This window comes from Magnolia sinica, chromosome 4, assembly GCF_029962835.1.
Source record: "Magnolia sinica isolate HGM2019 chromosome 4, MsV1, whole genome shotgun sequence".
In the NCBI taxonomy this organism is placed as follows: domain Eukaryota; kingdom Viridiplantae; phylum Streptophyta; class Magnoliopsida; order Magnoliales; family Magnoliaceae; genus Magnolia; species Magnolia sinica.
The window spans coordinates 15489123-15561211 of record NC_080576.1 but is presented as its reverse complement, the minus strand read 5'-3'; the positions used below and the strand labels follow the sequence as shown (position 1 = coordinate 15561211).

Below are 72089 nucleotides of genomic sequence, written 5' to 3'. Positions count from 1 at the left end.
CCGACGGATGAAGAGTTATAACCAAACTAAAACTTACTATTTATAGTAAAAACAAAATTAAAACGGGAAAACGACCATCGATCCAGGGGTTTTTTGCAATTCCGAGCTGCGCAACCCAGCATAGCCGGGTTGGTTGGCTTCAGTAGCTCGTTCTACCCCAAAATCATATATTTTACGTCAGATAACTCATTCCGGATTACAAGATACGCCCGATTTAAGGTTCGATGGTCTGGATCACTTCTGTCGTCGACCGGGCCTTTTCTGATCCATCTTGGCCATGTAACTGTCCGCGACCCGCTCTACATCAATCTCCTCCACTTCAAAAGAACTCGTCCTCGAGTTCTCGTCATGCTCTGGTTCATGATACTCGGTTAGGTCCGTGACATTGAAAGTCTGTGAGATTGCTATGTCATCTGGGAGATCAACAACATAAGCGTTGTCATTGACCTTTCGGATGATTGGTACCGGTCCAATCTTCTTATTTTTCAACTTGTTGTACGTCCCGGTCTGAAATCTCTCTTTGCGTAAATGGACCATAACGCGGTCGCCTACCTCGAACACTTTTTGTCGCCGATGCTTGTCCGCTTATTCCTTGTACTTCTCGTTCGAGGCATGTAGCTTGGTCTGCACTTCTGCATGGATGCCCATGATCTTGTCTGCCATATGTTCTGCTGCAATGCTCGTGCCTGGGTGCTTGGGTAGAGGGACCAAGTCAAGTGTGTGGCGAGGCACTCGTCCGTAAATAATCTGAAACGGTGATCTCCCTATCGAGCGGTTCACCATATTGTTGAATGCAAACTCTGCTTGAGACAAGGCCAAATCCCACTGCTTCGATTTTTCTCCTGAAATACAGCGAAGGAGGTTTCCCAACGTGCGATTCACAACTTCGGTATGCCCATCAGTCTGTGGGTGGTAAGCACTACTGAATTGAAGTTGTGTATCGAATCGATTCCATAAAGTCCGCCAAAAGTGGCTAATGAACTTCGTGTCACGATTGGAAGTAATGGTCTTGGGGACCCCGTGTAGTCGAATGACCTCCCTGAAAAATAAATTCGCCACGTGTGTTGCATCGAGGGTCTTCTTGCATGGGATAAAGTGCGCCATCTTTAAGAAACGATCTACCACCACGAACACCGAATCCATGCCGCGTTGTGTTCGTGGGAGACCAAGCACGAAGTCCAATGATAAATCTTCCCAAGGACCGTTAGGCACAGGTAACGGGGTGTAGAGGCCCGTATTCTGAGATTGCCCCTTGGAGGTCTGACAAACATGACAACGTTGTACGGCTTTTCCCACATCGCGTACTAACTGCGGCCAGTAATACCGCTCTTCCACAAGAGCTCCCGTCTTGTCTCGCCCCAGGTGTCCACCAAGGCCACCTCCATGTAGCTCCTAAATAATCTGCTCCCTTAGAGAACTTTGTGGGATGCACAATCGATTCCCCTTGAAAAGAAAATCATCCTGTATATGAAGGTCACTGGGGTGACCTTCTCGACACTTCATCCAAGAATCTTTGAAGTCCTCATCCTCGGCATACAGCTCCTTGAGACAGTCGAAGCCGACTACCTCGTTGCTCATTGTAACTAGTAGTGATGCACGACGGCTAAGTGCAACAGCCACCTTGTTTTGTTGCCCTGACTTGTGCTTCAGAACGAACGTAAATTCCTGTAAAAACACAACCCATCTAGCATGCACACGATTCACGTTAGTCTGACTATTAATAAACTTTAATGCTTGATGGTCAGTGTACAAAACAAACTCTCTTTGAATCAGATAATGCCGCCAATGTCGCAGTACCTGAACAACTACGTACAACTCAAGCTCATAAGTCGACCACTTCTTTCGGGCTTCGCTGAGCTTCTCACTGTAGAAGGCTACCGGCCTGCCTTCCTATGATAATACTTATCCAATTCCGACGTATTAAGCGTCACACTCAACCTCAAACAATTTGTCGAAATCAGGAAGCACCAAGACCGGTGTTGTAGATAAATGATGCTTGATCTCGTGAAAGCTCTTATCAGCTTTATCGGTCCACTGGAACGGTCCTTTTTTCATGCAATCTGTTATAGGCGCGACTATGGTGCTAAAATCTCACACAAATCGATGATAGAAAGTCGCCAACCCGTGAAAACTCCTCACCTCATGAATGTTTGTCGGGATCGGCCATTCCCTAATAGCTCGCACCTTTTCATCGTCCACACGAATGCCTGTGGACGTTACAACAAATCCTAGAAACAATAGGCTATCAGTTAAAAAACTACACTTCTTCAAGTTGAGGTATAACTTGTTAAGTTGTAGGACCTGTAGCACCTGCCTGAGATGTTTCTTGTGCTCCGCCTCATCCTGGCTATATATCAATATGTCATTAAAATATACTACAACAAATCGACCAGTGAACGATTTTAGAACTTGATTCATCAAACGCATAAAAGTACTTGATGCGTTTGATAGGCCGAAGGGCATGACCAGCCACTCATACAACCCTTCCTTAGTCTTGAATGCCATTTTCCACTCATCACCGGGTCGAATACGAATTTGATGGTACCCGCTCCTTAGATCTAGTTTAGAGAACACCTTGGCCCCTTCTAACATATCGAGCATGTCGTCCAACCGTGGTATTGGGAACCGATATTTGATGGTAATTTTATTGATTGCTCGGCTGTCGACACACATGCGCCAGCTTCCATCTTTTTTTGGCGTTAATAATGCTGGTATGGCATATGGGCTCATGCTCTCTCTCAAGAGACCCTTACGGATCAATTCCTCCACTTGTCCCTGAAGTATCTCACACTCCTTCGGACTCATCCAATAATGAGGGCGATTGGGCAGGCTAGCCCCAGGGACGAGGTCTATGTAATGTTGGATGTCCCTCATAGGGGGCAATCCATTAGGTAAATCCTCAGGCCAGACTTCTTTGAATTTGTTTAGCAACAGTCTGAAACTTGGAGGGATGTTTGAGGGTTCCTCTTCCTTGCCCTTCACCACTACAGTGTATACCTCGTCGGTTTCCTTGGATTCTTCCATAAAATTTCGAATGGTCAAGAGGGAACTCCCCTCCACTTTAGAGGCTTCAGGGTGATTCTCTGGTGCTATAAGGGCAAGGATTATTTTTCGACTATCCTTGACGAATACGTAAACATTATCTCGTCCCCGATGGGTCGCATCACGGTCCGATTGCTAGGGTCGACCGAGTAACATATGACAAGCTTCCATATCGACCACGTCACAAAGTATTTGATCTTTATAATTTTTGCCAATTGAAAACGAGATAGTGCATTGTTCAGTTACCTTGGTCTCATTCACCTTTTTTATCCAGCCAATTGAGTACGGGGAAGGATGTTTCAACGTTGGTAGCCGCAACTTGTCCACCATCACTCTTGAGACGATGTTCTCGCTACTACCATTGTCTATGATCACATCACAGACCTTTCCATTGACGGTGCACCGAGTACGAAATATATTGTATTGTTGTAGATGTAATTCCTTTCGTGGGGCATACAGGAATCGCCTCACAACTAGAAATTCGCCACGATCCTCGCCCGTCATTTCATTGCTCCCTGCTATTTCTTCAGTGATTTGTTCATGTTCATCAAAGCGATGGTCTTCTTCTGCAGCCTCATCTTCAGTGCCCCCTTCGTTTATAGTCAAGTGTGCTGTGGGACGTTGAAGACAAGTGTTTGATAAGTGGCCTGGTTGGCCACAGCGGTAACAATTGTTCGACCTTAGCCGAGCATAAGGATTTGGAATCCTACTCGGACTCGCTGTCGTAGGTGCTGCACGTTGAGGCCTGGATGAGCTGCTCCCCGTATCATGGTTTGCGGCTGTAGAAAGTTGAGGTACTGGGTCTTTTCCTCGTGGCAGCACTGGATCCTGCGTGGGACACGTCATGGGGGGTCGAGTTGAAGGATATGGACGAGCAGGAGCTCTTGCAAGTTGTATTTTTACCCTACCCGCCAATCGAACTGCTTCATCCACAGTCCCAACTGGGTACATCTGAACTCGGTCCTGAATTGTCGGTCGCAACCCACCTATAAATCGTGCCACCTTCTGTGACTCAGATTCTGATAGATCGTTTGGTGTAGCTAGCCGTTAGAATTCTTCAGTGTAATCTGTAACTGTTCAATTTCCTTGCCTGTAATTTTGATATTGCTGGAATAATATCTGCTCTTAATCACTAGAGAGAAATCGAGATCGAAGAAGACGTCTCATCCGTGGCCATAATGAGATGGGCGCCTTGTTCTGGCGAGCTCGTGAGAGTTGTAATTGTTTCCACCATGCAGAAGCACCAGATTTTAATTTAAACACTACCAATTTTACTCTTTTATGATCTGGCACTTCCATATAATCAAAATATCTCTCTACTTCGGCTAGCCAATGGAGAAAATCTTCTATACGTAATAAACTGTTAAAACTAGGAAGTTCAGCCTTACCTCGATAGTCTCTTTCAGCACGATCTAGATGATCACCTCCATGGATTGGTCGTCGGGCAAAACCCTCATTAAGGTCCTCATCGCTAGAACTTGAATCATCTGGTGTAGCCCTACGGTTTGCCACTGGTAGTGCTCTATGAAAATCGGGGTTGTGTCGTACAACAACCATGGGTGGTGGAGCCACCACGGGTGGTGGAGCATCGCCTACGGCTCGGGGCAAAAGTAGCGCATCCGCAAGACGATCGAGAGTTGCCTGCAGCCCTTGCATGGTCAACTGACTCTCCCGGTGGAAAGCTTTCATTCTTTCCGAAAGATAACGAATCCCTAGATCACCGTCCACAGGATTTTGATTCATACCTTCGTTGTTTGCCATCGGCCCGAGGGGAATCCTCGCTTTGATACCAATTGCCGCAGGGATGAACATGATGAGGATAACTACTCCGAATCCACGGAGCTTCTCTGGACTCCTCACAGAGACTTCTCGAATCCACGAGGAAAGAAAGCAGAAAATAGAAATAAATTCTAATAAATTCGAAATTGATTAATTGATGAATAAAAACGAGTTCACAACCCTTTAAATAGGGGTACTAAGCAATGGGAAAGAAATTAGAATCAAACTACAACTCAAACTCTTAGAATCCGCGACTTACTATAAATAGTAAACTTACTATTTATAGACGGTCGTGATGTCTACTAGTGCGCAAGGTTTTCGGCCAAAAATAGTTAAGTGTCCTATTTGGCTTCACCAAACCGTTCTCCTAATTATTCTAAGCTCTTTTCACGTTGGGCGCAACTCCTAAAGCCCGATGGATGAAGAGTTATAATCAAACTAAAACTTACTATTTATAGTAAAAACGAAATTAAAACGGGGAAACGACCATCGATCCAGGGGTTTTTCGCAATTCCGGGCTGCGCAACCCGGCATAGCAGGGTTGGTTGGCTTCAGTAGCTCGTTCTACCCCAAAATCATATATTTTACGTCGGATAACTCATTCCGGATTGCAAGATACGCCCGATTTAAGGTTCGATGGTCTGGATCACTTCTGTCGTCGACCGGGCCTTTTCTGATCCATCTTGGCCATGTAACTGTCCGCGACCCGCTCTACATCAGCTTGCTTGTAGGACCCATGGGCCTGGTGCTCCCCTATATAAAATAAACTGGCCCTTGGGGTGATGAATCCATACTCATCTGCCATGTCAGCATGTGCTTTTCTTTAATGTTTGTAACCGGGTAAAGCTGAAGAACTTGCTAAGTGAATGATTCTAACAATCTGCATCTTTCATATATGCAGGCCATTGGAAGGGAGGCAGCAGAGTATGAACTTGGGGAGGCCAAGTACTACGTGGTACTGGTTGGGATTGCTGCTGGGTTTCAGATGATATTCGTTGTAACTCTTGGCCTCGTCTTCTGCATTTCATCTCTCTTTGCTGGAATCCTTAGCGCCACTCTCCTCCCTTTCACGGAGATAGCAGGGGTCATCTTCTTCAAAGAGAAGTTCAAGGAGAGAAGGGAATGGCCCTGGCTCTCTGCCTTTGGGGCTTCGCCTCTTACTTCTACGGTTCCTACAAGTTGAGTAAGAAACAAGCAGCCCAAGAAGAGGAGGAATCCAAGTAGCCCTAAAAATCAAACACAACCAGAAGCAAATCCAAGTAGCTCTAAAAATCAAACACAATTAATCAAAAGCGAAAGTGGAATTTGTTTCAAAATCATGATGCGTGTGCATGGTCTTAATTAGTCTATACATTTTTTGTAACTTGTATGTAGATTTCCCCTTCTTGATTTATATTGTTTCTCCTCCTTTTATAATTTTTTTATTCCCAAAATGAAAAATAAATATGTAACTGAATGTCGAGAAGTATTTATCTTTGGGCGAAAGTGAAACCATAATCACTTATTTCATACAGCTTCATCCCTTTGTTAAAAGAAGATCATCCAAGTAATGTGGTTCACGGGCTTGAACCATTATTTGCACGGTCCAGATTGGGCAGAACGCATGATTTATCCGTTTCGGAAGTCAGATATTTGGTCCGACCTGCATTTTCTTTGGGGAGCTTATAATACTCAGGATGCATATGACACTTGATACTCAGGCACACATTATCTCGAATTAAACTAACTAAATTGTTGTACCAACTGTGTCTAACCACAGTCCCAAAGTCAGATTGACTGAACAATCCTAAACTCTATATTTATGGGCAATCTAACTGTAGGTTCTGTCTATATGTTCTCATACCTGTTAATTACGTGTGAGATCCAAAGATAATGAAATATACAAAAAACAGCCTAGTCCAAAACTCAAGTAGGCCATGAGTTTTTTACTTAGAACTTTTACACTGTTCCCGTTGTTGTTACCCATCTTACTTATTCACCCGATTTTTTTCTAATGGTGAATATAATGGGTTATTGCCTAATGCAAGTACAGGATTCCACGTATACAAAAATATTAGCCTCAAAGAGCGCAGGTATTCTGATGGCGACTGTATCTATCCACTGTAGAGAAAACAGGAAGCTAGGTTTTATTAGATATGTATTTTAGTCATTTGGATGAATTTACATTGTTGACTTGGTGACTATGTCTATAAAATAAATTAATATAAAACTTTTAGAGCTTAACTGCAAATAGACGATTAATAAGTGGAGAAATGCTTTGCTGTTATCTCAAAAGAATGTGAGCTGTCTTTTGCCAAAAATTGATACGTAGCTGTAGCTAGCGTTTCTTCATAGTATAAACATCTTTTAAATATTGACAAGTGGTCATCATGGTCTGCTGTTCGACCATTGGTTTGTTGAGTCTCTTATGGAAGATAGAGAATGCCCTTGGGAACATTTCAGATCCGAAGATCCTACCGACAGTTATGTCTTGTCCCCGTTGAGTGTGAACAACTGTATTATTTCCTTTTATAATCATCTGTCTTTATGCTGCAAACTAGAGTTGGGCAGAATCGGACCCGATCCGATGGATCTGACCCGAACCGAAGGCCAGGATTGGGTCGGATCAAGTAGGCCTACTCAGATCCGACCGTACATCAAGTTGAGTTCGGATCAGTGGCCAATCCAAATTGATCCACCGTACATCGAGTTGAGTTCGGATCAATTGAGTTCAATATTGTTTCTTGTAATGTTGTCCACTTGAGATTGGGATATACCTCATTTTTGGTTTAATACCATAAAATGATCTAGAAAAACAGATGGACGGCACGGATGAAATAAATACATCATCATGGGGTCCATAGCACCAACCACCAGCCATTGGAGGGTGGTAGGGGAGTAACCATTCCATCCTCTTAGCTCGTGGCTCAAGGTGCATCGAGCACTGAGCTCTGACAAGAGATAATAAATAAGAAAATGGTTTTATGCGGTCGAGCTCATGGAACTTCTCGTGAGGTCGAGCTGTGTGGGCCCCACCATGATGCGTGTCAAACATCAACATCGTGCATTTGATGGGTCCCCTTTATATTATGGGATATCCCAAAAATCAGCCGTAGACGGAACTCAGGTGGGCCATACCATCTAAAATCACGTGAAGACATTCCTAAAACAAATAAAAGTACTTGGTGGGGCCCATCTAAAAATTTGGATGCATCTGAAATTTGGTCAGACCCCTCATCCGAGTGAGACATATAGAATGGATGGTCTGGATTTGTGAACCACACCTCGGTGGGCCTAAAAAATGATTAAGAATGTTTTAATGGGAAGGTAACCCATCTTTTGTACATGAGGCGGATTGCCAGGTGTACCACACAATAGGCCAGCTGGTGTATTGACGTCAGCAAGTTCTGTGGGTCCCACCATGAGGTATGTGTTATATCCAAACCGTCCATCCATTTGGTGGGCTCATCTTAAGGCTTGAGCTGAAAAATAAGACATATCTAAAGATCAAGTGGCCCACATTGCAAAAAGTAGTGGAGGGTTGAACGTCTACCATTGAAACTCTTTTAGGGTCACAAAAGTTTCAGATCAATATGAAATTTGTTTCTTCTCTTCATCCATGTAGTTGTGACCTTATTAATAGATTAGATGGAAAATAAACGTTATGGTGGGCCCTATGAATTTTTTAACATGAAAATCATTTTTTTTTTAATTTTCAAAAATAATAATTTTAACCGATCTGAACGGTACCCAACTCCATCCGACTCAGTTTCCCTGACCAAGTCGGACTCGGTTTGGGTCAGGCTAGCAGTGTAATGGATCAGATCGAGTCAGAGGGCCCGGACTTAGTCCCGAATCAAATCGAGTTCGGGTTAGTGCATCGAAAGTTTCGGAACTAGTCGAGTTGGACCCAATCCAGTCCGACTCGACTCGATGCCCACCTCTACTGCAAAAAAACATTCTAAGGTTACTTCATCAAAATCATTCATTAAGAATAGTCCTTAGATATTATCAGCCATAATGGGACTCAATTCACCAATGGTATAGATTATTGAAACATGGGCTTTAATTATTAAAATTGAGAACTAGTGGATGACATGTATAGAAACAAACTTATGGCAGAGTGCCTGTGGAGCTTCACCTTTTGGTAAGGGGCGCCTTTGTTTGCACAAAATATGTGACTCTGACCTTGAGAAAATTATATTTTGAGGGAAAATCATGTATGGGTGAAAGTGAAAATTTCTTTAAGATTATCCTTTGCTAATAAGAGGGCTGCTAGTTTTACTTTCATGTTTCACCATTCATGTATAGACAAGGCACATGTGTGGATGCCAAAGACACGTGAAAGATCCAAACCCATTCACAAGGAAGCCCAACCATGCAGATGGCCGTATACAATATCAAGCTGCTAGGATAATCCCAGACAAATTGGTGTTGTATTTGATCTCTTAAATCGTGTCAGATACAGGGTCTGTCCATGCCATCGACAGCCTGTTCGATGTCATCTTTGATGGCATCAAATAGTTCTCGATCCCATTGAGTTTTCTAGATTTTCTTAAGTTGGTTACTAGACAAACTGGACACTTTTTCAATGCCAACAATGAGTGTTCGATGCCATTGAGAATTTCTAAAAATTCATGTTTTTTCTTTGGACAGTTGAGGTGTTAGTTCAATGCCATTAACAGGTGTTTGATGCCATCGAAGGATTAGTTTCGATGCCATCTATAAATCTTCAATGATATCAACAGATTTTGCGCAGATTTTATGCAAAACTCCAAATTTGTAAGTTTTATTTTCGATTTTCATTTGGGATTCTTTCTAAGGCTATATATCATGTAAACGGGATTGAGAGATATTCCAAGGGTTTCTAAATAGTTCTAGGGTTTCAAAGGGGTGTAGCAAGAGTGAGATTCGAGGTTGTTCGAATTAGGTAAGCCTTCTCTCTTTATAATTTCTTCTTTCATAATGAATTTTCTGTCGCTTTGTGCCATGGTTTTTTCCCAAAAGGGTTTTTCTACATTAAATTGTTGTGTTTTCTTTGTGTTTGTTTGATGCTATTAGATTGCTATCGTAGATTTATCTGTGTGCTTCTGCGGTTCCCCCAACAATTGAAAAGTTGTTGGGTTATGTGGGAATAGTGATGTGACTAGACTTATTATTTTGTTTGATTTCACTTGTGAGTGTGGATCGTTTGTGTTCAGGGTACATATGAAAATTCAAGGCATAGGAAAATTCAGCTAACAAGAATGGCCGGATTTCTCCTTTCCCTATTACACAATATAACTTTTAATGTGTGGAACTTCTCTAGCCTCACAATGATTTGTGTTTTAGATCAACACTGCTCATCAATTTTTACAGATCATTCTAGATCATTAGACAAAAAAAGAGGCACATCCAAATCTTAAGTGGATCACACCATGGAAAGTAGCAGGGATTAAATGACTATCGTTGAAACCTTCCTAAGGTTCACCATGAGTTTTATTTGCCATCTAACATCTTCATAATGCTACACAGACCTGGATGAAGGAAAAATTCATATATTAGCTTGATCAGAGCCTTTTGTAGCATTGAGAAGTTTTTAGCACTTGCCATCCAACTCCTTTCAGTAGTGAGGCCCACTTGAGCCTTGTATTTGCCTCATTTCTTTTCTAATTCCATAAAATAGTATGGAAAAAATGGATGGACAGTGTGGATCTGATACATACGTCATGATGGGCACATGGCTACCATTGTTGTAGGTGAGATCCAGCCTTACTTGAGATGGTGAGGCCCGTACGGTGGATCCTAGTTTGACTTGTTTATTTTGTATCCACCTTGTCCATCAGTTTTTCTTGATCATTTTAGGACATTATCCCAAAATTTAAGCAGATCAAATAATTAGGTGGACCATATCATAGGAAACAATGGTGATTGACTATTAATGGGCTACAAAAGTTTTGGATCAAGCTGATATTTGTTTTTTCTCTTCATCCATGCTTTGTGAACTTAACAACAGATTGGATGGCAAATAGAAACTGCGGAAACATCAAGGTGATCTCTAAGAATATTTTAATCGTTGGGTGTTCAATCACTGCTGTTTTGTGGAGTATGGTCCACTTGATAATTGGATATTTTTAATTTTTAGCATCGTGCTCTAAAATGATCTAAAAAAATGGACGAACGGAATGGATAAAGAATACAAACATCAAGGTGGGCCCCACGTTAAGGGCTGCACCGTCTTAGGTGAGGCCGGGATCTCACCTAATCCGCTCCCCCCACCACACAGTTGTGAATTTCTATACGTGTGAAATTTATGAGAGCTCCACCACGATGTATTTCTTAGATCCACACTGTTTATATATCCTTAAAAATTAAAAAATTAAAAATTAAAATAAAATAAAAAAAATAAAAAAATTTTAAAGATCATTCTAGGATATAAACGTAAATATAATGCACATCCAGATCTAAAGTGGACCACACCAGAAGATAGTAGGAATTGATGCTATTGGTTGAAAACTTCTTATAGCCATAGAAGGCACTTATATCTGTATTTTAACTTCATTCAGGTATGTGTGATTCTATGAACAGGTCAGATGTAAAATAAGCCTCATCGGTTGGCCATAGAAAAGTTTCAACGGTAGTTTATTCAATCACTGTTGCTTTTCTGTGGTGTGATCCAATTGAGCTACGGATCTACCTAAATTTGGGGCTCATTCTCTAAAATTACCTAAAAAAATTAATGGACGGTGTAGATCTTATAAAAAAAATTATGTTGGGACCTAAAAAAGTTCTACACGTTAAAAGTCGCATTGTATGGTTAGCAATCTACTTGAGAGAGAAATCTGGCCTGTCATGTTAGCCGGAGTTAGCTGGAATCATCCAAAATGACGTGGACAGATGAGAAGCAAGAGCACCGGAATTTTCTGGGCCTCAAGGCAGCTGGTTTCAATTTGCAGGCTTCGAGTGGGCAGTTTTTTCAAATCCCCGGCTAGAACTGGGCTCATCAAGCATTGGTGTTAGGGAGATTTGGTTGTCTTGCTTTCTCTCTTCAGGGCATCCCCTTTGTCTTTACAGCTCAGAAAGGCAGCCTCTGCCTGTGGGTTTTGAGGGCATCCAAACCAGTGGAAGTGCAGGGTCAGGAGGCTGTGGTAGTAGGAGAGTTCGTTTAGTAGGTGGCTGAAGTTTCTTCTTTTTTTTTTTTAAATAAAAAATAAAAATTCTTTTCCCTTTGTCTTTGCAAGTTAGTTGATATGATAGGGGAGGCCCGGCATTTTTGTGGTGCCCACCTGAATGTGTGGATTGTACATCCCCTGTTCGTATTGTCAAATATAGGGTGGAGACCCCTCCTTTTGAAAAAAAGAAAAATAATAATAATTAATAATTAAATAAACAAAAGGATCGAGCACCAGAATTTTCTTGTGCCTTCGGCACAGACAGTCCACACTCAAGGTACAGTGATTTGAAAAAAGAAATACTAATATTGCAGTGTGCGCGCATGGGTGTCAAGGTTTCAAAACTCCGATTATACTGGACTAAGAAGTCTTCGGAGTCCAGTTGAGTAACTTAGGCAAGACTTTTTTAGTGCATCCTTCCTGCACTTAAATGTGTGACCGTGCGGGAGAAAATGCATCCATCATGTGTGCCGTCTCAGGTTTTCCTTGGTGCAAGACTTTTTAAGTGCATCCTTCGTGTACTTCAATGTGTGTAGCCATGTAGGACAAAATGCATCCATCATGTGTGCCTTCTCATGTTCTCTTTGGTGCCAAGAAAATCAACCAATCCAACACTCGGGTGGTCCACACATGGAAAGTTGGGACTGAATATCCACCTATTGATACCTTTCAAATATTAATTCAAATAAACTAAATCATCATAAATTCATTAAAAACTTTGCCCCCTTAGCTTCAGCTAAGCGATTAGCCAAGCATAACTATCTCAAACAAAAGACAAACATAAAAACTTAGACCTAAGAGAAAAATGAAGGCACCAGCGGTGCTCCACCTTAGCTCTCTCTCTCTCTCTCCCTAGGTTATCCTCTAGGCACGTTTTATATATATATATATATATATATATATATATATATATATATATATATATATATATATATATATATATATATATATATATATATATATATATATATATTGCTCCACCGGCCTTGGAAAGTTTCTAGTTCAAGCCACTTTGCGCATAAATTGCACAATAGAAAAAATAAATCTATATGGTCGACCTGGCACAGTCCAGTCGACTCGGATTTTGTCCGGCTAGTACCAATCGACCGGCTTCATCCATAGTTAACAAGGCAATGTTATTTTTGCATTGTTTGATTATGGTAATTGATATAGTAATATAATATATTACATTTAAGGGTGCACATCTAACCGTTGGAACCGTGTAATCGGACCGGAACCATTGGATTGGTCCGGTTTGGTTCGGTTCTAGGGTGCTAACGGTCCGGTTTCAGTTCCCAAATTTTCTGAACCATTGATTACGGATCGGTTCCAGTTTAGGGTCCTGTAGAACCAAACCAAACCGTTGATTCGAACCGTAGATCCAAACCGTGACAGGAACCGTGAATCTGAACCATTGATCCGACTTAGTTTAAAACCAAAAAGAAAAACCGTAAATGTTCGCCCTTTTTGAGCGCCCTACTCCTACCCTTTTTGAGCGCCCTACCCTTGCCCTTTGCCCTCTCTCTCTCTCTCTCTCTCTCTCTCTCTCTCTCGCCGTCCCAGTCCAGCGCCCTCCCTCTCTGTATATCTCTCTCTTTCTTGCCGTCCCGGTCCAAGCGCCCTCTCTCTCTCTCTCTCTCTCTCTCTCTCTCTCTCTCTCTCTCTCTCTCTCGTCGTCCCGGTCCAGCGCCCTCCCTCTCTGTATCTCTCTCTCTCTCGCCGTCTCGGTCCAAGCGCCCTATCACTCTCTCTCTCTCTCTCTCTCTCTCTCTCTCTCTCTCTCCATATCTGAGTGCTACTGCAGCACCTGCAAACCCCATGCATATTGCTCTCCTCTTTAATTGTGATGGAGTGCTCGTTGACACTGAGAAGGACGACCATCGCATTTCTCATTGAGGTACGATTATTAGTTTTTTTTTTCCTTTTTCTATTGAAATGGGTTTTCATTTCTTTGTTCATCTCATGCGCTAGTTCCGGTTCGGTTCCGGTTCCATTCCTTTTTCACGGTCCGGTTCCAGTTCCAAAAATTGTAGAACTGTTAGGAATGGTTCGATTCCGGTTTCACCCCAGAACCGGACCAAACCGACCTATGTGCACCCCCCAATTACATTATCTTTTTTTTTTCTTTTTCTTTTTTTAAGAAGAAGAGAAAAATAAGGGGACCATTCTTGGTAGGAAATGGCTTGACTGTTTCACCCACACACATCACCTAATGTTTCCATCTCTCACACATGTGTAGAAGTACGGTAGTAAAATAAATAAATAAGAAAGAATAATAATAATAATAATAATAAAGAGAGAAATTTCAATGATATTTTTACTTGCTCACCGTTTCTAATTAAGTGGGCCACTTGAGTCCTGGTTCTGCTTCATTTTTTGGACCCACCTAGCTGCTCAGTGCAGAAATCCACATCCCAAAACCGTAACGGTAAGAGCCCTCAGCCCTAATACTCCATCCCAAGCTTGGTCCATGGTGGGCCTACAAAATATATATATATATATATATATAGGTCCATATTCTTATCTTTCGCATACTTTGCTCGGGACTAGCAAAATGCTGGTTGGGGGTTGTGTTGAAGGTAAAATATTGCATATCAGACCCAATTATTGCCTGGATTTATAAGCATGATACCGTTCAATGTCCCGATTTAATACCCAATTATTGCCTGGATTTAAAACTTTTAACGGTAAGAGCCCTCAGCCCTAATACTCCATCCCAAGCTTGGTCCATGGTGGGCCTACAAAAAAAAATATATATATTGGTCCATATTCTTATCTTTCGCATACTTTGCTCGGGACTAGCAAAATGCTAGTTGGGGGTTGTGTTGAAGGTAAAATATTGCATATCAAACCCAATTTTTGCTATATTTTTTGGACCCACCTAGCTGCTCAGTGCAGAAATCCACATCCCAAAACCGTAACGGTAAGAGCCCTCAGCCCTAATACTCCATCCCAAGCTTGGTCCATGGTGGGCCTACAAAAATAAAAAAATAAAAAAATATTGGTCCATATTCTTATCTTTCGCATACTTTGCTTGGGAATAGCAAAATGCTGGTTGGGGGTTGTGTTGAAGGTCAAATATTGCATATCAGACCCAATTATTGCCTGGATTTATAAGCATGATACCGTTCAATGGCCCAATTTAATCGTGTTTTTATTGCAGGATGTAATTAGGAGCGTGGACTGAAAACTAACACTAAAAGCGTCGATTTGATACTCTGAAGTCACCAGAGCAAGGGACACACTCCAGAGAACTAAGACTGAAGAATTTATATGCCAGGGATCCAAGGAAATCAAGTCATTCAAGTTAAAGAGTCCCGAAATTGGTGAAGAATGCAAGATCACATAGTTCCCGCCATCTGATTGGCTCAAAACTTCATACATGGCCTGAGGGCCATAAATTAACCGTACATATCAAATTTCAGCCCTCGGATCACTATGGAATTCTTATCTAATACTCCATCTAATTCTTATCTAATTCTTATCTCAGCTGACTTTCAATTGGCCGGGCTGGCCCATCTAGCTTCGTTCGGAGCCCACTTTGGGCAGGCTTCGGCTGGAATACAAGGCCCAAGGACCAGGTCATGGCTTAAAATTTAAGCCCATTTAATAAACGGGCCGGATGCAGGGTCTTTCTTTAAGCCCATGATCTAAGCCCAGCCTGTTTAGGATTTCAAGGGCGTTTTTCTCATTTACCATATATATGGCGGGGAACAATTAATGAGCAGCTTGGATCTTGCGTGTGGGTGGCTGATCTTGGGCATGGGCTGAACCGGGATCAGGATCTGCATAATCATCATGATCAACTGTAGGGCTTTGTTTTTGCCAATCAAAACCTACGGCCCACGTTTTACTTTGTGGGATGGGCTTTGACAGACATCTGCCAGGCCCAAGCCCAGTTCGTTCACAGCCCTAGGTACAACTGACATTCGTAGAACCGACCATGCCGTGAGTGTGACATTCGCTCCATGCATCACGATGCACCTTCTTCTCCCATTCCCGGTACAGTCCAAAAATCAGCTTGAATTTTTCAATCGGGTCAGATGCACCTTCTTCTCCCGTTCCCCGTACAGACCAAAAATCATCTCTATTTAAAATTCAGGTGGACAAATCACATTTCAAACCTCTAAGTTGGGGAGCTGTGGCCCACCAGAGGTTCCGATCAGGTTTATCCATGGCATACACTTTCATCGTTCACACTTGATGAACAGGTGGTTGTAATACACTCACACCATGCTGGGCCCACACACAAACCTATGTATGGTAGACATCTCCACCCATTTTCCATATTGTGTGGCCCATCAAGCTAGTGGATCAAGTTGATTTTTGTCCTCAAGTCTTAAAATTGAGGGATCTACCTGATGGACGGAGTGGATTTAGCACACACAATGACGGTGGGTTCATAGATCCCGGGTGTCGTACTCGCTGCATTCAAAAGGGTGTTGTAGCGAATTCCGGACAACTTGAGTTACGTTGACGATAATCACCTGCCTGGGGAGGTTCATTTGCTGGGGCGAACCAACGTATGCTCGTTATAGTTCGTTGTGCTACTGTGCCGGCTAATAATACAGCGTGTATCTCCTTGTACTGGGGCCCACATGCTAAGATGGACAGAGGATTTGATCCGTCCATATATTGTAGTTACTATCATAAATTGATCATGCGTCAATAATTATTTTAACCCTTGATTTTTAGAGTTGAATGAGAGACATTTAAAATTTCTATCCATTGTTATAAATTGAATATAGATAGGGATGATCACAATCATACTTTCAGCCTTAGTTTCTGAAGACAGCTCTTATAGCGTAGATTCCACAACGTGGACAGTCGCGATCATTGGATCACTCAGTAAATTGAGCACCAATGGACGATAACCGACGCTGGATCCTTGTGAAGCATCCTTCGGTTCTGGTACTAAGTTGTGTCGCTACAAATTCGTCTTGCAAAAAAAGAAAACATTTATTTCCTATGCTATCTTATTATTTTCTATATTGACGGCTCGCGGTTGAAACTCATGCTTTGATGTCTCTCGGTTGGAAATAATGCTGATTGGCAATCATAGCCATCAGTTCTCCCCGCTGAATGCCGATCCTTGAGATTTGTCATCTTTGACCACCTTGAAGGGCAAAATATGGACGTCTGGGATCATCTGATCAGGTTGCTTGCAAACCATGGGCTAACTAGTTGGGTGGTGTCTCTCTCCTGGCAAACCATCTACGTGTAAGGTCTCTGTCATCCTAATCCTAAGTAAGATGGCCCACAAGTAAAGGATCAATAAACAAAAAACAATGGTCCACATTCAATCTGAATGGAAAAAAAAAACTTTCCAAAAATATCGTTAGCGTCTACCAATCCACATAGTAACCTATTAAAAATCAATGGTATGGATTACTAGATTTGGCCTCCATTCACGTGGACTCGACTAGGCTGACTCGGCTAGTCCGACATGTTTAGACCCAACATGACCCAAAGTGAATGGGTGAATCAATCTGAACTGAGTAGGCTTCGCCTAATCCGAACTCAAATCGAGTCGAGTCGAGTCTGAGTTACCCAGTCACTCAACCCGACTCAACCCAAAACCTAATCTGGTTAGACTTGACTTGATCCAAAACTCGGCTCGACTTGGGTTCGGGTAAAAAAATAATAATAATAAAATAAAAAATAAAATAAAAAACCTAATTTCTAACACTCTCTAACCCTACCTGTTGCACCTGATCTCAAACTCTCTTCCTCCATCATCCTCCTCTCATACGCCCGACATCCACCGACCACCACCACCACCTCTCTCTCTCTCTCTCTCTCTCTCTCTCTCTCTCTCTCTCTCTCTCTCTCTCTCTCTCTGGGCCCAGGCCCCCACAGCCACTCGTCTCGAGCTCGACAACATCACAACAACTCGTCTACACAATCAACACCTACCCGGCTACCCGACTTTACCTAACCAAGCTAATTTACTAACTTTTTATTTTATTAATTTTTAATTTAAGAGGGTGTTGCCGAGTTGGCTGTGGTGCGTCCGGGTTGGCTCGGGTGTGGTCGAGCTAGCCGCGCTGCCTCTGGGCTTGCTTGGGCTGAGTTATTTTTAAACCCTAAACTTAATCCATAAACTCTAAACCTAATCAATAAACCCTAAAACTTAATCCCTAACCCTAAAACCTAATCCCTAACCCTAAACCCTAAACCTCAAGCCTTAACCCTAAACCTAATCCATAAACCCTAAAATCTAAACCCTAACCCTTAACTGTAATCCCTAAACATAAACCCTAAAACCTAAACCTAATACCTAAATCCTAACCTTGAACCCTAAACTTAATCCCTAAACCATAACCCTAAACCTAAACCCTAAACCCTAATCCCTAAACTCTAAACCTAATCCCTAAACCTTATCCCCAAACCTTAAACCTAAACCCTCAACCCTAAAACCTAAGCCATAAACCCTAAACTTAAATCCTAAACGGCTAATGTGTTTTATTTTTTTCAATTAAACAATTAGTGGTTTATTTATATGAATTATGGATTACATTGCTTATTGCTTAGCTTATTGTTGTGCATTAGATAGTTAGCTTAATACGTATGGATTACATTGCCTATTGCTTAGTTTATTATTATACATTAGCCATTTAGCCTAATGTAGATTTATTTTTTTTAGTGAATTAGACAATTAATTGTCCATTTGAGAATTTTTATGTGCCCAAATATAAATATAATGTATTTTTGGTGGCATAAACATAGCTTAAATTGTCCTATTTTAGACAGTTCAAGGTTAAATAGATAGAATGCTTTTATATAACTCATTTAAATGCTCATGCCTGATATGCGCTCCATTTCCCCAGTTCTCTCTGGATATGTTTATTTATTTATTTTTATTTTTCATGTTAAATATTATCTTTATATTACTTATATATTTGGCATGAGAATGAAATGAAAGATCAACTTATTTGGAGAGATGTGGGGAGTGCTGTCAGAATCTCAGTGTGGTCGTTTAAATGAGAATTTGAAAGTATTACAATCTATCTAACCTTAGATGGGGGGTTTAGTATAAACTTTTAAAGCATTATAGTGTTAATATAATTTAGTATCTTTCATTTAGTGGATGACTAGTGAGAAAATTTTCAATACCCCCGGCGGTTTATCAATCATTTCGCCGATGATCTTGGATGAAGGATTAGGTCTATAAGATGAAGATGTGCCCATTAATATTAATTACTAACTAACAGTCATGGATTTCAGTATTAAAAAAAAAAAAGATCAGTAATGTAGGAAGATTTTGAAGAAGTAACCCTCTCAAGGAGCCACTTGTAAAGTACAAAGGCAAATAATTTAATATTTTAGACTGGTGGAAGTCAAAAGCTTGTGAATTACAGTTCCATTTGCTCTCGTTAATAACACGAGGCATATTATCAATTTCAATTTTAGCGGTGGCGTCAAAATCTTATTTTAATACGAGGAGTAGGGTCGTGAACAAGTATCAAAGCTCACTTACACTGGAATCAGTTAAATCGTTCATTTATACACATGATTGGTTGTGTACGATCTAGGGAAAAGGAAAATCTGTTGATGAAGAGTTTGAGGAAGAAGAAAGTGAGAAGTAGGATGAGACAGTACCTGCAACAATTACATGAAGCAAGATAAGACACTGCCTTTTATTTTTCTTGCATTTGCTTACGACAATTTGACAACTATTATTTGTATAGTTGAATTGTGACATTTGATGGGTGGATGAATATTTTCTATGCTTATCACTTATCATCTTATATATTTTAATGTTTCTTTTTTATATTTTCTCTTTTCATTTATGCTTTTAAAAGACTTAATGTTACTTAAATCTCATATGGTTGACTGGTTACGTTTACTTATCTTTATTATTTAATTATTTATGTCGCCTCAAATTAATCAAATATTATTTCTTTCAAAATACATACTTATAGATATGTCATCGGAAAATGATCCATCGACAAATATTTGAAATTATGAAGCTTAAGTTTACTCTCATGATGGAAAAATAAAGTTGCAATACAAGTTGTGTGAAAAATAATTTATAAACAAAAAAATTTGGTTAAAATTACATTTGGCTTATCGGGGAGGAGACGCTGCCCCATGTAGAAAAGCTCTTCAAAAAGTATGAAATTTATTTTGAGTCATTCTCGACTCAAATACAAAGACTTTCACCACCACTTCCCCTACAACCAATACAATCAGCTATAAAAGATATAGAAGTAGGCCTATTATAATTGAAAAAGGGTCAAGTAGAGGAACTAACCCCCACAGTTAGTAGAAAAGAAGAAAACAGACTATTAAGAAAACAAGAATAACATGATTATAAAAAAACCGTAAAACAAAGCTTGAAATTAGCATATAATACCAGACAACAACATCAACTCTCTCCGAAACAACATGATACCTAAGCAGGCATGAATAGGAGACATAAGTCAAGCGATAAATCATCAAAGTTTCATAAAAGTCTCGCAGTATTCTATAGGCACTTGGGAATCCCGTATAAATTAGATAATAAAAAGAGGCTAATGAAAAAACTTGTTAAATATACGAATGAAGACGTTGGAAACGTATCTCCACCTTCTGTTTCAGTAGAAATAAATAACCATCTTTTAGACACCTCCAGCTCAGACTCAGCCCAGAGTTCTCCTGCAGTTCAAGCTGTAAAAAGAGAACCAAATGATGATTTTGACAACAAAGGTGGAGGGGGTTACTATTATGGACAAAATTACTCGGGTTACACAACACAAAGGCATTCATTATACATATGATATTGAATAAATAAACGGTATATTGGTTTATATGTAGATCTCCATCTAAGATTCTGAACATACTTTTCATTTTTTACAATGTTTATTGAATATATTCGTTTTATGAATATGGTTTATTTACTTTTAATTTCAAAATCGGATTGGGTCAGCCCTAACTCAGTCCGACTCAACTCGATGCCTAGCTCTAGTAGGGGTCTTCTTTACATTGCAACATGCAACAATCATACCACTATATGGGAGAGGAAAGAAAAAGTGTTCGAAAAATGTAGGTTTGTTTCAGTGAAGAGAAGGCAACAGTTTGGCTTAAAGCATAACTTTATTCTAAATTAAAAAATTATTATTTTAATTGCTTTAAAACCCTTGTCATGTATGTCCATGCTAGGAGTTGCATGGGCAGGCTAAGGCTAGGCCAAGATTATCCCTAGCCGGGTCATTGTCCTCTTAGCAATGGCCGGTGACTCTATTAAGTTAAAGATTGAAATGATCAAAGGTTTCAAATGGCCAATCTAAGAAATTTTAAGAGTATATCCTCCATCCATAACAAGTCCCTCAATAGACATGATTTTGATAATTGAAACATCATTGACATATCCAAGAGTGCTTTTAATCAACGCCTGTATTTTGAACTGGACAGGTCATCAATTACTTTTAAACCATTTATTCTTTTTGTACAAGAATGAGCCACTTAATGATTGCATCGAGTCATTCACCGCTAGCATAGTCTGTACACATCAAAGCTAGATTTTAAGCTTAGGTTCAGCCTTTGGGTCAAGTGTTTGAGCGCAAGCCCTTGTCTTAAAAAGCTAGCCCAACAACCTAATCCAACTCGGTGCTAACTTGACCTGACTCGGTACTTCTGACCAAGTCGGACTCGGTCCAAATTAGTCTAGGCGAGAACCAAACTTGGATCGGGTCAGGGATGCTGGACGAGTCCAGTACTGAGCTGGGTCGAGTTCGGGTCAGGGTATTTCAAAATTGGATCGAGACCGGTCAGCCCTAACTTGGCCAGATTTGACTCGATGCGCTCTGACCAGTGGCCGTTAACGTGTCCTTCACTTACTGTATCCTTTTGCTTTTTTGCCTCCGAATTTCATGCACAGGTGGCTGCAATGCCTAACACGTGCTTCCAAATTAACATTCTAAATTTCAAAATCCGTAGGTCCACTGTGCCGCCTACAATCCAGGGCTGTACTGCATTTCTTTTCCTTGTGGGTTCAGATGTCCCTGTGCTTCATTATTGATGTGGGACCCGTTTGTGTTGGTGCGGGTAAGATAGACCGTTCTGCCTGACTCCTAAGTAAAAGGAAAAGAGAAAGTTCCGGGTCGCAACAAGCGAGTGGATTTTACCCATACAACTGGTGGGCCCCACAGACCATGGGTGTTGTGTGTGGTAGAGGATTACTTAAATAACCTTAATAAAGAAACAAGGGTTGTATTTAGATTTTAGAGCATATGCATATATGTATGGTGATGGTCAAGGGCGGCGGCTGATGAATGCAACAAAGCTGATATTTTCCTTCATAAAATCTAAATCGTCCAAATTATCGTCCTAGTCAGCAGTGATATTGTAAACTCTCTCTCTCTCTCTCTCTCTCTCTCTCTCTCTCCATAGTCTATATAAACCTCCCACATCTTACCATCCAAAATCACTCAAGACGGTAGCATTGAGTCTCCTGCTCTTCTCTAAACACCTCTTTCTTACTTGAGAAAGCAGGTTAGAAAGAGTGGGAAGAGCCATGGCCATGAACATTGAAGGCATTGAGAGGATGGAGCAAGGAGTTCCAGAATCCTCATCACCAAAGGAAATCCAAAAACGCACTGTCAAATGGTGGCTCATTGCCCTCAACTGCATCCTCATGGGGGTAGGGACCATCTGCGGCCCAATGCTTCTACGGCTTTACTATCTCCACGGTGGGAGTAGGAAATGGCTAACCAGCTCACTGCAGACAGCTGGTTTCCCCATCCTCCTCATCCCGCTCTCCATTGTCTACATGCGCGAACGGGCTCGCGGGATGAAATTCCTGCTGGAGCCCAAGCTCTTTATATCGAGTGTGGTTATCGGACTCCTCATGGGTCTCGACAACTTCATGTATTCGGTGGGTTCTTCATTCCTTCCCGTCTCCACATCATCTTTACTCTTCGCCACTCAGCTTGCTTTCACCGCGTTCTTTGCTTTCATCATCGTTAAGCAGAAATTCACTGCCTATACCATCAACGCTGTGGTGTTGATGACTCTCGGGTCGGTATTGCTTGGGCTTCGCAACAGTGGTGACCGTCCTGCGAATGTAACCAACGGGCAGTATTTGCTGGGTTTCATCATGACTCTGGGAGCATCAGCGTTGCTGGGATTCGCATATCCATGCATCGAGCTCTCATATGCCAAGGCTAAGAAAGTCATCACTTATCCAGTAGTGATGCAGTTTCAGTTCTGCACCACCATGTCTGCCACCATTTTCTGCGTTATTGGGATGACTATTAACAAGGATTTCCAGGTAAGAAACCATTTACTCATATAACTTGCTAATGGGATTCATGCACACATGTGGGCATTGTGGCACACGTTTTTGAGAACCAAGCCATTCATCTGAGCCAGCCCCACAACACTTGTACAAAAGATAGGGTAGATTAAATAAATAGAGTAAGACAACTGTATTTTTTTTTTGCCCCTCTCTTATCAGTTTAATATCCGACGTGATATTAAAATAATTTCTTGTGGTGGAGGGCTCACCACGATGGCTTGCAAGTAGAACCCATGGGCCTGGTGCTCCCCTATAGAAAATAAGCTGGCTGTTGGGGTTATGAATCCACACAATGAGAGGCTAGGATCTGATACTCATCTACCATGTCAGCATGTGCTTTTCTTTAATGTTTGTAACCGGGTAAAGCTTAAAAACGTGCTAAGTGAATGATTCTAACAAATTGCATCTTTCATATATGCAGGCCATTTCAAGGGAGGCGGCAGAGTATGAACTTGGGGAGGCCAAGTACTATGTGGTGCTGTTTGGGATTGCTGCTGGGTTTCAGATGATATTTGTGGGAACTCTCGGTCTCGTCTTCTGCATTTCATCTCTTTTCGCTGGAATCCTTAGTGCCACTCTCCTCCCTTTCACGGAGATAGCAGGGGTCATTTTTTTTAAAGAGAAGTTCACTGGAGAGAAGGGAATGGCCCTGGCTCTCTGCCTTTGGGGCTTCGCCTCTTACTTCTACGGTTCCTACAAGTTGAACAAGAAGCAAGCAACCCAAGAAGAAGAAGAATCCAAGTAGCCCTAAAAATCTAACACAACCAAAAGCAAATAGAAGTAGCTCTAAAAATCAAACACAATCAAAAGCGGAAGTGGAATTTGTTTCAAAATCGTGACACGTGTGCATGGATCTTAATTAGTCTATACATGTTTTGTAACTTGTACGTAGACGCCCCTTTATTGATTGGTATTGTTTCTCCTTCTTTTGTAATTTTTTTTCTCCCAAAATGAAAAATAAATATGTTACTGAATATTGAGATATTTTTCTTTTGGGTGAAAGTGAAACCATATTCACTTATCAAAATTTCATACAGCTTCATCCCTTGGTTAAAAGAAGGTCATCCAAGCAATGTGGTTCACGGGCTTGACCCATTATTTGCACGGTCCAGATTGGATGCATGCTCTATCCGTTTCAGAAGTCAGATATTTGGTCCATTCTGCATTTTCTTTGGGGAGCTTATAATACTCAGGCAGCATATGACACTTGATACTCAGGCACACATTATCTCGAATTAAACTAACTAAATTGTAGTACCAACTGTTGCATATGGCAGTTGTTTTTTGTGATTCAATATTTTTCATTTTTAACCATCCAATAAATCTCCGGTAATCCGATGGTCAAATGGTGAAGTAAATGAAAATTTTGGTTCCTCATACATTTTATTGGACTCATATCTTCAACAGTTTAATTGGATTCAATGCCACATATGTAATTTTAAGTGCGTGCATATCATCCACCAAAAATTGCCTGGGTATTGAAATAAAAGACAAGTACGGTGAAACCTCTATATTTATGTTATAATTAGTTACTGCCTACCATATTATATACGTGAAATTCACTCCATCCATCATGTGTGCTCCTCAAGACACCATGGAGACCCAAAACAGAAACCTATAGTTAGCGTCCCATCTTTATTGTTCCTTATAATTAGCATTACGTTACATCCATGACTCATATGATCCGTGCCACAAAAACCGTAGGGATGGCAATCTAATTGTAGGTTTTTGTTTGGGGACTTTATGTTGTCTATATGTCCTCAAACCCATTCATTAGGTGCGATTTCCAAAGATAAATGACATATTCAAAAATCAGCTTAGTTCAAAGCTCAGGTGGCCATTACTTAGAACTTTTACATTGTTCCCATTGTTTTTGTCCATCTTACTTTTTCAGCTGATTTATTTTTTTTAATGGTGAATATAATAGGTTATTTCCTCATGTACATAGTGCATTTTACATATACAAAAATACTGGCCTCAAAGAGTGCAGGTATTCTGATCTAGCTATGTAAAACACATGCCGTGGACTATTTCTATGTAGAGAAAACAGGAAACTAGCTAGGTTTTATTAAGCAGGATATTTTAGTCATTTGGATGAATTTACATTGTTGAAATGGCAACCATGTCTATAAAATAAATTAATATAAAACTTTTAAAGCTTAACTGTAAATATACGACTAATAGGTGAAGAAATGTAATTACACTGTAGCTATAAATGCTTGGCTGTTAATTTCTCAAAAGATTGTGAGCTGTTTTTTGCCTAAAAAATTGATATGTGGCTAACATTTCTTCATAGTATAAACATCTTTTCAATCTTGACAAGTAGTCATCATGGTCTGTTGTTCAGGACCATTGGTTTGTTGAATCTCCCACGGAAGACAGAGCATATTCTTCGGAATATTGCAGATCGGATGATCTTACCGACCTATGTTATGTCATGGCTTGTCCCTGTTCAGTGTGTGAAATGTTGGGAAGACAAGAGGAAGAAGAGATTTTTTGAACTTTCCAGTATTAAAAGTATAATACTTTTGAAAATTTTTAATTATGAAAGTGAATATTACAATGCTTTGAATAGTAGGAAGGAAGGAATTCTTTTCTTGTTGGTTTTTTATAGGCTCTTTAAGATGGATCTACATACAAGAATAAATGTACTACAACTTTTTATAATAAGCATTAATTACCTAGGAAACTTTAAAAAAAAAAAAAACATACACTTTCTAAACTAGACTAGGAACACATTTTAGATATTTCCTAGACACTTTCTAGATCGGGGTCTCACTTGATCTGGTCCTTCCAAATCCACGTGGGATTGCGCACTAGCCCCACTCAATATAGCTAGAGATGGATGATCGTGTCAAAGGGCTCCATGGGGCGTACCATGATGTATATGTTTTATGCACACCATCCATTCATTTTTCTATATCATTTTATAAAAAAAAAAAAAAAAGGCGAAAAACAAGTTAGATCTAAGGTTTAAGTGGACCACACTACAAGAAATAGTGGGAGTTAGGTGCCTACCATAAAAAATTTCTTGGGGCCACATTAGTCTCTCATCAAGCTGATTTTTGTGTTTTCCTTTCATATAGGTTTGTGTGACCTTATGAAGAGATTAGATGGCAAATGAACTTCACGGTGGACCCTAAGAAGATTTTAACTATAGTCATTCCATTCCCACTACTTTCTATCGTGTGGTTGACTTGAGGTTTGGATGTGCCTCATTTTTTTGGATCATGATCTAGGAGGATATAGTAAAGTTGATGGGCGGTGTGGATCTAACACATAAAACATAGTGGGCCCAAAGATGTGCCACACATTAAAAGTTGGGTTATATACCATGCAAAGGAAAAAGTGGAGGGCAATTTAAAATTTTTTAAAAAGAATATATAGAGAATAAACAAAACTAAACGTGGAGTGTCAGCATTACCAAACAGGGCCTAAGACTCGTTATTTTGTGTGATTCCATTTGGGTGTGCAGATGGTCTGTGTTCAATGCACTGGAAATTTCAATGCCATCGCTTCTCATTGGTCCATGTCATCGCCAATGACTCTAGCTAACAATATACGCCGAATTTCTCTCTCCCGTACATTGTAACTTTTAATGTGTGGAAATTCTTTCGCCCCACATGATTTATGTTTTATATCCACACCACCCATCAATTTTTACACATCATTATAGAGCATGAGACAAAAAATGAGGTTTGGCAAGAGTTTAAGTGGATCACACCACACAAAGCAGTGGAGATTGAACAACTACCGTTGAAATCTTCTTAGGGTACGCTGTGAGGTTTTTTATTCTTTATTTTTTTATTTTATTTTATTATTTTTTTTAACACATGCACATACATACCCACACACTCACACCGTAGAGGGATTTCACCAACTATGGATGCTCAAACCCTTGAGCGGGTGTTGAAACTCCTAAGAGTCTACCAACAGAGCAAGAGTAAGGATTCACTGTGAGTTTCATTTGCCATCTAACATCTTTATAAGTAAGCATCCAATTCCAACTGTTTCTGTAGTGTGGCCAACTTGAACCTTGGATTTGCCTCTTTTTTTCTTTGGATGGACGGTATGGATATGATATATACGTCATAATGTGCCCATAGAAATTCCACATGACAACCCTTCGGTTTTCTTCTCTCGACCTGTACTGCACCGGATCAGGTGAGACCGGCGTCGCTTATGATGGTTTGTCCCTTACCGTGGAGCTCAATTTGATGCGCGCGTGTATTCTGTATCCACCTCGTCCATTGGTTTTTCTTGATATTTTAGGGCATTATTCCAAAAATTTAAGCAAATCAAATTATCATGTGGAGATACCATGGGAAACAGTGGTATTTGACCATTAATGGGCATAAAAGTTTTGGATCAAGTTGATATTTGTTTTTTTTCTCTTCATCCAGGCTTACGTGCTAAATAAAAACTGTGGAAACATTAAAGTGAGCCCCAAGAACTTTTTAATTGTTGCGTGTTCAATCACCACGGTTTTCTGGAGTATGGTCTGCTTAAGTATTGAATTTTTTAATTTTTGGTATCATCTAAAATGATTTGGAAAAAAAAACAAATGGACAGAGTTGATAAAGAATACACACATCAAGGTAGGCCCCACCTTAACGTTAAGGGCTGCACCCTCTTAAGTGAGGCCGGGGTCTCACCTAATCCGCTCCCCTGCACCACACAGCCAGGAACGGAATTTCTTGAGGTGTAGAATTTATGTGGGCTACACGATGATTTATTTCTTAGATCCACACAGTCCATCCAGTTTTATTTTTATTTTTCAGATCATTCTAGAATAAAAACCTAAATATAATGCAGATCCAAAGCTAAAGTGGACCACACCAATGAAAACAGTAGGAATTGATGTTGCTGTTGATTGATTAGAGGATGGTCCTAACTTTCCACCAGGTGATCTTCAAGATGGGACTCATGACCCTTTGCACAGCTTGAATGTATTGCACACGGGATCCACTTCAGGAAAAACAATGTAGCATCATAGGCTAACATATTATGGTTGTAAGTGATCATTCCTACATGGTGACATGTGCCTATACTTAAGGTTTTATTAAAGGGGAAATAATCATGTACAACTATGTATTTTAACATACAATGTCTTCATTTTCAGCTGACGTGTCTTTTGTGTATAAAATCCAAGCCTTGCAAAATGTGGGCCGTATCATTAAGATGACCTTGGATGAAAACCAGGATGGTCCGCGCCAGAGCCTCACAAGCAAACTCCTTTTTTAAGGTAGGCTGCCCCAAGTCGGATGGTGCTCTTTTGATCGGTTACAAGTTCAACTAGGGCTGTCAATTGTCTGGGCTGGCCCAATAGGCTTTGAGCGTGGAGGTCTTGGGGCAGGCTTGGCCTGGAATACTAGGCCCGGGACTGGGCCAGGTTCTTAAATTTAAGCCTATTTTAGAAATGGGCCAGATTCAGGGTCTGTCTTTAAGCCCATTAACTCAGCCCAACCCGTTTAGGATTTCAATAGCATTTTTCTAATATGCCATGGATGATGGGGCACAATTAATAAACAGCTTAGATATTGTGCAGGGGTGGCTGAGCTCGGGCTTGGGCTGGAGTGGGATCAGGCCATGCATAATCATCACGGCTGACCGCAGGGCTTTTGTTTTTGCCAATCACAGGCCCAGAGTCTATGCTTTACTTTGTGGGCATGCAGGGTTTGGGCAACAATCTGACGGGCCAAAGCCAGCCCGATGTACAATATCCAAGCTTCGAGGAACCCACAATGTGGTGAGTGTGACATTCACTGCTCCATCCGTCGGGTCTGATATCACTGCACCTTCCCCATTCCCGGTACAGTCCGGGAATCGAGTGGAAGGCAATGTAAAATCACACCTAAACCTCTAAGTCGGCGAGCTGTGACGCACCGTAGATTTTGATCTGGTTAATTCACACCTGTTGAACAGGTGGTTGGGATGTACTCATACCATGTTGGGCCCACATGTAAACTTATGTATAGTTGTTGTGCCCTCCCATTTTCCATGCATGTTGTGTGGCCCACCTGGGTTGTTGATCGAGATGATTTCTGGCCACCTTGAAGCCCCACCTGATAGACGGAGTGGATGTAGCACGACACAATGATGGTGGGCTAGCTCATAGATCCGGACTGTTGTACTCAGGCTCGGATTCAGTAGTGACCCCTCCAGTACCCACCTGGTTACTGGAAAAGCTCCATGGCCCCCAACATGATGTATGTGTTTTAGCCACACTACTTAAAAACAAGGTAGATCCAAATAAGGTGTACCACACCATAGGAAACAATGGTGATTGAACGTCCACTATTAAAAACTTCTTTGGGCCACAAAAGTTTAAGATCAAATATTTGTGTTTTCCTTGGGCCCTGAAAAATTTTTAACAGCTAACATTCAATCACCACTGTTTCCTGTGGTGTGGTCCACCTGGGATTTGGATTTGCACCCTAAAATAAGCTAACAAAATAGACGGACGGCATGGATAAAACGCACGCATCGATCATGGTGGGGTCCACAGAACTTTTTCCAACACCGACCACTACTGAGGTGTTTACTGGAGGGGTCACTACGGAATCTAAGTCGGTTGTAGAGAACTCCCGCCAACCTGAGCCGACGTTGACGACAGTCACGTACCTTAGCACATTCATTTGCTGGGAAAGGAGCCAACGTATGCAAGAAAATGGCGCGACTTGCCTGAGACCCACTGGAGCCAGCGATGTGCCGTACGACTCCGCGTAGCTGGACCGCACATCCTGGTTCTAGGTCTTAGCCAAGTCGCGCCCACAAGAAACTCCGAGAGGCTTATTAATTCTACTACGTACGTTTTGCTACTTTGGTGGCTCACGATACAGCGTATCTCCTTCTACTGGGGCCCACATGCTAAAATGTCCTAGGATTTGAACCGTCCATGTTGTACTTACTATCTCAAAATAGCCAATTACTCCTTGATCACGCATCGATAATTATTCTAACCCTTGATTTTTGTAGTTGAATTCAAGCCATTTAAAATTTCTTTTAATTGTCATAAATCGAATACAGATGGTGACAATCACACTTATACTGTCAATGTTAGTTTCTGAAAATGGCCATTATAGCATATATAGATGATAGATTCCACAGTATGAACGGTCTCATCATTGGTCCACTCAGCAATTGGGCACCAGTGGGCAATAAAACGCACTGGATCCTTGTGAACCATCCTTAGCCTTTGGTATTAAGTTGTGTCCTCTCCAATTCATCTTTTTCATTTTCATCATTTCGTGTGTTATCTTATCAGTTTTAATTATAGTGGAATCTAACTTGATGGCTCAAGGTTGAAATTCATGCTTTGATGGCTGGACAGTAGAGACTCATGATGCTGGTCGCCAATAGCTATCAGTTCTCTCTGTTTTAAGTTGGCCCTTAAGATTTTCTTCTTCAGGGATAAAATATGGACGCCTGGGATCATTGGATTACTTTGCTTGCCAACCATGGCTAACTAGGTGGGTGGTGTCTGTCTCTCCTGCCAAATCATCCACGTGTAAGGTCTCTAGTGTCCTAATCCTAAGTAAGATGGCCCAAACAAAAGCAATAGTCCACGATTCAACCTTAATTTAAAATTTAAAAAAAAAAAACCAAAGAGATCACGAACACCTTCCAATCCAGCCCAAACAAAAAGCATGGTCCGTGTCTAATTCACATAGTAACAAGTTAGATCAACGGTCTGGATCACCAGATTGGGGCCCACTTGCATGGACTTTGGTGTCTAATGGGGATGTGGATTTCGTGCAAAAGCCTTTCACATGAAGGCACATTGGAAAGTGGTAGAGTTAGTGGGAATAGTGATGCTACGAGCCTACGACTCATTATTTTGTGTGATTCCGCTTGGGTGTGCGGACCGGAAATTCAATGCCATCTTCTCATCGGTCCACGTCATCACCGATGACTCCAGCTAATAATATGCGCAGGATTTCTCTCTCCCGTAACGCACAAAGTAACTTTTAATGTGGGGAACTTCGTTAGGCCCACATGATTTATATTTTAGATCCACACCGTCCATCAATTTTTACATATCATTATAGAGCATGAGACAAAAAATGAGGTACATCTAAAGTTTAAGTGGATCACACCATACAAAATAGCGAAAATTGAACAGCTACCATTGAAATCTTCTTAAGGTCCACTGTGAGGTTCATTTGCCATCTAACATCCTTATAACGTACACAAACCTGAATGAAGGGGAAAATAATATATCAGCTTGATCAAAGTCTTCTGTGGCCCCAGGAAGTTTTCAAATGTAAGCATTCAATTCCTACTATTTCTGTAGTGTGGCCCACTTGAACCTTGGATATGCCTCGTTTAGTTTCTGCTTCCATAAACTGGTATGAAAAAATGGATAGACAGTATGGATCTGATGTATACGCCATGATGTGTCCATAGAAGTTCCACATGTCAACCCTTGGGTTTTCTTCTCTCGACCTGTGCTGTACCTGATCAGGTGAGACCCCGGCCTCACGTGAGACGGTTTGACCCTTACCATGGAGCTCGCTTTGATGTGTGTATTATGTATCCACCCCTCCATCGGTTTTTCTTGATATTTTAGGGCATTATCATAAAAAATTAAGCAAATCAAATTATCATGCATATCATAGGAAACAGTGCTACTTGACCGTTAATGAGCCACAAAAGTTTTGGATCAAGACGATATTTGTTTTTTTCTCTTTATCCAGGCGTATGCGAACTTATCAATAAATTGGATGCTAAATAAAAACTGTGCAAACATTAAAGTGAGCCCCAAGAACTTTTTAGTTGTTGGGTGTTCAATCACCACTGTTTCCTAGAGTATGAAACGCTTGAGTATTGAATTTTTTTAATTTTTGATATTAAGCTCTAAAATGATTTGAAAAAAAAATAATAAAAAATAGACAGAGTAGACAAAGAATACACACATCAAGGTAGGCCCCACGTTACGGGCTGTACCATCTTAGGTGAGGCCGGGATCTCACCTAATCCAATCCCCTGCACCACACACAGCCGGGAACGGAATTTCTTGAGGTGTAGAATTTATGTGGGCTCCATGATGATTTATTTCTTAGATCCACACAGTCCATCCATTTTTTTCAGATCATTCTAATATAAAAACCTAAATATAATGCAGATCCAAGCTAAAGTGGACCACACCACTGAAAACAGTAGGAATTGATGTTGCTGTTGATTGACTAGTGGATGGTCCTAACTTTCCACCAGGTGATCTTCAAGATGGGACTCATGACCCTTTGCACAGCTTGAATGTATTGCACACGGGACCCACTTCAGGAAAAACAATGTAGCATCATAGGCTAACATATTATGGTTGTATGTGATCATTCCTACATGGTGACATCACCATGGGCCTATACTTAAGGTTTTATTAAAGGGGAAATAATCATGTACAACTATGTATGTTAACATACAATGTTTTCATTTTCGGCTGACGTGTCTTTTGTGTATAAAATCCAAGCCTTGCAAAATGTGGGCCGTATCATTAAGATGACCTGGGACGAAAACCAGGATGGTCTGCGCCAGAGTTTCACAAGCGAACTCCTTTTTTAAGGTAGGCTGCCCCAAGTCGGATGGTGCTCTTTTGATCGGTTACAAGTTCAACTAGGGCTATCAATTGGCTGGGCTAGCCCAATGGGTTTTGCGTGTGGTATGCTTGGGGCAGGCTTGGGTTGGAATACTAGGCCTGAGGACTGGGACAGGGTCTTAAATTTAAGCCTATTTAAGAAGTGGCCCAAATTCACGGTCTGTCTTTAAACCCATCATCTCAGCCCAACCCGTTTACGATTTCGATGGCATTTTTCTAATAAACCATGCATGATGAGGCACAATTAATAAACAGCTTAGATATTGTGCAGGGGTGGCTGAGCTCGGGATTAGGCTGGGGTGGGATCAGGCCATGCATAATCATCACGGCTGACGGCGGGGCTTTGTTTTTGCCAATCACGGGCCCAGAGTCTATGCTTTACTTTGTGGGCATGCAGGGTTTGGCAACAATCTGACGGGCGCAAGCCGACCCGATGTACAATATCCGCGAGCTTCGAGGAACCCACAATGTGGTGAGTGTGACATTCACCGCTCCATCCGTCAGGTCTGATGCACCTTCCCCAATCCCGGTACAGTCCGGGAATCAAGTGGAAGGCAATATAAAATCACACCTAAATTTCTAAGTTGACGAGCTGTGGCCCACCGTAGATTTTGTTCAGGTTCATTCACACCTGTTCAACAGGTGGTTGGGATGTACTCATACCATGTTGGGCCTACATATAAACTTATGTATAGTTGTTGTCCCCTCCCATTTTCCATGCATGTTGTGTCGCCCATTTGGGTTGTTGATCGAGATATTTCCCCCGGGAGGCCACGTTGACGTCTCACCTGATAGACGGAGTGGATGTAACACGCGCAATGATGGTGGGCTAGCTCAAAGATCCCAACTGTTGTACTCAGACTCGGATTCAATAGTGACCCCTCTAGTACCCACCTGGTTACTGGAAAAGCTCCATGGGCTTAGCCACGCTACTCAAAAACAAGGTAGATCCAATTAACAGGTGGACCACACCGTAGGAAACAACGGTGATTGAACGTCCAGGATTAAAAACTTCTTCGGGCCACAAAAGTTTGAGATCAAATTTATATTTGTGTTTTCCTTGGGCCCTAAAAAGTTTTTAACAGCTGACATTTAATCATCACTGTTTCCTATGGTGTAAGGCTCCTATCAGGTGAGCCACACATGATTATCAGATCTGACGTTGGATTATTCGGATTGAGCAATTCAGTGGGCTCCATTATAGTTGTGATCATTCTATATTTATATATAGGTTTGGGGTGAGATGCTTAAACCGTGGTCCCTATTCTTGGTTATTAAGCCAGATATGGAAACCTACATTGTGAAGACCCTAAAAGGCATAAATGTGATAGGTAAGCTTCTAACCCTATAGATGTCTTGGGCCTCTCATCAATAAAGTGAGAAAACCTTAGTCTTATTGAAAGTTCACGTGTAAGGCACGGGGGATCAAAATTCGTGTATGTGGAATGTCTTCTCAATCAGGCATGGTTTTAAGTTATGGTTTTGAATCTTCATTATTGGTGTATAGATGATCCGTCATTTTCACAGTCGCAGTCTATCATTTGGTATCAGATCTTCCTATGCATCGTAGATTCTTTGTCGAGCACCCGTTCATTCTTGACAATTCGAGATGTTTTATGTTGGTGAGTTGTCGGCTGTGGGGTAGTTTTGCTGGTATGAAATCCTACAAGAAAACTCCCATTGATGGCTATTTTTTCTTAGTTCTTAGGTCAGACCGGATCTAAAATAGATCTCTATTTGAGATAAGTGCCATTGTATCCAATCATATCTAAGTGTGAACCCAGACGATAGCCCTGTTTATGAGACCATTGGGCAGGTTGATTTAGATCGGAAACCATGGACCCCGGCAGACTTCCGGGTGCACTATTCATGAGCGCGGACAGTTAGAGTGGAGGCTCGATCTCTGATTGGATGTAGATCTTGATTCAGCAATATTGTCATCGGCCGCCAACTCCCGTTGGACCCAGAGTTGATCATAGCCCGTGATAATTGAAACCGACTGCATCTGCCCATCTTGATCGGCAATCGTTCGTCACTGCCATCACCAGCAGATCATGTCGAATGCAGCCCATTTTTCTTCTTCCTCCAGCATCTCCAATTGCCATTAATGGCTGCCACAATTTCAGAATCCCACCTCTGGACCTACGGCAATGGCGTTCCTGCCTCCTTATTCTTACTTGTTTTCACCAGTCATTTTCGGCAATGACTAAGGTCACCGAAGATGGAGATGATGGCGACCACCTTCTCCATCAATGGTTGACAGTCGGCAGCCAAATTTGATGGCGAAAGCGGTGATGGCGGCTAGGGTTTTGGGGAGTGAAGATGATCTATACGGCGAATAGGGTTTTATACAACCCTTTTGCATTTTTGGGAAGTGATAGTGATAGGCTTTTGGGCCTTGCGTTTCAATCAGGCTAAGCCCAATTTGGGCCTGGTGGTTTTCATGGGCTGATCTGAATTTCAGCCAATCCTAAGCTCGATTTTGGGCCTGAGGTTTGAGCCCATCTTCAACTCATCTCATGGCTCGTTTGGGCAGATCTCAGGCCCTATTTTAAGGCCTAAATTGAAGATTATCTTGGGCTTGGATAAGGCCCTCCTTAGATGCCACTTTTACATTGGCATAAGGCCTTACATTGGGCGATTTTAAAATTGTCCATGGGCCCATAACATATTGAATAACAGCCCAATTTCTAGGGCCTGATTAAAATTTTCCTTTTGGACTTTGTGGGCCCACTTTGGATATATATATATAAGGTCCCAATGTCCTTAGATGTTGTTGTTTAACCTGATAGCGAGCTGAATTTTGATCCTAATGCCTTGCATTATTTTAGATCCTTAGGGCCCGCTTTAGTTCTTGGGCCCATTGTCCATTGGTGATGACCTTAACCATTGCATTAATTATACTTGGGCTATATCAAATTATATGAAACCTATATAAAGTAATTGATGGTTAGTGTGTTTTACTTGATATGGCCTATGTAATTAAGTATATATGGTTAAAATTGTTATTTAGTTATGATCTGACCCAAATAAGGCCTTTGCTCATATGTTTGAGGTTGATATTGAGTGGTTGACCGTTAAGAATTTAATCCAACCATCACTTTAGAACTTTTGAGCCTACGGGCGGTCAACACAAATGTATTTTGGGCCAAATCAGAACTATTTTAGAATGGTCCATTATGGGCAGGACTATGTAGCAATCCTTGGGTCTGGGAGTGGGATTGGAACTGGTTGTGTTAGCCACCAAAGTCCTCAATTGGCGAAAATTTTTACTTTCAAACTTCAGTTTATGGAATTCAGTGACCATCTATATTAGGATTCAATTTACTAACGTTCGTTTCCATAGCGGGTAGTGGTCAGAACAAAGAGGTAGGATGTGAGTGGGGTGAAGTGATGTGATTGGGGTGAAGTGATTGATGATAGTTATATAAGTTTGAGATTCATTTTGTCCAAAGGTGATGGACGTCTTAGATTTATTTTACTAGCATTGATCAACTTCATGTTCAGTAGAGCCTCCTATATGTTGCTATTTCGCCTAAAGGAGGAGTCAGGCTCTTGCCAGAATTTGATGATAATATCCCATCATCATTCTGGGCCATTTAATTGAAGGCCCAAATCAATCAAATGATAATACATGCATAATGTTTATGGTTTACATTCATGTATATGGGACTTGTTCATTTATTAATGTGAGTGTTATTTTTTTATGTTCAGCCATGATTATTTTCAATGTTCCAAACTAGTTTAATTCCATACCTTTATTTACTGGGTCCAACTTTAAGAAGATGAAGTACTATTTAGGAAATCGTTCTTTGGGTCATATAGAGGATTGTACACAATTTAATGAATGAGTTGTTTCTAAGGGTAAGAATCAAGTTTTAGTCTGTTTTTAATCTAATTTAGGTGATATGTCCACGGACTCCTAATGGATAGACTCTGGTGCAACTATTCATATATGTAATTCCACACAGGATATGTTTCAAAACCGGACACCAACCGATACAGAAAGATCGGTTTATATGGGGAACAACATTAAAGCAGACATGGAAGCTATTAGAGTTTGTAGGCTTAGGTTATCATCAGGACATTTTCTTGACCTATTAGATACTGTATGTGTGCCTTCTATAAGGCACAATTTGGTTATGAGTTTAAATTTGGAAATGAAAAATTAAGTATTTCCTATGATTCGGTGATGATCGGTTCTGACACTTTAGTCAATAACCTTTATAAGCTAGATTTGGATGTTTGATATATCTACAGTATTAACTCATCACATGGAAACACTAAAGGCATCAAGTGAAGGTTAGATTGTGAAAATTTCTCCATGCTATGGCACAAACGATTAGGCTATATTTCTCATGAGAGATTGCAAAGGCTTGTACGTGAAAGAATTCTTCACTCTCTAGACTTCTTAGACTTTGGGGTTTGCATATATTGCATTAAAGGTAAACAAACTAGAACCAGAAAAAAGATTGTCATTAGGAGTGGACTCTTGGAAGTAATTCATATAGACATATGTGGACCATTCTCTTCATCTTCTTGGAATGGGCAGAAGTATTTTATTACTTTCATAGATGACTACTCTCGTTATGGGTACTTATATCTTAATAACGACAAATCAGATTACTTGGATACATTTAAGATATATAAGGCTGAAGTTGAGAATCAACTCAATAGAAAAATCAAAGTCATCAAATCCAACCGTGGTGGCAAGTACTATAGAAAGTATAACGAATCTGGGTGTAATCCAAGGCCATTTGCTAGATACCTATAAGATTGTGGCATCGTCGCCCAATATATCATGCCTGGTACTCTAGAGTTGAATGGTGTAGCGGAAAGGCGTAATCCCACCCTAAAGGACATAGTACAGTATATGATTAGTAATTCGACGTTGCCAGAATCTTTGTGGGGTGATATGTTGAAAACAACTGTGCATATCCTTAATAGAGTCCCAAGTAAGGCTGTGATGAAAACTCCATATGAATTGTGGACAGAGCGAAAGTCTAGTTTACGATACTTTTTCTTTTTCTTTTTATTTTTGACAAAAGGTGGGAGCACAAATGCTCACCACCCAACTTCGTTGATGAGAAGGGGAAGTTACAAGTATTTCGAACGGGCATTACAAAAAGGATCATGCCTCACCTATCTTTTAGCCCAACAAAGGAACATGTACAAAAGAGAAAACACAAGAGAAAATAGATCAGATATATGCATGAGACTGGCGACACCTCAAACATAACAGCAACACCAGCAGAAACAGCAGGAACCTGAGCCCAGAAGGCTTTCCCACTGCAAAAAAGGCCCAGCCAATGCATAGCTACGACACCCGAAAGAAACACATGCCTCCACACTGCCACCCCGAATCCGAGTAGATAGAGAGCCTGAATAGAGGGAGAAAACCAGAGGATCGCAGCTCCTCAGCAGCAATTGCCAAACCGAGCTTCACATGGCTACTGAAAGTGCTTAAAAACTCTTCCTAGGCTGATCCTAAGCGCCCCCAGGTCCACTTTATCTAGGAAAAGGATTCTTCTGATGTGTCTCGGGAGCAGAGAAATTTGGCGAATCAAGGAGGAGGCTTGAGTGGCGCTGCCCATTCGGGCCATACCATTTACAGGTCCATTTCCTTCTCTGAAGATGTGGACAAATTTCAGCTGCAGAAGAGCACCAAACCTTTTGATTCGGGCAACCCAATAGTCCCATTTCCAACTTGGACTAGTAATCCTATTCAAAAATTCCATCGTGAGCTTAGAGTCGGATTCGACCACAACTCTATTTAAACCAAAATGGAAGCAAAAGGAAAGCCCGTCATGAATAGCGCAAAGTTCTGCATAAATGTTTGAAGCTGTTTCATAGCCTTCCGCAAACACAAAAATGAATTCACCATTTTCACCTCTACAGACTCCCCCTCCACCTGAAGGGCTCGGATTTCCTCTTGCCGAGCCGTCAACATTAATTTTAGCCCAGCCCATCTATGGTTTCTGCCACTTGACGAATGTGGGAGGATTCCAGGAACGAGTTGTTGCAGTCAACCCCAGCTTGGACGCGATCGATGGACTTGGCGAAGGGTAAAGAAGCTCTGGAGAGTGGGTAGATAGAGAGGAGAGCCACCTTTTAACCTTGGCCAGGATATCAGCCACCTGAAAAAACTTGCCGTCGAATCTGGCAGAATTTCTAGACTTCCAGATTTCCCACATAATAAAATAAGGAGTGAGCTTGAGGAGGGGGAAGGAACGGCCACTCAAGAGGGAGGAGTTCCTCAAGGAGTTCAGCATAGATTCAATCGATTGATTAGCGCTATATGGAATGTCAAAAATTTTGCCAAAATGTGTCCAATAGGATGAAGCTATGAAGCTGTTGATCAAAAGGTGCTGAAGGGACTCGACTGAGTGACCTCTGGACGGATCCAATGAGCAGCAATCACATTTGGAAGGTAGCAAAACTCCGCACCCTTGGATTACTTCGTCAACAGGAACCGCTTTCTGCAGCACCCTCAATAGGAAAAGGGAGATCCTAAGGGGCAACTTGTCATGCCAAACCCACCTATACCATTCTCTACGCGGTTTGTGCACCCTTATGAGATCCCAAGCTGAAAGGACAGAGAACACACCTGAGGGGGAAAGAAGCCAAATGCGTCTACTGGACTGTCTGACAGGCAGAAGCCAGCTTGAAAATTGTTGTCGATTATTTCCTGGGAGAGAAAACTGTAGGCAGATGATAGCGAAAGAGGACCGTTCACCCCCAGAACTTGGTTAACCTTGGCTGATAAAAGGTTGTCAAGAACTTGGTGAGACGACTGGTGAATAAGAGGGCCACACCCTGTCCAATTGCCTGTCCAAAATCTGCAATTTCCTTAGCCAATCTGCAAATGCGCTTTACTCTCTAGCAATGGCAGCAAAGCTTGGATCTTCTTCCATAGCGTGGAGGCAAAGCTAGAAGGTCTGATTTGACCATTGCCGGAGAGGTCACTCTTGTACTTAGCATTCATGTATGAGCTCCATAAACCTGCATCTTCCTTATAGTGGACAGCCTAGCCTAGCCCAGTTTCAGTCTGAGGGCCTTAATGAATTCCTGAAGCTTCCTGATGCCCAAACCACCTTCTATTTTGGGAAAACCGACCGACTTCCAGCCTTTCCAATGAAGTTTTCTCTTCCCTTCGGACCATCCCAACAAGAAGTTTGCAAAGAGACATTCCGGCGTCTCCAGGACTTGAAATGGAATGATAGTTACTGCCATGGAGTGGACGAGGATGCTACCAAGGACGTGTTGAACTAGGACAAGTCTACCCGCCTAAGAGAGGCATTGAGCTTGTCATCCGTTTATCCGACCCTCAATCTTCTTAATGAGGGGGAGAAAGGCATTTGATTTCAGCCTACCAATAGTCAGAGGGACTCTAAGATAGGTAAGACCTGTCGAGCACTTTGCGATGCAGAGATGTCTCTCGATGTTCCTGATTCTCGTTGTTGAGAGCTTGGTTGAGTAGAAGAAAGCACTTTTGTAGAGGTCAATTTTCTGGCCCAAGGCTTGCTGATATGCATCGAGGAAAGAGGTGAGGGCTTGGAGAGAAGGCTGGCCCCCGTTGGTGAAGAGCAAGGTTTCATCAGCGTATAGAAGATGTGAAACTTTCGGGCACCCTCTCCTAAGCTTGAATGGAGTAATCATATTCTGATCGACCATGAATTTGATTCCTCTACTTAGAGCTTCTGCCGCTAGTATAAAAAGGAGTTGTTCTGCAGAAGTCAAACCATATAACTCATATGAAAGAAAGCTTGACCCTATAATGGTTAGTTGCTTCTTTATTGGATACCCAGAAAAATTCAAAGGATTCAGATTCTATTGTCCATCCTATTTCATGAGAGTCATTGAGACTGCGAATGCTAGGTTTATTGAGAATACTGAAAATAATGGGAGCACGAACTTAAGAAACATTGTGTTTGAGGAAGAAGGGATTGTGATTCCCACCACAATCATTCAGAGCAGCGTGGTTGTCTGTCCAGCAGCGGATCCTGAGATCCCTATGGATGACTATATAGAGCCTCAAATACAACCCACTGATGAGGAAACAGAAAACCTAATTCAGAATAATGAGCCTTTAAAATGATCACATAGAGAGAAGATCTGCGATTCCAGATGATTACATCGTCTATCTGCAGGAGCATGACTTTGACATTGGGGCTGAAAAGGATCATATATCTTTTTCACAAGTCGAACAAAGTGCAAATTCTTCTCAATAGTTCGATGTCATGAAGGATGAATTGAAATCCATGAAAGATAATAAAGTTCGGGACCTTGTTGAATTGCCTAAAGGGATTTGGTCAATTGGTTGTAAGTGGGTATTTAAAACCAAATAGGACTGTAAGGGTAATATCAAAAGGTATAAAGTTAGACTAGTTGCAAAGGGTTTCAGTCAGCGTGAGGGCATTAACTTTAAGGATACTTTCTCACCTGTGTCCAAGAAAGACTCCTTTAGGAATATTATGGCTCTTATGACTCATATAGATTTAGAGCTGCATCAAATGGACGTGAAAACTGCGTTTCTCAATGGAGACCTATGTGAGAACGTATATATATTGCAACCAGAAGGTTTTAAAGCCAAAGGCTCAAAACGTCTAATCTGCAAGCTTAAGAAGTCCATTTATGTGTTGAAACAGGCATCGTGATAGTGGTACCTAAAGTTTCATGAAGTTGTTTCTTCATATGATTTGATTGAAAACACTGCAGATGAGTGTATATACGTGAAAATCAGTGGAAGTAAGTTTATTATTTTAGTCATGTATGTTGACGACATTTTGTTATTATTTTAGTCCTGTATGTTGACGACATTTTGTTGGCCAGTACTGATATTGGATTGTTACATGAGACTTAGAAATTTCAGTCTCAAAACTTTGAGATGAAAGATCTTGGTGATGCATCATTTGTCATCGGCATTCAGATTAGCCGAGACAGATCACGTGGACTGCTTGGCTTATCGCAGAGAGCTTATATTGATAGGGTTCTCGAAAGATTTAACATGCAAGGTTGTGCTCTTGGCCAAACACTTATTGTAAAAGTTGACAGGTTTGGCCAATTTTAGTGTCCTAAGACCGATATAGAGAATGACAAGATGAAAGATATTCCATATGTGTTACTAGTAGGAAGCATCATGTATGCTTAGGTCTGTACACATTCGGATATTGCTTTGGTGGTTGGAATGTTAGGCAGGTACCTTAGCAATCCTGGAATGAATCATTGGATAGCTTTTAAGAAAGTATTGCGCTACCAGCAAAGGACAAAGGACTTCGCACTCACCTATAGGAGATCTGACCGTTTCGAGCTAATTGGATACATGGATGCGGATTTTGCGAGCTGTCTCGATAGCAAGAAGTCCACCTCAGGCTATGTATTTATGATGGGTGGTGGAGCCATATCATGGAAGAGCGTAAAACAGTCAATTACGACATCTTCTGCCGTGGAAGAAGAGTATGTAGCTTGTCATGAAGACACAAGTCAGGTGATCTGACTTTAGAGTTTTTTTCTGATTTACAGGTTATGCAGATGATCCCGAAACCATTGAAAATCTATTGTGATAGTTCAGCTGCAGTTAACTTCTCCAACAACAACAAACATTCATCAATGTCAAAACATATTGACATTAAGTATCTTGTTATGAAGGAGAGAGTTCAAAATCATCACGTGTCTGTAGAACTCATCGGCACAAGGTAGATGATAACGGATCTTCTCACTAAAGGTCTTCCTATTACTCTTTTTAAGGAACATGTGACGTCTATGGGAGTTTTAGATCCCAATGATATATTTGAGTAGTGAAAATTTTCAGTTTTGATCCGATTATGTACAGACATTTTAGAGATCTCTTTTATATGCATTGATGGTTCTATTATTCAATTTATATCATGTTTCTCCTTCAGTGTGCACTTTAAGTTTTGAGTAAGCAAGAATTTTATTTGTGTCTTAGTGACACGTTCAGATAGACTACTTGAAGATAGGCACATGTGATCACATTAGACGTGTGATCTTCATGCCACACCCCATATATTTGATTCATATCATTGAGGCTATTGATATTTGTGACTGTGATTCGTCACACTTCAAAATGTATAAATGTTGTGTTGACTACCATGATTCAATATCTGTAGTCTTGATGGACCGAATCTGACAAACATTGTTCATAATTATCCAATAGTATTGTTTTGAAATTTAGTAGGGCGCCCATTAGGAACTTTCAAGAGCAACTGCATTTTTTAAAATTGTTTTTACAATTAAAATAAAATGCTTTGTTTTCTTTTAGAGATCAGTGTAACGCAAGTGGGAGAATGTAAGATTCCTATCAGGTGGGCCATACATGATCATCAAATTTGACCGTTGGATTATTTGGATTGAGCGATTTAAGGGGCCCCACTACGGTTGTGATCATTGTATATAGGTTCGGGGCAGGAAGCTTGAACCGTGGTCCCGATACTCGGTTATTAAGCCAGATATGGAAACCTACGATGTAGAGATCCTAAAAAGGAGAAGTGTGATGAGTAAGCTTCTGACCATTTTCCCTATAAATAGATGTCTTAGTCCCCTCACCAACACAAGTGAGAAAACCCTAACTCTATTGAAAGTTCTTCTAAAGGTGTAAGGTGCAAAAGATCAAGATTCTTGTCGGCGAAATATCTTCCTAATCAGGTATGGTTTTAAGTTATGGTTTTGAATCTCCATTGTTGATGCATAGATGATCCGTTAATTCCGCAATAAAGATATATTAGTGTGGTCCACCTGGGATTTGGATTTGCGCCCTAAAATAAGCTAACAAAATAGATGGACGGCATGGATAAAACGCATACATCATGGTGGGGTTCACATAACTTTTTCCAACACCAACCACCATGAAGGTGTTTACGGGAGGGGTCACCATGGAATCTCAGTCCGTTGTAAAGAACTCCCAACAACCTGAGCCGACGTTGACGATAGTCACATACCTCAGCACATTCATTTGCTGGGAAAGGAGCCAACGTATGCAAGAAAATGGCGCGACTTGCCTGAGACCCACCGGAGCCAGCGATGTGTCGCACGACTCCGCCTAGCTGGACCGCACATCGGTGGTTCTGGGTCTTAGCCAAGTCGCGCCCAGAAGAAACTCCAGGAGTCATTAATTCTACTACGTTTTGCTACTTCGGTGGCTCACGATACAGTGTATCTCCTTCTACTGGGGGCCACATGCTAAAATGTCCTAGGATTTGAACCGTCCATGTTGTACTTACTATCTCAAAATAACCAATTACTCCTTGATCACGCATCGATAATTATTCTAACCCTTGATTTTTATAGTTGAATTCAAGCCATTTAAGATTTCTTTTTATTGTCATAAATTGAATATAGATGGTGACAATCACAATTATACTGTCAACGTTAGTTTCTGAAAATGGCCCTTATAGCATAGATTCCACAGCATGGACGGTCCCGATCATTGGTCCACTCAGCAATTGGGCACCAGTGGGAAATAAAACGCACTGGATCCTTGTGAAGCATCCTTCGCCGTTGTTACTAGTTGTGTCCTCTCCAATTCTTCTTTTTCATTTTCATTATTTCGTGTGTTATCTTATCAGTTTCATTTATAGTGGTGGAATCTAAATTGATGGCTCAAGGTTGAAATTCATGCTTTGATGGCTGGACAGTAGAGACTCATGATGCTGGCGGTCGCCGATAGCTATCAGTGTTCCCCGTTGAAAGTTGGCCTTTAAGATTTTCTTCTTCAGGGATAAAATATGGACGCCTGGGATCATTGGATCACTTTGCTTGCCATCCATGGGCTAACTAGGTGGGTGGTGTCTGTCTCTCCTGCCAAATCATCCACGTGTAAGGTCTCTAGTGTCCTAATCCTAAGTAAGATGGCCCAAACGAAAGCATTAATAGTCCACGATTCAACCTTAATAAAAAATAAAAAAATAAAAAAAAAAAAAAACCATAGAGATGACGAATATCTTCCATTCCAGCCCAAACAAAAAAGCAATGGTCCGTGTCTAATCCACATCAACGGTCCAGATCACCAGATTGGGGCCCACTTGCATGGACTTTGGTGCCTAATGGGGATGCAGATTTCGTGCAAAAGCCTTTCACATGAAACTAGGTGGTGCCCACTGTGATAAATTTATCCCGTCCATCCGTTTTCTGAAATAAATTTAGGATTTGAAAATAAAAATAATAAGTATCCACGACTCAGGTGGTTTGGAAAATTTCTACCATTGAAATCTCCTTTGGCCGCAGTAATGTTTACATGCCATCCATATTGCTCTTAACGTCATTCCTAATAAGAGGAAATGAAAACACAAATAGTAGTAGGTTGATTCAAAACTTTTGTGGCCCTGCGAATATTTCAACAATGAATGTTCAATTTTCACGTTTCCAGCCCCCTTGAGTATTGGGTCCGGCTCATTTTTGTCCCAATGTTTAAAAAACTTATGAATAGGATAGATTTCTCACAAACATTACAGTAGCCCCACCTAGGTTTCTAGTGCAGGAACTCCCTGCTTCAGTCTTTAAGCAGGAAATCCCCGTCCGTCTATTAACGTGTCTTTTACTTTTATGTTATGCTCTTGCTTTTTACCGCGGAATTTCATGCACAGGTGGCTGCAATGTCTAACAAGTGCTCCCAAACTTTGTAAATATTAAATATCGTGGGTTCCACTGGACCACTTAAAATCCGTAGGTTTACCTACTTTTGTTGAAGGAAACAAACTAAACTAATTTTCTCCTGGGGGTGGGTCAGATGTCTCTCCGACTCATCATTGACGTGCTACCCACTCATCTGAAGCTCTTTTTCTATTGGTGCAGCAACGAAGACCGTTCTGCCTTAATTCCAAAGAAAAGGAAATCAGAACGTTCCTGGTCGCAACACGGCAGTGGATTTTACATGTGTATGCAAATCGCAGATTAGGTGTCACACGGGTGACACTTTAGTTACCATGTGGTGTACACTTTGATCAATTATTTGTATATCCATGCCGTTCATCCATTTTATCGTGTCATTTAAGTATGTGATCCGCAACCTAAAGCAGATCCAACTCTCAAGTGGACCACACCACTGGAAAAAGTAGGGAATGGCCATTAAAAGATTTTCGAGGACTAAAAATCAAGCTGATCATTATATTTTCCCTTCAACAAGGTCTGGTTGACCTTACTAACGGGTTGGATGGAAAGGAAACATTACAGTGGGCATTACTGTGGGCCCTAGGAAGTTTTTAATGGTGGTCCTTCGATCACGGCTATTTCATATGGTGTGGTCCACGTGAGATTTGGATCTGCTTAATTTTTAGGGAAACGTCCTCAAGTGGGTTAGTAAAACGGATGGACAGCGTGGATATACAACACTTTATTAAGTTGGGCCCACGGTAAGGCTAACACCCACTAAGGTGTTGAATGCACATAGAGTTCCTATGCCTTTCTTTTTATTGGTCCACGTCAGCCCCAATGACATTAGCTGACATCAGCTGAGAAAAACTGAAAAAAATAAATGAAAATACATACGGATTTTCTATATGACAATATATTGTCACACCGATTTTCTCTTTCCCAAATGGGATTATGTACGGCATAGCACATTCTTCAGATGTGTTAGATCCACACCGTCCATCCATTTTGCCCTCATTTTAGGGCACAAAGCCCAAAAGTAAGGTCAGATGCAAAGCTTAAATGAACCACAGCACAGATAGTTGAGGATTGAACTAATACGGTTGAAACCTTTCCGGAGCATATCAAGACGTTTATTTGCCATCAAACCTGTTCATGAGGATGAAGGGAAAGAGCAGAACAAACATGCTTGATCTGAGTCTTCTATATCCCTCAACAAGTTTTCAACTATAGCCATCTAATTCCCACGGTTTCCTGCGGTAGGTCTACTTGAGCCCTGAAACAATTTGTAAAAATGAATCAACACGATACATACATCATGCCGGCCCACAGTCACATAAGTTCCACGCGTCAAAACATTTAGCTTTTTTTTTTCCCTCCTTAAGCGATAGGATTAGGTACTGCCAACAACTTTGAAGGGACGCGGATTTACTGCAAAAGCCCTTCACACTAAGTTCGTGCGCTGGGATGTAAGGTGGGGTCCACCATGATGTTTATGAGAAATCCAATCCGTATATCTAATTTTTGAGCTCATTTTAGGATATTAAATAAAAAATAAGGAGTATCGAAAACTCAACTGGGCCATACAAGATGAAACAGTGGGAAAGGAATTCCTACGGTTGAAACCTTCCTAGACCTGACCTTAATGTTTATATGCCATCCAAACCCTTTACAATGTTATTTTCACCGGAATGAAGTTAAAACACAAAAAACATAGACCGATTCAAAACTGTTGTTGCCATATAAATATTTCAACGGTGTTTACTAAATCCCCATTGTTTCCTCTCTCGTGTGGCTCATTTGATTTTGGATACACTTTTTTTTTTTGTTTTGGATGCTCCAAAATGAGCTCGAAAAACGGATGGACTGGTTGGATTTCTGACAAACATCGCCGTGAGCCCCACCCAGAGTCCGTGCGCTACCTGCTAAGGCTTTCCCAGGAAATCCGCGGCTTCCGTTTTGGACGCGATTTGTGACCCAGCACTAGCTGGTGTCAATGTTGTGTGAGCCCCACTATGATGTATGCATTTCATCCACGCCATTCATCCATTTTTCCGGCTCAGTTAAGGGCATCTGCCCAAAAATGAGGCAGATCTAAATCTCAGGTGGACCACACCAGCCCGAAACAGTGGTGATTGAACTCCCACCGTTAAAAACTTCATAATGCTCACTGTAATGTTATTTACCATACAACTTGTTGATTGGTCACGTAACCCTCGATGAAGGGAAAACACAAACATTGATCATTTCAATTTCAATGGTCAGGATTCAATCCTTTCTATTTCCTATGCTCTGGGCTACTTGAGCTGGATCTACATGGTTCATGCCCTAAGATTAGCCGGCAAAATGGATGGACATCGTTGATGAAAACAAATATACAATGGTGGGGCCCACAGACCTTGGATGTTGAGTGTTGCAGAGGATCCAGTCCAATACGTAAACAACCCTAATAAAGAAACAATGGTTATTATTTCTCCACTTGATTTGTGATCGATGCTGACGCTAGGTTGATCGTAGCATTGTATTTAGATTTTAGAGCATATGCATATATATATGAAGTCAATAGTCAAAGGCGACGGCTTATGAATGAAACAAATCCGTTATTTTCCTTCCCTTTTAAAAATCTGAACCGTCCAAATTTTCGTTCTACCCACTACTGACATTGTAAGAGCCTCTCTCTGCATAGTCTATATAAACCATTTCTCCTCTCATAATCCAAAATCACTCAAGACAGTCGCATTGAGTCTCCTGCTCTTCTCCAAACACTTCTTTCATACTTGAGAAAGCAGTGTGGAAAGAGTGGGAAGAGCCATGGCCATGAACATTGAGGGCGTTGAGAGGATGGAGCATGGAGTTTCAGAATCCTCATCACCAAAGGAAACCCACAAACGCACTGTCAAATGGTGGCTTATTGCCCTCAACTGCACCCTCACCGGGATAGGGACCATCTGCGGTCCACTGCTTCTACGGCTTTACTATCTCCACGGCGGGAGAAGGAAATGGCTAACCAGCTCGCTGCAGACAGGTGGTTTCCCCGTCCTCCTTATCCCGCTCTCCATTGTCTACATGCGCGAACGGGCTCGTGGGATGAAATTCCTGTTGGAGCCCAGACTCTTTATATCGAGTGTGGTGATCGGACTCCTCATGGGTCTCGATAACTTCATGTATTCGATGGGTTCTTCATTGCTTCCCGTCTCCACATCCTCACTACTCTTCGCCACTCAGCTCGTTTTCACTGCATTCTTCGCACTCATCATCGTGAAGCAGAAATTCACCCCCTATACCATCAACGCCGTGGTGTTGATGACTCTCGCGTCGGTGTTGCTTGGGATTCGCAAGAGCGGTGACCGTCCTGCGAATGTATCTAATGGGGAGTATTTGCTGGGTTTCATCCTCACTATCGGGGCCGCCGCGTTGCTGGGATTCGCATATCCATGCACCGAGCTTTGTTACGCCAAGGCAAGGAAAGCCATCACTTATCCGGTTGTGATGCAGTTTCAGTTCTTCACGACCTTGTCTGCTACCATTTTCTGCGTTATTGGGATGACTATTAATAAGGATTTCCAGGTAAGAAACCATTTACTTGCTGATGGGACTCATGCACACATGTGGCATCTTGGCATACGTTTTTAAAATCCAAGCCATTCACTTGAGTCAGCCCCACCACAATTGTACAAAAGACGTGCTAGGTTAAATAATTTGACTAAGACAACTCTCGTTTCTTTCTTTTCTTTTTCCGTTTTTTTTTTTTTTTGGGTCCTCTCATCATTTTAATATCAGAGACATGGGCCATTGGCCCACATGATATTAAAATAATTTCCTGTGGTGGAGGGCCCACCACGGTAGCTTGCTGGTAGGACCCATGGGCCTGGTGCACCCCTAAAGGAAATAAACTGGCCTTTGGGGTGATGAATCCACGCGATGAGAGGCTAGGATCTGATACTCGTCTACCACGTCAGCATGTGTTTTTAATTTTGAACCTGGAAAAGCAGAAAAACAAAAGAACGTGCTAAGTGAGTGATTCTAACTATTTGCATCTTTCGTATATGCAGGCCATTGGAAGGGAGGCGGCAGAGTATGAACTTGGGGAGGCCAAGTACTACGTGGTGCTGTTTGGGATTGCTGCTGGGTTTCAGATGATATTCTTGGGAACTCTCGGCCTCGTCTTCTGCATTTCATCTCTCTTTGCAGGAATCCTCAGCGCCACTCTCCTCCCTTTCACAGAGATAGCAGGGGTCATCTTCTTCAAAGAGAAGTTCACAGGAGAGAAGGGAATGGCCCTGGCTCTCTGCCTTTGGGGCTTCGCCTCTTACTTCTACGGTTCCTACAAGTTGAACAAGAAGCAACCAACCCAAGAAGAAGAAGAATCCAAGTAGCCCTAAAAATCAAACACAACCAAAGTAAATCCAAATAGCTCTAAAAATCAAACACAATCAAAAGCGGAAGTGGAATTTGTTTCAAAATCAAGATGCGTGTGCATCGTCTCAATTAGTCCACACATGTTGCGGAACTCATACGCCTTCACCTGCTTCTTTATTTCTATTGTTTCTCCTTCTTTTGTAATCTTGTTTCTTCTAAAATGAGTGCACACATGTTGCGTAACTCATACGCCTTCACCTGCTTCTTTATTTCTATTGTTTCTCCTTCTTTTGTAATTTTGTATCTCCTAAAATGAAACATACTCATGTAACTCTGAATAATGAAATGCATTTATCTTTTGGGTGAAAGTGAAACCATATTCATGTATCAAAATTTCATACATCTTCATCCCTTGGTTAAAAGAAGATCATCCAAGCTGTGTGGTTTTCAGGATTGATCCATTATTTGCATGGTCCAGATTGGGCTAGTTGCATGTTTCTATCCGTTTCAGAGGTCATATATTTGATCCCTTGTGCATTTCTTTGGGGAGTTTATGATACTCAGACATCTTATGACACTCCATACTCTGGCACACGTTATCTCATGTTAAACAAATTAAACCCACTGTTGCTAACCACAGTCCTAAGACCAGATTGAGTAGACAATCCTAACCTCTGATTCATGGGCGTTTGCTCTATTAGGATGTTTGGATATTTTTCATTTTTAACTCTCAAATTATAAATCTCCCCCAATCCAATGAATGATGAAGTAAATATAATTTTTTAGTTCCCAATACATCTAAATTGGGACCCATATCTTCAACCGTTTAATTGGACTTTAATACCATGTATGCAATTTTAAGTGCCTGCGCACCATCCACACCAAGCTGCTTGAGAAATGGGGTATTAAATTAAAATAAAGAGTGCCGTCTGTGTTGAACGCACAGGAAATCCCAGTGCAGTCACTTCTCATTTGGTCCACGTCATTTCCAATGACTCCGAACGTTTCAACTTTTAAGCTGTGTAATTTATCCAGGGCCACCATAATTTCTGTGTTATATCCGCACCATCTATCAAAATAATTTTAAAGCATGGACTAAAAAAATAAGGTACATCTAGAGCTCAAGTGAACTACACCACATAAAACAATGAGAATGCAATGAACTAGCGTTGAAACCTTTGTAGGCCAACCCTGACTCTTATTTTTCCATCTAACTTGATCATAAGGTCACACATAATTGGATGAGGATAAAACACAAATATCTGCTTAATCAGAATCTTATGTGTTCCCAGGATGTTTTCACTAGTAGCATCAATTCTTACCGTTTCATATGGTGTGATCCAGTTTAGTTTGGGATCCACCTGATTTAGTGGCATGATCTAAAGTGAGCTTTCAAAACGGATGGATGGCCTTGATTGCTCCACCTAGCATCCCAGTGCAGGAACTTATGTGAAAGGCTCATGAGACTAAAGCCTTTCCCAGGAAGTTTATGCGTAGAAATGCTGGAGCCTACCATAATGTTTTTGAGAAATCCACAATGTTCATCCATTTTTCCATATCATTTGAGGACATGACGCCGAATATCAAGTGGATCCAAAACTCAAGGTGTACATACAAGAGGGAAAACCGGGAAAGGAGTTTCCTATCATTGAAATCTTCTTGAGATCTAACTTTGACTTTTATATGCCATCTAAACCATTTATAAGGTCATTCCTATTGGGATGAAGTGAAAACACCAAAAACTTAGCCTGATATGAAATTTTGTGACCATTAGAATGTTTCAAATGGTGGTAACTAAATCCCCACTGTTTCCTATGGTGCATACCACTTGAGTTTGAATCCACCTAATTTTTAATAGCACGACAATTTCGAGAAGCTCCCCGCTAATCTGCAAGCTCATTCCTGGCTGTTTGTTATGGGAGCTTTGGAAAGCGAGAAACACAGTGAGGGGAAGATTGTTCCGCTGAGAGTGCTGATGGCGAGAGTTGCTTGCTGGGCATCCACCATCCATGACTCTTTGCACAACACCCACAAGGTTGGCTTGGCGTCCAGAGGCGCATAACTGAACCTGGTCCTCGGCTCGCCCTTCCCAGGTGCGTTTTCCATTTCGAGGTGTCCTGTGGTGGTCAAGTGGATCAGGCCTTGTTTTAATTGGGTTAAAATGAATGTTGACGGCTCCTCCAGAGGCAACTCGAGCTTAGCTGGTGGAGAAGGAATTTGTAGGGGCGATAAGGGCCAATTCATTTGTGCCTGTTCTTCGGGTTATGGCATTGGTTCTAATTCTTATGCCGAGCTGCGTGCAGTGTACGAGGGCTTACTCCTAGTCTTGTCTTTGGGGTTCCATCATATCATCCTGGAGTCCGACTCCTTGCAGGTGGTAAAGATGTTGAATGGGATAAGCCAGGTGAGCTGGAAGTGGAAATTTTGGTTGGGGCGGATTTTGTTATTGAAGAGCAGAGGTCGTATTGAATTCGCTCATATTTTCAGGGAGGGGAACACCCCGGCAGATGCTTTTGCCTGCCTGGGAAGCGAAAGTCAGTCCTCTGCTTCGTTGGATCGGCTTTGTGATCTCCCGCCCAGAATCCATTGTCTCCTCTTCCTAGACAAGGCCGGTCTGGGGTTGATTAGAAATTTAGCCCGTCAGTGGTTCCGTTTTTTGCGTTTTGTTTGGCACCTCCAGCTTTGTATTTTCTTTTCACATGATAGGTCTCCCTAGGTCCTTTTATCCAGGGGAGGCCCAAAATCTGTCTCTATAATTTCCTGCTTCTTCAATGAAAAATTTCTCTGATTAGGAAAAAAAAAAGCTCTCAAAACGGATGAAGAGTGTTGAACTGTTGATTTTTCACAAACATCACAGGAATTCCTACCTAGCATCCTAAGATAGGAATTTTATGTAAAAGGCTTTTGCAGGAAATCGGTATTCATTTCCGGATGCCTTCAACACAGACTATCTATATTTATATTTATGTTATAATTATAGCTACAACCTATGGATCATTTAATTACAGTTACTGCCTACCATCAGACCCCGCAGGGAAACTTATGGTCCCCGTTGGCGTCACACCCCATCCACGACTCATGTAGGCCCGTACCACAAGAACAAGAGGATGACACGCTAACCATATGTTTTTTGTGTGGGGTGATCTCCATGCATTTTATATGCCCCTTATTAGGTGTGAGCCATAATGATAAATAAGATATACAAAAATAATCCAATCCAATACTCAAGTGGGCCACAACTTACTTACTTAAAACTTTAGACAATTTTAAATTGTTTCTATTGTTGTCGTCCATCCATCTTAGTCATTGGGCTGATCTTTTCTTTTCTTTTTTTCCTTTTTATTTAATCATGAAGGTAGTGGTCTTAAGGTACAGAGTGGATTTCACATGTACCAAATTTTAGCCCTGAGGAGACTGGGTATTCTGATGACTATGTAAAACACGTGCCTTAGACGATTTCGATACACTGTACACAAAACAATCTTTTATTAAATAAGTATATTTTTTTTATTAAATAAGTATATCTCAGACGTTTCAATAAATTTACATTGTTGACTCTGTAACCATGCGTATAAAAGAAATTATTATTAATTTTTAGGATTTTCCTGTGTAACCACCTACCCATTAGGTTATTTCCAAAACTCATACTTCGAAATATTAAAAGAAAATGGCTGAGGTTTGCACAGTTGGACATCCATCTGCCTGCGGTCATATTCCGTTGGGGTTTCGTATAGTTTATGAATCATATTCGAATGACAAAACTGCCCTCTCTTTCTCTCTCCCTCTCTCTCTCTCTCTCTCACGTTATTTATTTATTTATTTATTATTATTATTTTTAATCCTTTAAATTTCACTGATGTGGAAAAAAACCATACAACCTATACGGGTGGGTTCAGGTAGAAAAACACCCGAGCCTCCCCTGTTTTTACAACCAATTCACATTTGGGCTGACCCTGCCGAGAAAGGAAGGGCCAGCCTATCATATCAAAAGCTAACAAAAAATAAAATAAAAATACACTAGCTAACTCACACTGCACCTAAACCCACCCTATCCGGGACCGGATCCCTGCGAGAAAGAAAGGGGAGGGCTGATACTGCCAAGAAAATCTTGTTATGTTGATTAGTGCTTTCCAACCAGGCTAGGCTGTCCGCTACCCTGTTGGCCTCTCTTGGGGTGTACTTGATAGAAATGCTAACTGTGGCCTGGATGGAATCAAAACAGTTTTTTCAATAGAACACATTCCATTGAGCATTACCTACCTTGGAGAACAGCTCCACCACCGCTAGCCAATCGCTTTCCACCTCAACCTTGGAGAACTCTTTTTCCTTGCATATGTTGAGGCCGTCTACCACTGCCTTAACTTCCACTTGGAAGTTCGACCCCACACCATAGCCTTTGGAGAAAGCAAACTCTAGATATCCCTTATCATTTCTGCAAACGTCCCCACTACCCGAAGGCCCCGAGTTGCCCCTTGAAGAGCCATCAACATTTAACTTCACCCAACCCTTTGTTGGCCTTGTCCACTTCACAAAGGACACCGAAGAAGAAACGCTACGGCCAGGATCCAACCCAGTGACAGCCTCTCTGTACACCAGATTTCTGCTCAACGGGAGCAGGAAGGCGTTAGCCAGATGTTGGAGCCAGGACCGAACTTGCCAGATGGAATGGACTACCCTGATTTGGACATCCTTAAACCGCTTCTCATTTCTAGCATTCCAGATCTCCCAGCAGATCAGGGCAGGAGTAATACCTCTCAGGACACCAATGGTGGAAGTTTCTATTGTTGTGGCCCACCATTGGGACGCTCTTCTCCCCGTAGATTGACCGTGATGGAAAGAAACTGAGAGGATGACTGAGAAGTGAGACCAAAGGGAAGAAGCCAGTGGCGAAAAGGTGGTCAAGGGACTCTTCCGTGCGGGAGTTAGGCTTGCAGCAGACGTAGGATAAAGCCATGTCCCCTTTCCTCTTAACGCTAATATCGACCGGAATGGAACTGCTTAGAAGTTTCCAAAAAAATACAACAATTTTTGGGGGGAGGTTGGAATGCCATGCCCACTTAGCCAAAGTGCATGTCTGGCCCGGGGGACGAATGAGCTGCCACGCTGATCTGAGGGAGAAGTTCCCTGTCTTATCTCTGACCTAAATTATGTGGTCCTCGTCTTGATTCAAAGCCATACCTTCGGCGATCACATGTTGCAGAACGGAGTTAAGAAGGGATGGAGGGAAAGGGGCATTCTGGAGAAGGCCTTTCGGCCCAATAACATCTTGGATCCTTAGGTTTTAAAGCTATAGTGGAATATTACCTAAGATCCAACCTTAGAGAGAGCCCAACACTGTCCAATTCTCCTTCTAGAAGCTGCTACGACCATTCCCCAGCAAAAGGCAAGAGTTATCCTCAACCAAATTAAGGAGCTTCCTAGCTTGTTTCCATGATGGGAAGTCTGACTGGCGGTTGATGGAGATATCATGAGTAGGGGTGTACATCGAGTCGAACAAAGTCGAGTTGGCCTCAGGTCAACTCGGCTCGGCCACTAGCTAACCTTAGCTCGAACTCGGGTCGGCTCGATCCTTGAGCTTGACTGGCCAGCTCGGCTCGGTTCGATCAACAACTTAGGCCAGTTCGAGCCGAGTTTGCCTGTGCAAAATTTTCACAAACACCTAGACAACACCTTCAAAATCACACTGTATGTAAAACAACTATAATGCTCTTACAGGTATTTTATCAAACACCTTCTAAGCAACATAAAAATTAAGAAAAAAAAAAAAAGGTATTTGTTTCATATACATACCTTCCTTACCACCAGCCACATTTCATTGAATCATTTCATCAAATGATTGGTGAGCAACATCAATGTCGAAGTAACCAAGTCACCAAACTAGTTCAATCCGAGTCGAGTTGAGCTGGGGCTAGCTCGAACTCATTTTCGAGCTCAAAAAATTAGCTCGATTCGGCTCGAACACAGTGTCGAACTGAGTCAAATCGAGCTTTTTCAAGTCGAGTCGAGTGAGCTAACCGAGCTAGCTCGGTTCGTGTACACCCCTAATCACAAGATTGGTTTACACCATATTTGGATCTCATGAAGCTCGCCCATAGGCTGTTCTTGTGACCGAAAAGGATAATCCAGGCCCTCTTCAATCTCAGGGCCTCAATGAAGTCCTTTAGATCTTTGATTCTGTTGAGGGTCAAATATTACACATTAGACCCTAGTTATTACCTGATTTTACAAACATGATACTGTTTAACAGCCCATTTTAATTGTGTTTTTGATACAAGTTGTATTTAAGAGCCTGGACTGAAAAATGGTACTAAAAGCATGGATTTAACACTCAAAAATCATTAAGGTAAGGGAGGGACCCCAAGACACCGAGATAGAAGAATTTACATGCCAGAGATCCGAGAAAATCACGCCACTCACGTTAAACGGACCTAAAAATCATCCAGAATGCAAGATCACAGGGTTCCCACCATCCGTTCAGCTCGAAACTTTATATTTGGGCTGAGCACCATAAATTAACCGTATATGTCAAATTTCAGCCATTGGATCTTTGTGAAAGTGGCCCAATGGATAGATCAGCCTATAAATCACTGATCTAGGAGCCACCTGATCTCTGGATATGTCTCAATTTTGGATCCAACCCTTTAAGTTTGATGGGAAGGCAGATGGATGGAGTGGATTTAATAGAACACATCACCGTGGCTCCCACTTATATAAGCGTGTGCACAGCACACGTGCACTGGCAAAACATCGGAGTCGGTTAGCATACGTTGACCCAACTTCCAGCAAAAAAAATAAAAATAGAAGTTTCCATTTTCTGACGCACGGACGCATGACCACTTGCGAATGGTTGTGGACCATCATCATGGCCCACATGAACAATCCGAACTGTCCATCATGCAGAGGGATGAAAAAAGGTCAAACCCATGTTGACCGTGGGTAACCATGCACGCGCACGTGCCGGCCATAACGACCACAAATAGACTGCCCTACAACGTCCAAAACGATTACAACATGATTACTTCAGTGGGTTGCATCAAAAGCAATCCAAAACCATCCATTTCTTATTAGAATTTCGAGGCGCATCCAAGGGATGGAGTGAATTTCTCCGTCAACACTGATCTTGTGCCCCACCACTCATCAGCGCAAGAAGAATTGCACAGTCTGCGATCCATACCGTCCAAAACCATCCCAAGGTGGGACCAACCAAGATCAAGGAGTCTGAACGAATCAGATCCCGTGAATAGATCAGTTATCAATGTCAAAAAGCAAGACAAACGTGGTTCTTTCGCTGTTGCTGCGAAAGGGGAGTGCGTAAAAGCTCTCCACCGACTTTCTTCTTTTCTCCCCAGCCACCGACCTTCGTAAAGCCTATAAGAAAGGAGAGAAACGTGAAGGAAAGCATCATCTGGAAAATGAGTGGGACGTGGGAGAGAAAGTGGTTGTTTTTCCTTCTTCTTTCTTTCATCTGTTCTTTTCTTCTTTTCCTTTCATGTTTTTCCTAGTTTTAGCATGATCATGTCAGGTGAAACCCCTTAGCTAGCGCTAAGAGGTGAAGCTTGTAGCGTGATGGGTAGTTTCTACGGCTTTGATTCATGTTTATGAACTCACTTTGATTATGGTTTGATTATGTGGAATATTCATAGTTTTTAATGGTTTGTTGTGACTCAAATTATAATGAATCTACGATAGCTTTGAGTATTTTCTATGCTTGTACAGAGGTTATGGTCGTAGGAACCCTATTATTCATCATCGTCTCATGGACATGGCTGGATGATGGAATTCTTCCCTATATTCATAACTCTCTCAGATTGGATGTGAATTAGTTAAATTTTGTTGCTTGCTTTGTCTCAGGGGCATGGTTTTGTGATGGAATCAAGTCTAATTCTCATACCTCTCATCTCTTGAAGACTAAATCAAAGAAAGTTCAGATTTGATTTTTAATGTTATATCCTCCAACTGGATGAAGATGGGACTCTAAATCTAGTTGTGTTCGTGAATCAAGTGTTGTTCACTCCCCAAGTATAGGGTTATGATGTAGTAATAAACTCAGTGAGACTGAGGTCGAAGCCCAAGGGACTGAAACCTGTACGTAATCTGAAAATAACTAAAACTAGAACTAGAAAAAGATGAAATCTAAATCAGGTGGATTTAAGCAATAATGGTGAAATAGTAAATTAAAATATGTAGAATTCAAAGGTAGGAAACTAGGGTGCCAAGGATCCACTTGTAGAGATCAGGGAGATTTACGCTTGATTCACGAACTCAACTAGACTTCGAGTCCCATCTTCATCCAGTTGGAAGATATAACCTGAAAATCAAATCTGAACATCTTTTGATCTAGTTTTAAAGAGATAAGATCGAAGTAAATTAGAATGGATTTCATCACAAAACCATTCCCATGAGATAAAGCTAACAACAAAATTAAACCGATCTACTTCAATCTGAGAGATGTATGAATGGAAGGGTGCCGTCATCTAACCATGCCCAGGAGACGATAGTAAACAACAGAGCTTCCTGTCTTCATAATCACAAAGAGGAAAAGGAAATACTCAAGCCATCACAGATCTATTATAATTTTAGTCACAACAAACCATTAACAACTAAAGGCATTCCTTAATAATCAAACCAGAATCAAATTAGTTCATAACATGAATCAAACCGGTAGAACACTGCCCATCACACCACAAGCTTCACCTCTTAGCCCTAGCTAAGAGGTTAGCTAACCACAGGCATGATTAACTACTTCTCAAAAGAAAACAAAAAAAAAAAACTAAAACTAAAACTCTAATCTCTCTCTTGTGCTTCACGTCCAAGCTTCGATCCCCCTCTAAATCTGAATGAATTCTCCCCACGTCCAAAACCTTCTTTTATAGCTGCTAGAGGCGGTGGAGGGCTGTCGCAGCCATAGCGAAAGCTTTTTTGCAGTCAAGTTCAGAGCTTCAAAACTCCCTACTTTCCTTGCTCAATTTTCAAAGAAACACAGTCCCTTAGGACGATTTTGAGCCCTCTACATGATGGACGGTTCAGATCTACCATATGATGAAAGATGGTGGGCCACAACCGCCTGGAAAAGTCAGTTTTCGTGGATCTACGAAAGCTTTCGCACTCCTTCGCTGTCGTGATTGGTGGGCCCCACAGAGGTATTTTCGGAGAAATTCACCCCGTCCATTACATTAAGGACGAAATTTCAGTCAAGAATGGATGGTTTTGAACGTCCATTGACGTGGTCCAGAGAAGAAATCATGCTAAGATTCCTTTTGAACGTTGTAGGACAGTCCACTTGTGGCCTCTATGTCACACACGTGTGTACGTATGGGTACAAAATTTCAGCTTCGGTTCGACCCTTTCGAGGCCCTCTACAGGATGGACGGCTTGGATCAGTCGTATGAACAATGTATGAGGCCCACTGCTTTCCGCAAAACCCGACAACGTCGGTTACGTTGACTGGTGAAAACAGCAGTTTCTGTTTTTGACTCAGCCACGGGACCAGCCCATTTTGGAAGGAGGTGCAGTTGCAGTGCGAATCTGAAGCACTTGTACACCATGCACACCCTGACTCATGTGGGGTCCACGGTGATGGTTCTGGGAAATCAGCTCCATCCATCCGTCTTGTCTCGTCATATAATACGTTGAATCCGAAGTTGAGGCATATCCAGATAGCAGGTGGGCCCCACTTAGGGAATTAAAGGGCTGATCAGTCTGTTAGGCTACTTCTCGAAATATCCAATGGTTGAAATTTAATATGTACGGTTTATTTATGGCCCCCAGCAAATTATATAAAGTTTGAGCCAATCGGATGGCAAGAACCCTATGATCCTGCATTCTGGACCATTTTCGGGGCCTCTTTAATGTGAATGACTTGATTTCCTCGGATCTCTGTCGTATAAGCCCTTGATCCTGGTCCCATGGAGTCCCGTCCAATGCCTTGGTGATGCCAGAGCATTAAATCTATGCTTTTAGCATCCTTTCCAGTCCACGCTCCTAGATTCACCTTGCATCACAAACATGATTAAAATAAACCGTTAAGCAATATCATGTTCGTAAATCAAGGTAGTAACTGGGGTCTAATATGCAATATTTGACCCTCAACAAGTATAGATCTCCCTAATCTCTACAAGTGGATCCTTGAAAACCCTAGTTACCCTACCTTTGAATTTTACAAGTTTTAGTTTAAGATTTCACCATTATTCTCTTAAAATTTTCTGATTTAGATTTCATCTTTGCCTAGTTCTAGTTCTGGTTACTTTTAGATTACGTACAAGGTTCAGTCCCTGTGGATTCGACCTCAGTCTTATGATTACTACATCGCAGCCCTATACTTGGGGTGTGAACAAGTTTTTGGCGCCGTTTTCGAGGATTGACGGTTACTCTTTTCTGTGATTAGCTAGTTTAAGAATTAGGTTGATTTTTAGAAACTAACCTAACTTTCCTGTTCTATAGGATTCTGAGATAGACCTTCTAAATTGGTAATCCCTTTTTAATTTTCTAGTTTTTCCATATCCTATTTTTAGATTAGGTTCTTTTTTCTATTTTTTAGAAAATTTCTATTCTAGTATTTCTTTTATTACTTTTAGAAACTAACTCATCTTTCCTTTATTTTATTTTTACAAACTTTCTAATTTTAAGTTTTCTTTTAGAAACTTTCTTACTTTCTAATTTAGGCTTAGACCTTTCCTAATTTATTTTTTGAGACTTTCTATTTTTAGTTATCTTTAGAATTCTTCCTTTTTTAGAAAATAGTTTACTTTCTATTTTTAGACTATCTATTTTTAGAGAATAACTTGTTTTGTTTTATTTTGCAGGATCTAACCTAGGAACTTCGAATTTGGTAACTTCTTTCCAATTCTTTTCTTCTTTCTTTCTAGATCTCTATTTCTTTTCTTTCTTTCAGGTTAGGTTTAGAATCTGAATTGAGGGCTGCGAGTGTTTTATGCCCAAGTGGGTTCGCGACAACACTCGATGTCTCTTGATTGAAGGAGGGGTTGACTATCCATCGGAGGACTAGACACCGCTTGAGATCCCCTGAGTTAATTGAAGTGATGGCTGAAAACTAACCTCTTCTACCCCAACCTAGGGGGGAGGACATCTAGGATGAGAATGAGGTGCATCAAGCACCCCCGCCTCGTACTTTATGAGATTATATACAACTGGTGGGGGTGAGTACGCCCTCATGCATGGTTTTTCCTGAGAATGCAGGACACATGGATATTAAGCTAGGGATGATCCAACTCCTTCGTAAATTTCATAGGCTTGAGTCAAAAAATTCATATTTACTTCTGAAAGAGTTTGATGAGATCATAACTACTTTATACTTTCCTAATGTGTCTGATAACACAGTCAGGTTGAAACTCGTTCCCTTTTCTTTGAAAGAGAAAGTTAAGACGTGGTTACATTCACTACGTCCTTGATTTAGTGGAAGATGGAATGACATGACAATGGAGTTTATAAAGAAAATTTTCCCATACCATAAGACAAACACCCTTAGAAAGTTGATCATAAACTTCGCCCAAAGGGAAGATGAAACATTCTTCTAATGTTGGGAACGGTTCAAGGATCTTATCAGTTCATACCCATAACATGGTTTTGAAACGTGGCGCATCACGAACTTTTTCTATGATGGACTGACATCTCCCATGCACCAATTATTCGAGACAATGTATAATGAGTTTATGAATAAAGGTGTCGATGAGGAGTGGGACTACTTTGATAAGCTTGCTAAGAACACACAATCATGAGACATCTCCCCTAGACCAAGTACTACGTCTAGGCCGACTCATTCGAAGGAAAGGGTGGAATGTATCTCTTGAAAGAGGATGATGATATCAATGCTAAAATGGCTTATCTCATCAGAAAACTCAAAGCCATGGAATTAAAGGAATACGGCTAAGGAAATTGTTTACGGTATTTATGGTTGCAACATTCACACTACTGAAAATTGCCTAATTATATTTGCCTTCAAGAGGTACTGAATGAGCAATCTAATGTCGTAAGCAATTACCAAAGACCTTTCAGTGGGCCCACCTCTAACATATATAATCCTGGTTGGAGAAATCATCCAAACTTCAGTTGGAGGAATGGACAAACCGTTACACCTCAAGGTTTCCTAAATCAAATTCCAATTCAAGAGAAACCTCAAGAGGATTCGGTTTTAAAACATTTTTAAAAGCAAGAGCTAGCTTTTTAATCAGGGTATGCTACAAGCCTTTCAAGACCTTATAAAAGTGATACAAGGACTTAAGGCCAAAAATACAATTGGGAACAAGGGGAGCTTCCCAGCTCAACCTCTTCCCAATCCTAAACCACAATGTGAAGTTAGCGACCCAAGCTCTTCAAATCCGATGGGGCAAGCTAAATCCATCACCACTCTTAAGAGTAAGAAGATCATTGACAAAACCATTCTGGTTAGGGCTGAAAAGCCTAAGGATCCGGAAGTGGACAAAGAAGATGGATCTAGCCATGCCCCACCAGAGTTAAAACCGAAATCTCAAGGGAAGCCGGTTGCTCCATTTTTCCAACAGTTGGTTACACCAACACCTCTCTCTAACTCTCAGGATATTATAGAGGTGTTGAAACAAGTGAAGGTCAAATTCCTCTCCTTGATGCCGTGAAACAAATACCTTCATATGCCAAATTCCTGAAAGACTTATGTACGATCAAAAGAAGGCAAAATAGTCAAAGATCTTTTCCTGACTAAGAAAGTGAGTGTTATTCTAAAGCAAGATGTGCTACAGAAATTCAAAGATTTCGGTAGCCCAACTATATCATGTGTAATCAGAAACTATTGAATTGAGCACGCACTTCTTGACTTAGGAGCGAGCGTCAATCTGATTTCTTACTCGGTATATAAACGGTTAAGTTTGAGTGAATTAAAACTCACCCTAACCACACTACAACTTATTGATCACTCTATTCGAGTATCGAGAGGGATAATTGAGGATGTGTTAGTCCAGGTTGACAGATTTTACTACTCTATAGATTTTATCATCCTGGATACTGAACCCATCAATAACATGAGCACTCAGATTCTTATCATTCTTGGTCGCCCATTCCTTGCTAAGTCAAATGCAATTATCAATTGCAGTAATGGTGTTATGAGTATGTCTTTGGGGAATATGACATTGAAAATTAATATCTTTTTCAACACAGGCAGACGGTTAGAGGATGATGACGATCTCCATGACATTAACATGATTGACTTTTTCGTGGAAGATAGGACACCTTTGACCTTATCTTCTGATCCTCTAGAGACGTGTTTCGCCCACTCCCATGATTTTGATGATGGCATGATTAGGGAGACATGTGTCATGCTTGATGTTGTACCGGTACTTGAAGTTAACTGGTAGAGGTTAAAATTTGAAGAGTTGCCCCAAACTGATGAAGTACTTCTACCGTTTAACCTCAAGCCACCGAAAATTGACCTAAAACCTTTGCCCTCTGATTTAAAATATGTCCATTTAGGTCAAGATGAGACATACCCGGTTGTGATTTCTGCCCACCTGGAGAAAGAACAGGAGAGTATGCTCATATCTACTCTCATTGAGCATAAGGGAGCCCTTGGATGGACGATTGCAGACCTCAAGGGTTGACCCTTTGATTTGTACTCATCGCATTTATCTCAAAGATAATGTGAAGACCTCTCGGCAATCACAACATAAATTAAATTCAAACATGAAAGAAGTGGTTAAGGCCAAGGTTCTTAAACTATTGGACGTGGGTATCATATACCCTAATCCGATAGTCAGTGGGTAAGTCTAACTCAGGTGGTTCCTAAGAAGTCCGAAATCACCATCGTACTTAATGCCAATAATGAACTCGTACTAACTAGAATTACTACTGGTTCGAGAATGTGCATTGACTACAGAAAGTTGAATACCGTCACGAGGAAGGACCACTTTCCTTTGCCCTTCATTGATCAGATCTTGGAAAGGCTAGCTGGTCATTCTTATTACTGTTTCCTTGACGGGTATTCGGACTACAATTAGATAAAAATAGCCCCTGAAGATCAGGAAAAGACTACGTTTACATGTCCCTACGACACCTTTGCTTACCGAAGGATGCCATTCGGACTATGTAGTGCCCTTGTCACCTTTCAGCGTTGTATGATGAGCATCTTTTCTAATATGGTGGGGCAATATTTAGAGGTCTTCATGGACGATTTCTGTCTTATGTATATCTTTCAGCGAGTGCTTAGAAAGTCTTAAATGTGTGTTGAAAAGATGTGAAGAAAAGAACTTGGTACTTAATTGGGAGAAGTGTCATTTCATGGTTCATAAGGGAATTGTCCTTGGACATATCATCTCATCCAAAGGAATCGAAGTGGATAAGGCTAAAATCGATCTTATCTCTAACCTACCTCCACCCAAGAACATACGGGACGTGAGATCCTTCTTAGGATACGCTGGGTTTTACAGAAGATTTACAAAGGACTTTAGTCTTATCTCTTATCTTCTATGTAATCTACTTCAAAAAGATGCATCATACGAGTGGACTAAGTCATGTCAGGAAGCTTTCATTAAGCTTAAAAGCATGTTGACTAGTGTACCTATCATACAGCCACCCGACTGGAGTATTTATTTTAAACTTATGTGCGACGCATCTGATTATGCTCTTGGGACGGTTCTAGGCCAGAGAAAAGATAAGAAACCCTACGTTATTCATTATGCGAGTAAGACTCTAAATCCTGCCCAAGTGAACTACTCGACAACGAAAAAAGAACTCTTAGCCGTAGTGTTCGCTTTGGACAAATTTAGGTTCTACTTGATCGGATCTAAGATCATCATTTACACAGATCATGCAGCACTTAAGTATCTTTTTGCTAAGAATAATACTAAGCCCCGCCTGATATGATGGATCCTCCTACTCCAAGAACTTGATCTAGAAATTAAAGATAAAAAGGGAGTAGAGAACGTAGTAGCTGATTACCTTTCCTGCCTTGACCCCTCTGATTCCCCTGAGACAACTCATATTAATGACATGTTCCCTAACGAACAGTTATTCAGAGTCTCCCATTCACTTTGGTTCGATGAGATTGCTAATTATCTTGGCACATGTTTTATACCGACACATCGGACTGTGCAAGATAAGAATAAATTTTTCATCGAGGTGCGCAACTTTTTCTGAGACGATCCATATTTGTTTAAATATTGCCCAGACCAAATCTTAAGGAGATGTGTACCAGACGATGAGCATCAGAGTGTCATCTCCTTTTGTCACTCACAGGCCTGTGTTGGTCACTTTTCTGTTAAAAAGACCACGGCCAAGATTTTACAATATGGCTTTTACTGGCCCACTATGTTCAAGGACACTCATGAGCTTTACAAGGCATGTAAGCGTTGTCAGAAATTAAGGGCATTGTCTCGTCGAAATATGATGCCCTTGAACCCCATTCTTATTATAGAGACATTTGATTGATGGGGCATCGATTTTATGGGACCATTCCCCCAATCTTTTGGAAATCTGTATATTTTGCTCGCTGTAGACTATGTCACTAAATGGGTTGAAGCGATTCCGTGTCGAAACAATGACCATCGCATGGTCATTAAATTCCTAAAAGAGAACATCTTTTCCTGATTCGGAACGCCTCGAGCCATCATTAGTGATGGGGGCTTACACTTTTGTAATAGACCATTTGAGAGTTTAATGAAGAAATATATTATCTCTCATAAGGTGAACACTCCATACCACCCACAAACAAGTGGCAGACTGAGATTTCCAATAGGAAAATCAAACATATTTTGGAAAAGACGGTTAACCCTAACCGTAAGGATTGGTCAATCCAATTGACCGATGCTTTGTGGGCTTACCGTACTGCATTTAAGACCCCTATTAGAATGTCTTCCTTTAGAATCATCTGTGGGAAGGCCTGCCACTTACCTGCGGAGTTGGAACATTGAGCCTACTGGGCGATCAAAAATATGAATTTCAAACTGGATGACGTTGGCTCGCTACGCAAACTTCAATTAAATGAACTTGAAGAAATCCGAAACGATGCGTACGAGAACTCGAGAATTTACAAGGACAGGATGAAAACATTTCATAACCAACATATTTTATGAAAATCATTCACGCCATGTCAGAAAGTCCTTTTGTACAATTCTCGGTTACATCTTTTTCCAAGTAAGCTTCGGTCTCGTTGGACCGGTCATTTCACAGTTATCAATGTTTATCCTTATGGGACTATCGAGATTCAGAATCCAGACAATGGCAATGAGTTTAAAGTGAATGGACATCGATTAAAGCCATTTGTCGAAAAGTTTGATTCAGAGGACATGTCCATGTCTCTGAATGATCCTGTTTACCAAGATTGATCTCCTAGTCTGATGGAGGTATAGGTAGGTAGGTTAGTTGGTTTTATGTCATTAGGTTAGTTTTCTTTCTAGTTGTTTTAAGATAATTTGCTTAAACTCTTATGCTTAGTCGCCTTCACGCTGGAATCTCTCTGGAAAAAAATCGCTTAACTCCGTCATTAGGTACTATCTTTCCATCACTTCTCCTTTACTTTTGTTGCCTTATATGTATTACATGATTATATCTTTTACATTGAGGACAATGTAGATTTTAGGTTGGCGATGGGAGATTAGATTACTAATCAGTTTTTCTTGGTCTTGAGCAAAAATTGTGAAAATTTTTAAAAATTTTTCTAAAAGTTCTTGTGAATTCAAAGTGATTTTGACGGCCATCCTTGATTTAGAATTATAAGATACACAATGTTGGTAATTTATGACTCTTGGATTCAGCCATCTGTTGGATTTCATAGTTAAGTTCGAATTATTAATCCATGATTAAAAGTTTTAAACATTGATTGAGTCATGATTTCACACATCACACCTAGCTTACACATTAAAGCTTCAGTTCGATTTTGAATTGTTAACATGGTAGTCACTAGGCATGGAAGGAACCAATCTGAAAAATTTGTCCATCATATGAAAAAAAAGAAGTTGTCTTTAGAAAGGGTTGGGCGACCCCCCCCCCCCCCCCCCGCCGATACATGTGGGTAAATAGTCTTCACCATAGGTTTTCTCTTTATAAGTGAATATTCAATTCCCCAAGGTTAACGTGGCGTGAAAGCTGTCGATCAAAAAGATTTTGAATTGTAAGGCAAGTTTTGGTTTAGGTGCGGTTATCCGGAATATTCCATTTGGTTATTCATATTATCATGAAAATTGACGATTGAACCTTTAATTGTGATAAGTCAAGGCTGCACTATACACTCATGGAACTCAATGTTTAGAATTTTTCTAATGGATGGATTAATGCTTTGAACTTGACTATGAAGTTTATCGTGTGCTTGAGTCTAGGAGAAAGTAATGCCCAACATTCATGGATCTTAGAATTCTATTGACTAGATTGTTTTTCAAAAATCACGCGGTTTTATAGGAATTGTCCTGTAATTCTTAGATTATTTTTCGCATACTTTACTTGGGACTAGCAAAATGCTGGTTGGGGATTGTGTTGAGGGTTAAATATTACACATTAGACCTTATTTATTACCTGATTTTATGAACATGATACTGTTTAATGGCCCATTTTAATCGTGTTTGTGATACAAGGTGTATTTAGGAGCTTGGACCGAAAAATGGTATTGAAAGCATGAATTTAACACTCAGAAATCACCGAGGCAAGGGATAGACCCCAGGGGACCGAGATCGAAGAATTTACATGCCAGAGATTCGAGAAAATCACGCCACTCATGTTAAACGGGTTTGAAAATCGTCCAGAATGCAAGATCACAGGGTTCCCACCATCCGTTTGGCTCAAAACTTTATATATGGCCTGAGGACCATAAATTAACCGTACACGTCAAATTTCAGCCATTGGATCTTTGTGAAAGTGGCCCAATAGACAGATCATCCCATAAATCACTGATCTGGGACCCATCTAATCTCTGGATAAGTCTCAATTTTGGACCGAACCCTTTAAGTTCGACGGGAATGCAGATGGACAGTGTGGATTTAATAGAACACATCATCGTGGGTCCCACTTGTATAAGCGTGTGCACAGCATACGTGCACTAGCGAAACACCGAGTCAAGGGAGTCGATCAGCGTACGTTGACCCAACTTCCAGCAAAAATAAAAAATAAAAAATAAAAGTTTCCATTTTCTAACGTGCAGATGCATAACCACTTGCGAACGGCTGTGGGCCATTATCATGGACCACATGAACAATTCGAACCGTCCATCATGCAGAGGGGTGATAAAAGGTCAAACCCATGTTGACTGTGGGTAACTATGTACGCGCACGTGCTGGCCACAACGACCATAAACAGACTGCCATGCAACGTCCAAAACGATTACAACATGATTACTTCAGTGGGCCGCATCAAAAGCAATCCAAAACCATCCATTTCTGATCAGAATTTCGAGGCGCATCCAGTGGAAAAAGTGAATTTCTCCGTCGACACTGATCTTGTGCCCCACCACTCATCAACGCAAGAAGAATTGCACAGTCTGCGCATGTCTACAAAAACAGACCTCTGTGGACCAATTCTGCAATCAAGGAGATGGACGGATCTACGATCCAGACCGTCTAAAACCCTCCCAAGGTGGGACCAACCAAGATCAAGGAGTCTGAACAACTTAGATCCCATTAACGGATCAATTATCAATGTCAAAAAGCAGGCCAAACGCGATTCTTTTGTTGTTGCTGCGAAAGGAGAGTGCGTAAAAGCTCTCCATCGACTTTCTTCTTTTCATTCTAGTCACCGACCTTCCTAAAGCCTATAAGAAAGAAGAGAAACGTGAAGGAAAGCATCATCTAGAACGTGAGTGGGACGTGGGAGAGAAAGTGGCTGTTTTTTCCTTCTTCTTTCTTTCATCTGTGCTTTTCTTCTTTTCCTTTCATGTTTTTCCTGGTTTTAGCATGATCATGTCAGGCTAAACCCCTTAGCTAAGGCTAAGAGGTGAAGCTTATAGCGTGATGGATAGTTTCTACGACTCTGATTTATGTTTGTGAACTCACTTTGATTATGGTTTGATTATATGGAATATTCATAGTTTTTAATGGTTTGTTGTGACTCAAATTATATTGGATCTACGATAGCTTTGAGTATTTTCTATGCTTGTACGGAGGTTATGGTCGTAGGAACCTTATTGGTCGCCATCGTCTCATGGACATGGTTGGATGATGAAATTCTTCCCTATATATATTTATAACTCTCTCAGATTGGATGTGGATTAGTTAAATTCTGTTGTTTGCTTTGTCTTAGGGGCATGGTTTTATGATGGAATCAAGTCTAATTCTCATGCCTCTCATCTCTTGAAGACTAGATCAAAGAAAGTTCAGATTTGATTTTTAATATTATATCCTCTAACTGGATGAAGATGAGACTCTAAATCTAGTTGTGTTCGTGAATCAATCGTAGATCTCCTTGATCTTTACAAGTGGATCCTTGGAAACCCTAGTTTCCCTACCTTTGAATTTTACAAGTTTTAGTTTAAGATTTCACCATTATTCCCTTAAAATTTTCTAATTTAGATATCACACTACCAAAAAATTGAGCAAAGGCTACAGACTTTGAAAGTTTTTAGATCATTAGGTTTTAGCTAAAACCTAATGATCTATAGCGAAAATCTACGTCCTCATCGGAACTTCATCAGAGATTAATGGTGCTTAAGGGGTTCCATGGGGCCCATTGGAGTATATGTGTTTGATCTAAGCCGTCCATCAATTCTTATATATAATTTTAGTGGATGAACCCAAAAATTATGTAAATTAAAGGTCTAAGTGGACCACACCATAAGAAATAATAAAAATTAAATTTCTATTGTTAATATTTGTGTGGTCTTCTTACATATTTGATCTGACTCATTTTTTGCATCAACCCTTAAAATAATACTTTAAAATTAATGGATGGAGTGGATAAATAACATACATCACGGTGGGCCCCATGGTCCTAAAACCCAAGTCTTAAAGGGCTGTCCGTCACGCACCCCTCCCCCAAAACGAAATCCAATTCCGTCTACCCCTTTCTCTAGCGCACAGACCTCCAAAACGAAACCATACCATCTCACTCTTCCTCGTGGTGTCTCTTCCTTTTCTTCATCCAAAGCCATTCTCTTCTCAAAACCTCACCATCAAAGCCTTCCACGACCTCAGCTGGTCATCACTTCCTTTCTCGCCTTGGATTCTCTCTACCCGCACCAGGCCTTCATCTTCTAGAAGGAGATTTTCTGTGAATGCGAGTCAACTTCCATTAGTCGGCAATCTGGCACCTGACTTTTATTATGATTTGCAGGAATACAGAGGCAGTTCGGTTTGCTGGGAAACATGCTCAAATCCATACATGAGTAATAGAGATCGCAGCCCCTGTGATTGATATAAAAGAAAGCCCAAAATTACAATTTCTATCCGAAATGGTGTTAGATCGAGATCATACGAAGGAAGGTCGAATGCCCCAATTGCAACAACAGGTTCCCCATAGAGGCCGTCGATCATCATAAAACCTGCCGAAACGCTCCATCCCCCCACTCCATCGTCAAATTGTGGAGTGGCTGCGAGGATGGCTGCGATTTCTGGTGGTGATGGCCAAATCTCAGCCGCTTGATCATATCCATGCATTTCATCATTTGCTACAGTGGATTTTTTATTTTTTATTTTTCCCTTCTTCCTTGGATTTTGAAAGTAGAGCCAATGGGTGTGGCCATTCGGTCTGATGGGGCCCTTTCCTAATGTTCAATGCCCCAACATTCACCTTGTATGTAATATGAATGATCCATTGCCTCTGAAGCACTCACTTGCCAACCTATTAGGATGCCGGGGATTTTGGAGGTAGACTTTTTATTTTTTATTTTTTATTTCTATTATAGCTAGACTAGATCTATCTTCTGTGAATCTGATGTGAATTGCATGCTTTGCACCTCTATGTTGATTTTTTTCTGTTTATTTTTAGTTTAAGATGATGTGGAAAGGAACTGTACTTTTGGGGCTTGTAATTTCTCTCTTTCTATTGAATTATGAAACTTAGGTTAAGAATTACTGTCAATGGCAGTGTCGCTCTCAAGCGTGTTAAGTTTTGTGATACAACAAGGTCTAGTTCATTCGAATTCTTCTGTTAGGATCACAAGAAGGAAGAGATTGTGTCAGTAATTACTTGTAGGTACCCATGGATTCCCTCTATATCTATGGCAGGATCTGTAACACAGTGGCTGAAGTGCAGCCAATTTAGGATGGTCTTAACCTGGAGAGTATAAAACTCTTAGCTTGTGTCAGTAATCACTTGTAGCTACCCATGGATTCCCACTATACAACCTGAAGAGTATGAAAATAAATCATCTTTAAGCTACTAAATATGCATTAGTTTGTTTAAGTGGACGTGTCATGTACAGAAATTCGTGCATGGGCTTCTTGTTTGTCAGAGTTGAGATGTTTAGAGAATCGGAATGCTAATCCAGCTTGTAGATATATTGAAGAAATACTGTACGCATGATGTTTTGCAGGAATCTATTTAATTCATTTGATATAGCTAAGCAGGGAAGAGTCTCACTAGATTTCAACCTGTTTGTTTACTGCAGTATGGATTTCATCTCTTTTGCATGTTCCTTCCTGCCAAAGCCTAATTACAAGCAACTACATTTACTCTTCTTTGGCCACGAGAGATTTTTTAGGAGGATGCTTAGATACTTTTTGCTCACAGGATGGAAAAATTGAAGCTGAAGTTAAACTCATTGGATTCTCAGCTTAGGAGCATTGCAACCTAGGGAATCTAGAAAATATGGTACAATTATTGCTCCTGTGTTATACGCACCAGTCCATCAACACTTCTTTGTTGCTCGTATGGACATGGCCGCCGATTGTAGGCCTGGTGAAACATTTAATCAAGTGTGCTCCTATGAATTGATAGGATATTCCCCAATTTGTCTATAATTTGATTTATGCGAAAAGGAATTTGATATATTCCTCATATTTTGTGTTTTTGTTTTTGGCTCCATCATATTGTGATAGTTTCTACTACAAAATTTTGTCAGCTTTCTCCTCAATGAGATTTTGCGTTGAGAAAAGGAACACACTAGTTCTTGCTTCATAAAGCCTAAAGATTGATTTTCTAGATACCCTTTATTTTGACATTACAGGATTGTTTCTTGCAATCAGACTGGAACTGAAGTGGGCTGATCGGCATTAATATTTAACTGAATCATTGATAAAGTATTTAAGGTATGAGAGCAATGAAAGATGCTTTAGAGAGTAGCCAGCATGTAAGTTTAGGACTGACCCAAAGCACTAATACTTTAGCACCAACCAATATTCCCAAACCTGGGCCAGTAAAGGTCTAATAGGAACCAAAATATGTGAAAATTATA

General features: G+C 41.0%; 3 protein-coding genes, 2 long non-coding RNA genes and 1 other non-coding gene across 7 annotated transcripts; 5 read left to right on the top strand and 1 right to left on the bottom strand.

Moving 5' to 3' along the window:
• Positions 1-5617: 5617 nt before the first annotated feature.
• Positions 5618-24330, top strand: LOC131242562 (uncharacterized). The gene is made up of 2 exons (XR_009169664.1): positions 5618-6286; positions 24214-24330. It is a non-coding gene; the product is annotated as an uncharacterized LOC131242562 (long non-coding RNA).
• On the top strand, positions 22352-24166 carry LOC131242560 (purine permease 1-like). Its single transcript, XM_058241280.1, has 2 exons — positions 22352-23205; positions 23654-24166. The coding sequence occupies exons 1-2, from the start codon at positions 22450-22452 to the stop codon at positions 23975-23977; spliced, it is 1080 nt and encodes a 359-aa protein (XP_058097263.1). The 5' UTR covers positions 22352-22449; the 3' UTR covers positions 23978-24166.
• A 23811-nt stretch (positions 24331-48141) lies between the features above and the next one.
• On the top strand, positions 48142-50169 carry LOC131242559 (purine permease 1-like). Of its 2 annotated transcripts, XM_058241279.1 has the most exons (3): positions 48142-49000; positions 49486-49828; positions 49867-50169. In XM_058241279.1, the coding sequence occupies exons 1-2, from the start codon at positions 48245-48247 to the stop codon at positions 49807-49809; spliced, it is 1080 nt and encodes a 359-aa protein (XP_058097262.1). In that variant the 5' UTR covers positions 48142-48244; the 3' UTR covers positions 49810-49828; positions 49867-50169. The 2 variants fall into 2 exon arrangements, with proteins under 2 accessions (XP_058097262.1, XP_058097261.1); XM_058241278.1 differs by having other exon boundaries at positions 49486-50169.
• A 1784-nt stretch (positions 50170-51953) lies between these two features.
• Positions 51954-52508, top strand: LOC131244044 (uncharacterized). Its single transcript, XM_058243711.1, has one exon. It carries the CDS (start codon positions 51954-51956, stop codon positions 52506-52508), a length of 555 nt encoding a protein of 184 aa, XP_058099694.1.
• An 8761-nt stretch (positions 52509-61269) lies between these two features.
• LOC131244921 (small nucleolar RNA R71) lies at positions 61270-61376 on the bottom strand. The gene has a single exon (XR_009170689.1). It is a non-coding gene; the product is annotated as a small nucleolar RNA R71 (small nucleolar RNA).
• Positions 61377-69772: 8396 nt separating this feature from the next.
• LOC131244378 (uncharacterized) lies at positions 69773-70774 on the top strand. The gene is made up of 2 exons (XR_009170263.1): positions 69773-70045; positions 70203-70774. It is a non-coding gene; the product is annotated as an uncharacterized LOC131244378 (long non-coding RNA).
• Positions 70775-72089: the final 1315 nt, after the last annotated feature.

Excerpts from the sequence above, each read along its gene's own strand:
- LOC131242560 (XM_058241280.1), top strand. The coding sequence starts at position 22,450 with ATGGCCATGAACATTGAAGGCATTGAGAGGATGGAGCAAGGAGTTCCA. Across the intron at positions 23,206-23,653 it reads CTATTAACAAGGATTTCCAG|GCCATTTCAAGGGAGGCGGC; the intron begins GTAAGAAACCAT and ends TCATATATGCAG.
- LOC131242559 (XM_058241279.1), top strand. The coding sequence starts at position 48,245 with ATGGCCATGAACATTGAGGGCGTTGAGAGGATGGAGCATGGAGTTTCA. Across the intron at positions 49,001-49,485 it reads CTATTAATAAGGATTTCCAG|GCCATTGGAAGGGAGGCGGC; the intron begins GTAAGAAACCAT and ends TCGTATATGCAG.
- LOC131244044 (XM_058243711.1), top strand. The coding sequence starts at position 51,954 with ATGAATGTTGACGGCTCCTCCAGAGGCAACTCGAGCTTAGCTGGTGGA.